Genomic DNA, 72,089 nt, shown 5'->3' on the forward strand with positions numbered 1-72,089 from the left:
TTTCTTCAATGGAGCTAACTATGCCTATTTGAAGAATAAAATGATGTACTTCATTCAAGCAAGTGACATGGGAGCATGGAATACTGTAGAATAAGGATACATCAAACCTCTCACTCATCCAAGGTTGTGGAGTGAAGGAGAGGCAAGAATGTTCCAGCTCAACTCCAAAGCCATCCATATCATTTTTTGTGCTCTTGGACCAGATGAATACGGAAGAGTTTCATCGTGTACAACCACCAAAGAAATATGGGACAAACTTCAAGTCACTCATGAAGGTACCGATGAGGTAAAGAAATCTAAAATTAGTATTCTAACGCATAGCGATGAAAATTTCAGGATGAAACCAAATGAAGATATCAAAGCTATGACGGATAGATTTTCAACGATTGTAATGGTCTTAAAATCATATGGAGAGATCATTTCAAATGAAAAGCTTGTGAGGAAGTTAGTCTACTCCCTCTCAAAATCGTGGCAATCAAAGAAGATGACAATCATCGAGTCTAAGGACTTAACGTCCTTAACTCTTGAAGAGCTAAATGGGTCACTCCTCACTCATGAAATGATGCTCGAAGATGAGGTGGACCTCGAAAGATTGACGAGACACAAAAGGAGAAGGAGAATAAGAAAAACATTGAGTTGCTCTCAAATCCACAAAAGATGAGAGTGATTCGAATGACGATGACGAGGAAATGGACATTGTTGCCAAACGGTTCAGAAAAATGATGAGACCTTATCGAGGAAGAAAATTCAAACGAAATAAAGGCCTCAAAAATGAACCGAAAGAGAAGGACCCAATCATTTGCTACGAATGCAAAAAGCCAGGGCATGTCAAATATGATTGCCTACAATTGAAGAAAAAGGGTCAATCAAAGAATAAGCACAGGGCTCATGTGGCTACATGGAGCGATGAAAAAGTTTCGATGAAGAGGAACAAGAAGTAGCTAACTTGTGCCTGATGGCATTTGGGGAAGATTCTAAGGTAACCTCTAACTCATCCGATTTTGATGATTTATCCTATGATAAGTTATTAGAGGAATATAATGGGTTGGCTTTGGATTATGAGAAATTATTTTTAAATATAAAAATGATTTTCAAAATTGAAAAATGAAAACAAACTCATATCCAAAACCAACAACGATCTTGAAAGTAAAATCAAAGATTTGCAAATCAAACTAGAAGAGTTTGAAAAGAAAATTTTAGATTTGCAAAATTTACTTTCAAAGATCAATGATGATCATCAAAAGAAAATTGATGATCTTAAACTTCTTTTGATAAAGTTGAACAAAACATTTTGAAAAAGGTGGAAATTCAAAATCCAACTTTGTTAGAAAAAGTTTTAGAAACTACAATCATAGAGTCCCCAAAGAACCTCTAATGGAAAAATCGTTAGAAGTATGTGGGTTCCTAAAGAACTCATTACTACTAAAGATAAAAATATCCTACACAAATGGATACCTAAGGGGACTAGAATTTTGAAAACTAATGAATATGGACCCAAAAGAATTTGGGTACCAAAAATCAAAAATTAATCTATGTTTGTAGGGAAATGAGCATTGCTACAAGGCACGGGAAACAAATTCAAATTCATGGTACTTGATAGTGGATGCTCAAGACACATGACCGGAGACAAAAGCCGGTTCATTGAGCTTAACGCTAAAAATGGAGGAGAAGTGACTTTTGGAGACAATTCAAAAGGTCACATTGAAGGTATTGGTACAATAGGTAATACCTCTTCCATACAAATTAAAAATGTTTTATATGTGAATGAATTAAAGCATAATCTATTGAGTATTAGTCAATTATGCGATAAAGGATTCAATGTCTTATTTGAAATTAATGGTTGTAAAGTCATTGACATTGCATCTAATCAGATTATGCTTGTTGGTCATAGAATAGGAAACATATACATGGTGCATTTAGATTCTTTTGATATGACTAATTTATGCCTAGTTGTTAAGGATGAACATGATAGTTGGTTATGGCATAAGAGACTAGGACATGCTAATATGAGTGTTTTGCAACGGTTAATTCAAGGAGACCTAGTAAGAGGGTTGCCTAAGCTTAAATTTGATAATGATAAAATCTGTGATGCTTGTGCTAAAGGAAAACAAAAGCGAGTTTTTTAAATCCATTAATGATGTATCAACTAGTAGAGTTTTACAATTGATCCATTTAGATCTTTTTGGGCCAACTAGAACTACTAGCTTGGGTGGAAAACAATATGCATTGTCTTGGTAGATGACTATTCTAGATATACTTGGGTTCTATTTTTAAGTACTAAAGATGAAGCATTAGAACAATTCATCATGTTTTCAAAAGTAATCCAAAATGAAAAAGGTTACTCTATAACTAGTGTTAGGAGTGATCATGGAACTGAATTTGAAAATCTTGGATTCACTGAATTTTGTAACTCTAACAGTATTAGCCATAATTTTTCAGCACCTAGAACCCCTCAACAAAATGGAGTTGTTGAGAGGAAAAATCGAACTTTAGAAGAAATGGCTAGAACCATGCTTTGTGAAAATAATTTGCCAAAATATTTTTAGGCGGAAGCCACAAATACCGCTTGTTATGTTGTAAATCGAGTAATGATTAGGCCAATTTTAAAGAAAACTCCATATAAAATTTTCAAAAATAAAAAGCCTAACATTAGTTATTTTCATCCTTTTGGATGTAAATGTTTTGTTTTAAACAAAGGTAAAGAAAACCTTGGCAAATTTGATGCTAAAAGTGATGAAGGATTTTTTCTGGGTTATTCCTTAAATTCTAAAGCCTATCGTGTATTTAATAAAAGAACTTTAGTTGTAGAAGAGTCTATACATGTTGTTTTCGATGATAATCCCCTTTTGAGGAAGGATTCTTGTGTGAATGATGATGTAGGTGTTATAAACACAAATAACGTTAGACATGACGTTGGAGAACCATCATCAAAGGAATAAACGAAAAATGAGGAAACTCATGATCCTCTTGAGAATCCAACCATTGAAGAAAGGGAAGTATCTTATCCAAGAGAGTACAACTATGTCAAGGATGGTGAAATTATAGGTGATCCATCCAAAGGGGTAACAACTCGATCTTCTCTTAGAAATATTTGTAATTATGTTGCATTTATCTCATGCATAGAGCCTAAGAATATTAAAGAAGCATTAAATGATGAACATTGGATTATGGTTATGCAAGAAGAGTTAAATCAATTTGAGAGAAGTAAAGTATGGACATTAGTTGAAAGGCCTAGTAATAAATCTATGTAGGTACTAGATGGGTATTTAGGAATAAGCTTGATGAGAGTGGTAATATAGTGAGAAACAAGGCTAGACTTGTTGCTCAAGGGTATACTCAAGAAGAGGCATAGACTATGATGAAACATACGCTCCCGTAGCTAGGATGGAAGCAATTAGAATGTTATTAGCATTTGCATGTTTCAATGAATTTAAATTATATCAAATGGATGTTAAAAGTGCATTTTAAATGGTTTTATAAAAAAGAAGTGTATGTGGAACAACCTCGAGGTTTTTAAGATTCAAATTTTCCGGATCATGTTTTAAAATTGACAAAAGCTCTTTATGGTTTAAAGCAAGCTCCTAGAGCTTGGTATGAAAGATTATCAAATTTTTTAATTGAAAAAGGTTTTTCAAAAGGGAAGGTTGACACTACATTGTTTTTGAAGCATAAAGGTATAGATTTATTAGTAGTTCAAATTTATGTGATGATATAATATTTGGTTCTACTAATGATGTTCTTTCCAATAATTTTCTAAGCTAATGCAAAGTGAGTTTGAGATGAGCATGATGGGGGGCTCTCATTTTTCTTGGGACTCCAAATCAAACAAAGAAAAGATGGCATCTTCATCAATCAAGCTAAGTACGTCAAAGATATGCTCAAGAAGTTTGGACTGGAAAATGGGAAACCTCATGACACTCCAATGAGCTCTTCAACAAAGCTTGACTTAGATGAAGGAGGTAAATGTGTAGATGTTAAATTATATAGGTCAATGATTGGATCTCTACTTTATCTAACTGCAAGTAGACCGGACATTATGTTTAGTGTTTGCTTATGTGCTAGATTTTAATCATGTCCTAAGGAATCACATTTACTAGCTGTTAAGAGAATCTTTAGATACCTTAAGGACACTCCTAGTTTAGGACTTTGGTATCCTAGAGACTCTAGCTTTAGCTTGCATGCTTTTTCTGATGCGGATTATGGAGGATGCAAATTAGATAGGAAAAGCACCTCCGGTACTTGCCAATTCCTTGGAAATATGCTAATTTCTTGGTTTTCAAAGAAACAAAATTGTGTTGCATTATCTACCATGAAGCCGAATACATTTCAGCTGGTAGTTGCTGTGCACAAGTTTTATTGATGAAACAACAACTTTTGATTATGGAATTGAAGTAGGTACCATTCCTATCAAGTGTGACAATACTAGTGCTATTTGTCTCACTAAAAATCCCATCCAACACTCTAGAACTAAGCACATTGAAATAAGACATCACTTCATTAGAGACCATGTCACTAAGGAAGATGTAGTTCTAGAATTTGTTGATACTTTGCACCGATTAGCGGATATCTTTACAAAACTAGACAAGAACGATTTGGACACTTAGGAGAGAATTAGGTTTGACCAACCTATCTTCACTGAGTGTTTAAAATAATTTTAGCACTTTTAATAATAAATAAAAAATGCTTATAATAGTAATTTTTGATTGCATTCATTTCTATTAGTTAGGGAGAGTTTATGATTCTTGATGAAAAATTAATTTTATGTTCAAATATCGTTTAAAGATTAATTGAATTGTTTGAACATGATTAATTTTCAATATATGAGTTGCCAATACCACTATAGGAAATTAATTTAGCATTTGGGTGTTTAAAATCAAATTTTAGCATTTGGTGCAGAGGGAATCGATCCCCCCTTGAGGGAACCGATTCCCCTTTGAAGGGGAACCGATTCCCCACAGGGGAATCGATACCCCTGGGGTTCTGGTTATACACGGGCAGAACCCTTATTTTTACTCAAAACCCTCCTTTCTCTTCACGCCGTTTCTTCCCTCAACTCTCTCCCTATCTCCATTCTTGCCTCAAATCATCGATTTTAATCAGAATTCACTTCAAATATCATCTCCTAAACTTGCAATCATCATTAAAAGCGTGCAAACAACATCAAAATCCACTCAATCTCATCCTTCAAGGTAAAATTTTCTAAACTCCCTATTTATTGATTTGAACATAGGACTTGTTTTAATTAGTTATAGGATGAACTTTAGATCGGATTGATTGTTTAGTGATTAGAAACTAGATATTACAACCAATTTCATCAAAAACACAAGAATTTTCCAAATTTTTTTTAAATTTTCGAAATTAAAAAAAATGTTAATTTTCAAATTATCGTGTTTTGATTAAATTATGTTGTTGTTATGAAAACTATACATATATTGTTTCTCAAAACCATATTTTTCAAAAGTTTTTCAAAAAAACTTTGCCCATTAGGATTGATTTAGAGAACCTTGAAATATTGAGGACTCAATTGAGTTTTGGATTGATTAAATTGCATACATGTGTTTTCTAAATTGCAGGTTATCAATTCTATTCTGATTTCCTAAACCATGTCAAATCCTAAACGTGCTAGGTCATCATCTAGTCGCTCACACCGTCAACCAAATCCACCTCCAAATCCTCCTCATATTCCAATTTCTAATCCTAATCCCATTGATCATAACTTGACTATCCAAAATTCATGTTTCAATCATCATGGTCCTAGAAATCATCGTTTTTGGTATTATCAATATTTCGACTCTTACAAAATCCGGGAAGAACGTATTCCTTCTCGTCAAGCTATATTAGCTATCAATTTTAAATATCTTCCTCTTTTACAAGAGTGGAAATTTGATAAACTATTTGACCTTGAACCCATCGTTTACCATCAACTTGTTCGTATTTTCTATTATAATGTCGTTTGTGTTAAAAACCAAACTGAAACTGAAACCATAGGAATTCGTTCCTACCTCCTAGGACAATTCTTATATATTGACTCGGCTTACATAGCCAATACATTCAGACTAGATAATGATGGTATTTCAAATGAAAAACAGGTTTTAGGATCTCGTTATAAAAGAAGGGATAGTGCAAGTGTCTTAGACCTTCATGAACGTTTTCTTCATCTAATGATTTCTTGGTGGTTTCGACCATCCGGAGGTCGTTATTCTACTCTTAGAGCCTTAGATCTTTGGTGGTTACATTGTTTCAAAAACAATATTAAAATTAACCTACCTCAGACTATTTTTACTGAAATTATTGAAACCGTAAATCTTGTTCCTAACAAGAAACTCTGTTCATCTCTTGTTTACGGTTGCATTTTGAGTAATCTGTTTTCCAAAGCTGGGCTTAGAGTCGGTCTAGATGTCGTTTTTCCCCTTAAGAAACAAATTAACATTCTTTCCTTAATGAGAGCGGGATGGATTAAGGATAAGGAAACCGGTGAATGGGTTCGATCTTCTGCAAATACTCCGGGAGCTAGTTCTTCACAAGCTCCACCCGAAGCTGACAAAGATCTCGAGCTTGAGCAATTAATGCGAGACATCGATGAAGCCGAAGATGAGCCTGAGCAGCCCGAGGAGCAGCCTGAAGAGCAAGCACAACAAACGCATCAAATGCCTCCATATTTCCAATCCTTTATGGAGACATTCGATTTTCGATACGCTACCATGGATTCACGCTTTTCTTCTATAGAGTCCCACTTATCCATAATGGGAGCTCAACAATTAGAAATTCTTCGGGAGATGTGTGCAAACAATGAAGCAACCAACGCGCGTATTAAAGACCTCACTCACGAAATGGCCGCTATGCGAGCTCGTTTTCCTCCTCCTGATCCTGATATGTGATTCTATATTTTGCTTTGAACTCCAAACTTATTGTTTTAACATTTTGAATATTTTGGAATGTTTGAATTTGTGGATTGATTGACTTTGAATTTGTTTGGATTTATGAATGGTTAGAAATTATCTATTTGGTGTGATTAAATTTATTCATTATGCATCATTTACTTCATGATTAGATATATGACCAATTTTGCCATTTCACATTAATTATGAATATTGATTATGAAACTAATGGCTAACGTTTCTCTTGCTTGTGATCTTAGCAGCTTATATTATATATAATCAATTGGCTAAATGATTTCAAAACCTTGTTTAAATTCTTTAAAATGTCTTTTTGATTTAACAAAAAGGGGGAGAAGTTAAAAAATGATAAATGGGAGAAGTGTTAGTGTTAAAGTAAGAGGGAGTAATTTCAAAATCTTAAAATTACTAAAATGTTTTGTTATATCAAAAAGGGGGAGAATGTTGAAAACATTTTGATATTTCGATATAACAAATTAAGTTAAATGAATTTTAAGATTTTCCAAATGATTTTCTAAGTATATTCGATAGAATTATTCGAATATCAAAACATTACTCCAAATCTTTCAAAGATCATTTTAATCCTTACTCAAAGTGTAAAATTAAGTTTTAATCTTAAAACAATTTCAAAATAATTTTACAAAGTATTTCAAACCATTTCAAAGCAAAAAATTCCAGATTGCTCAGAGGGAACCGATTCCCCCCCAAGGGGGTACCGATTCCCCCCTGAATGGTTTGGCTCCGAGAATTCCAGTATGCTCGGAGGGAACCGATTCCCCCCCAGGGGGTACCGATTCCCCCTTGTATAACGGTCGAAATATTTGAATTTTACACTTAGGGAACCGATTCCCTATAGGGGGTACCGATTCCCCCTACGCTCCAAACTGTTTTATTAATTGTTTTCACACTAAAACGGCTATATTATTTTCTCTAATCATCCCAACGTTCAGAAGTGATTCAAGGTGTATTTAAGCAAGCTTAGAAGCCATTGATCAATAACAAGAAACATCAAGCAATTAGATCAAGAGAGAATCAAAGAGAAAGCATCAAACCTCAAGTTTGAGCATTTCAAGTCTATTTTTCATTCAATATTCATTTTGCTTTCAAGAACACTTATTGTGTCAATTGTATTTATTCTTGAGTGTTCTTTCTTTGTTCTAGAATTGTGCAAACATATTTGCCTTGTGAGGTTTTTCTTGTAAGTTTGCAAATTTGTATTTCTCTTTGAGAAAAGAGTGTTCTCAAGAATTTAGGTATATTATTGAGGGAGTTGTAAGGTTATCTCTTTGGCCTCAAAAGAAAGAACAAATTAGTGAATTTGTTGGAAAATCCTTAGTGTGGATAGCTAAGGTAGTGGACATAGACTTTGGTTGATAAAGTCGAACCACTCTAAATCGCTGTGCAATTTCTTTCAATTTTCTGCAAAAGCTTCCACAAAAATTTTTATTGCCAATTCACCCCCCTTGGCCGATTCAGTCAATCGATTAACTCAACAACCATGCTTTTTGAAAATAATTTGCCAAAATATTTTTGGGCGGAAGCCACAAATACCGCTTGTTATGTTATTAATCGAATAATGATTAGGCCTATTTTAAAGAAAACTCCATATGAACTTTTCAAAAATAAAAAGCATAACATTAGCTATTTTATCATTTTGGATGTAAATGTTTTGTTTTAAACAACGGTAAAGACAATCTTGGCAATTTTGATGCTAAAAGTGATGAAGGAATTTTTCTGGGTTATTCCTTAAATTCTAAAGCTTATCGAGTATTTAATAAAAGAACTTTAGTTGTAGAAGAGTCTATACATGTTGTTTTCGATGATAACCTCCTTCCGAGGAAGGATTCTTGTGTGAATGATGATGTAGGTGTTATAAATACAAATGACGTTAGACATGACGTTGGAGAACCATCATCAAAGGAAGAAATGAAAAATGAGGAAACTCATGATCCTCTCGAGAATCCAACCATTGAAGAAAGAGAAGTATCTTATCCAAAAGAGTATAACTATGTCAAGAATGATGAAATCATAGGTGATCCATCCAAAGGGGTAACAACTCGATCTTCTCTTAGAAATATATGTATTTATGTTGCATTTATCTCATGCATTGAGCCTAAGAATATTAAAGAAGCATTAAATGATGAACATTGTATTATGGCTATGCAAGAAGAGTTTAATCAATTTGAGAGAAGTAAAGTATGGACATTAGTTGAAAGGCCTAGTAATAAATCTACTGTAGGTACTAGATGGGTATTTAGGAATAAGCTTGATGGAAGCAATTAGAATGTTATTAGCATTTGCATGTTTTCATGAATTTAAATTATATCAAATGGATGTTAAAAGTGCATTTTTAAATGGTTTTATAAAGGAAGAAGTGTATGTGGAACAACCTCCAGGTTTTGAAGATTTAAAATTTTCAAATCATGTTCTTAAATTGACAAAAGCACTTTATGGTTTAAAACAAGCTCCTAGAGCTTGGTATGAAAGATTGCCAAATTTTTTAATTGAAAAAGGTTTTTCAAAAGGGAAGGTTGACACTACATTGTTTTTAAAGCATAAAGGTAAAGATTTATTAGTAGTTAAAATTTATGTTGATGATATAATATTTGGTTCTACTAATGATGTTCTTTGCCAAGAATTTTCTAAGCTAATGCAAAGTGAATTCGAGATGAGCATGATGGGGGAGCTCGCATTTTTCTTGGGACTCCAAATCAAGCAAAGAAAAGATGGCATCTTCATCAATCAAGCTAAGTACGTCAAAGATATGCTCAAGAAGTTTGGATTGGAAAATGGCAAACCTCATGACACTCCAATGAGCTCTTCAACAAAGCTTGACTTAGATGAAGGAGGTAAATGTGTAGATGTTAAATTATATAGGTCAATGATTGGATATTTACTTTATCTAACTGCAAGTAGACCAGACATTATGTTTAGTGTTTGCTTATGTGTTAGATTTCAATCATGCCCTAAGAAATCACATTTACTAGTTGTTAAGAGGATCTTTAGATACCTTAAGGACACTCCTAGTTTAGGACTTTGGTATCCTAGAGACTCTAGCTTTAGCTTGCATGCCTTCTCTGATGCGGATTATGGAGGATGTAAATTAGATAGGAAAAGCACCTTTGGTACTTGCCAATTCCTTGGAAATATGCTGATTTCTTGGTTTTCAAAGAAATAAAATTGTGTCGCATTATCTACCACTGAAGCGGAATATAATTTCAGCCGATAGTTGTTGTGCACAAGTTTTATGGATGAAACAACAACTTTTTGATTATGAAATTGAAGTAGGTACCATTCCTATCAAGTGCGACACTACTAGTGATATTTGTCTCACTAAAAATCCCATCCAACACTCCAGAACTAAGCATATTGAAATTAGACATCACTTCATTAGAGACCATGTCGCTAAGGAAGATGTAGTTCTAGAATTTGTTGATACTTTGCACCAATTAGCGGATATCTTTACAAAATCTTTAGACAAAGAAAGATTTTGGACACTTAGGAGAGAATTAGGTTTAACTGACCTATCTTCACTTAGTGTTTAAAATGATTTTAGCATTGAAAAATGCATATAATGATAATTTTTTATTGCATTCATTGCTATTAGTTGGGGGGTTTATGTTATTTAGAGAAAAATAATTTTAAGGATTAATTTGATTGATTGAGCATGATTAATTTTCAATATATGAGTTGTCAATACCACTAGAGCTAATTAATTTAGCAGTTTAAGTGTTTGAAACAGATTTTTGACATTTTTGTGCTTCATGCATCGATACACTTAACAGTGCATCGATGCATCCCTTTGAATGTGCATCGATTCATCATGTTGATGCACCGATGCACTCCTTGAATGTGCATCGATGCACACGGTCATCCATCGATGCATCCGTCGAGTTTTAGGTTAAAAAGGCTTATTTTCTCATTTGTTTCAAAACCTAAAACTAAACTCTCTTAGCCGTTCTCCTCCTCTCTCTTTCCTACTCTCAAAATTACTCTAAATCCTTAATTTTTTATCGGAATCTTCGAGCTTTTCAACTCCTAATCCTGCTTCAATCATTAATTCGTGCAAAACATCAATACATCTCTCTCAATCCGAAATTTCAAGGTAAACTTTTCTAAAAACTCATTTTATCAAATTTCAATCTTAGGGCTAGTCTTAATTAGTTCTAGGATGAACATTATATCGGACATTGGTTATATGATGATTCTAAACTAGAATTTACAACAAATTTCATCAAAAACACACAATTTTTCAAAGTTTTCTTTGAAATTCGAAATTTAAAAAAAATTATTTTCGAAAATCATTAATGTTTTTGACTTCATTATATTGTTTTTATGAAAACTATATGAATTGCAATATTTCCAATGATATTTTCAAATAGTTTTCAAAACTTTGCCTATTAGGATTGTTTTAGAGAACCTTGATTATTGTGGACTCAATTGAGTTTTGGGATTGATTATTGTGCATACATGTTTTTCAATTTGCAGGTTATCTATTTCTTTCCTTTTTTCGATCTCTAAACCATGTCTAATCCCAAACGCCCTAGGACTTCATCGAGTTGTTCTCGTTTAAACCAACCTCCTAATCCCGTTCCTCCTCTACCTACATCTCTATTAGGATCTTATTTTAACATGCCTGAGCGTCGTAGAGACGAATTGTACTCTAGGTACAGAAATTCTTTTCATACTTATAGAATCCGGGAAGAGCGTATTCCTTCTCTTCAAGATATGATAGATTTAACTTTGAATACCTTTCGATTCTTAAATCTTGGAAGTTTGATAAATTGTTTCAGCTCAAACCTATCGTCTATCAACAATTAGTCCGCATTTTCTATTCCAATGCGGTATGTATTCAAAACGAAACTCAATGTGGAACTATAGTCATTAAATATTATCTTTTAGGCCAATGTATTAATATTGACCCCGAGACTATAGCTTTCCGTTTTAGGTTAGATGATGATGGGATATATAATGAGAATGAAACTGTAGATTATCCCTATGTTCCAAACGCTAGTGTTAGTACTCTACGATCTCATCATGATCGTTTTCTTCATCTGATGATCTCTTGGGTTTAGACCATCTTGAGGTAGGTACTCCACTCTTCGTATTAGAGATTTGTGGTGGATGCACTGTCTCAAGAATAAAATCAAAATCAATCTACCCCACATGATCTTCAGTCAACTAGTTGATGTCATAAACATTGTTCCTTCAAAACATGTCGAAACATTAGTTTATGGATGTCTTCTTAGTAACCTTTTTATCAAACTTGGTCTAGACGTCTCTCTCGACAATCCTATCCCACTCCAAAACCAAATCAATCTTACTTCCTTGAAGAAAGTAGATTGGAAACAATGAGGTAACCGGTCAATGGGTTTTAGACCTGGTAAGCAAACTCCGGGAGCTAGTTCCTCACGAGCTGCTCCTAGCTCCTCTCGTGTTTCTCCTCCTCCTCCTCCTCCGGCTCCGACTACTGACGATGATCCTGAATTTCAACAGCTTATGCAAGACATCGATGATCACGTACCCGATGACGAGCCTGCACCGAAACCAGCTCCACAAGAGGATCAAATGCCTCCATATTTTGTTCGTTTTTGGAGACATTTGATCTACGGTATGCTTCCATCGAATCCCACTTGATTGCTACTCACGAAGCAGTAAATCAACGCTTAGACACTTTGCAAGCTCGTCAGATGGAGTTTCAAAGGGAGATGCTTGCACGCATGGATGCTCTCTCTCTTGAGATGCAAGCCCGATTTCCTCCTCTGCCTCCCGATCCTTCTATGGATGACTAGACTTATTTTATTTTGATTGTATTTGGAATTAAAAATTAAAACTTGGATTGTTAAAACATTTTGATGTTTTTGAATTGTTTAACTATTGTTGGATGTTTGAACTTTTTATTTATTTGGTTTGATCTTTATGAGCTTCATGTTTATTAATTTTTGCATTATTGACATCTTAGTTTCATTATGACCAATTTACCATTTCACATTTGATTTGAATATTGATTCTGAACACTAATGGCTAACCTCTCTTTTGATCTTTGATCTTAGCAGCTTAAGCTATATTCAATTAAAATGTTTAATCAATTTGCTATGTTTTTCAAAGCCTTCTTTCACTCAGTTTTTGAGTATTTTTGATTTAACAAAAAGGGGGAGAAGTGTTAAGTGTTAAAAGTTTTAAAGGGGAGAAGTGTTATAGTAAGGGGGAGTAATTTCAAAATTGATTTCAAAACTTATTTTTAAAGAAAATCTTAAAATTACTAAAGAGTTTTGTTATATCAAAAAGGGGGAGATTGTTGAAAACATTTTGATATTTCGATATAACAAACTAAGTTTAAATGAATTTTAAGATTTTACAAATGATTTTCTAAAGTATATTCGATTCAATTAATCGCATATCAAATTATTACTCCAAGTCTTTCAAGATCATTTCAAACCTTACTAAATGTGTAAAATTGTGTTTTATACTTAAACTATTTTTGAAACAATTTTTACAAAGTATTTTTGAACCAAAATCAAGCCTAAAATCAAATTTTCAAAGTGATGCACCGATGCACCAATCCATGCATTGATGCACCATGGAATTAATTGAACATCGAATGCATTTTATGCATCGATGCACTCAGGCTATTTCAAAACATCGAATGCATTTCATGCATCGATGCACTCTTAGTGCACCGATGCACTAAGAGTCCAAAGGTCAAAATATTTGAATTTTACACTGATGCACCGATGCACCTAGGGTATGCATCGATGCATTGACGCTCCCAACTACTTTAATTAATTGTTTTCACACTTAAACGACTCTATTGACTCCACTAATCATCCCCAACGTTCAGAATCATTTGAAGGTGTATTTAAACAAGCTTAGAAGCCATTGATCAATAACAAGAAAGAAGAAATCAACTAGAATCAAGAGAGAATCAAAGAGAAAGCATCAAACCTCAAGTTTGAGCATTTCAAGCCTATTTTTCATTCAAAATTCATTTTGCTTTCAAGAACACTACTTGTACTCAATTGTATTCATTTTTTAGTGTTCTTTTCTTTGTTCTAGAATTGTGCAAAACATTCTACCTTGTGAGGTTTTCCTTGTAAGTTTGCAAATTTGTGTATTTCTCTTTGAAAAAGAGTGTGCTCAAGAATTGGGATATAATTCTTGAGGGAGTTGTAAGGTTACTCTTTGTCCTCAAAAGAAAGAACAAATTAGTGAATTTGTTGGAAAATCTTTAGTGTGGATAGCTAAGGTAGTGGACGTAGACTTTGGTTGAGAAAGTCGAACCACTCTAAATCGTTGTGCAATTATTTTCAATTTTCTGCAAAAGTTTCCACCAAAATTTTAATTGTCAATTCACCCCCTCTTGGTCGATTCCGTCAATCGATTAACTCAACAGTTTTCAATGTTGTTTCCTCGCATGTGTCGTATTGCATCAAAATATGAATTCATAGTTTATATCAATAAACGATCAAATAGAAATGACAAAATAAATAAGAATATTTAAATAAAATGTTTTTCTATACCTACATAAAGAGGATCTTATCATAATTTTTGAATTTAAAATATTTTTATATATTATTACGAAAATTTATATTTAAAATCTTGTTATAAATAAAAAAATAAAAAAAGTTGAATAGTTGGGGCGAAATTGGAACAGGAAATCATTGTTGATTACACTATATATTCTTTAATTATAACTTATATTTTAAATTAATCCTTAAATTTTTAAGGTTCTAATTTCATCCTCAAATTATTACTCTCATTTAAAATTAGTTTCTAAAATTTTGAATATTCTAATTTAATCTCCAAATTAGAACTCTTAGGAGATGAAACTGGAATGTTCAATAGTTTTTGGATTAATTTAGAATGAGGATCCTAATTTGAAAATGAAGTTGGAATGTTAAAAAATCTGAGAATTAATTTAGTATAAGAGCTATAGTTCAAGGATAAAATATAAATATTCAAAAGTTTCAAGGCCAATATAAAATGAAAATCATAATTTAAACAAGTGTGATACAATTAATTTCATAATTGACTATTATATTCTAAATTCTTTTGATCTATCGAGTGATATCTTCAAACTTCCTTTGTATATAACTATTGGGTCTAAAATAGAGTTAAGATTAAATATCGTGAATAGTTAAAATATTTAATTTTAAAATAAAATAATTTATTAAATATTTAAATTAAAAAAAATTAAAAAACCAAAGGTTAGTATAACTAAAGTTTGAATCCGCAGGAGAGAGGACCCCTCCCAAGTTCTGTTTATATTTAATTATTTTGGTTTAGTTTTATTTTTATATGGGATGAATACAATTATTTATTTGTATAATATATAATTATAAAATAATATTACATTTATAATTATTTTAACAATTTATAAAAACAACATCAAATTAAATATTTATATAGATAATTACACAAAATTAAATTTTATATATAGTATTATAAATCTATGCAGAATTTGTGTAAAATAATACTAAAAAGGTGTATTATTGAGACATCATAGAAAACCTTATTTCTCCAAACGAATCTATCAAAGCAAGACTAATAGAACTGAAAATTTAGCATATAGAAAGTGAATAATTATGTTGTGTCGACATTAGACATCAGTAATTTTAAAATGAAGAAATCGCAATCCTTGAGCTGCAAGTTGGAAAAAGGCGGCGGCCGCTGTCCATAATGAAAGGTTGTAAAATAAACAAAGAGGACATGAACATAACTGGAAAACATCGTTGTCGTGAAAGAGAGGTGAGGTTTGGTGAAGATGGTCCGAGTTCAATGAACATTCAGCCACTCCACTTTCCCTGAAGCTTCCCGTGACGAAACTAGTCATTTTCATACTGACCCACGATTCGGATTCCCTAATTGCGAGCCTTTTTTAACTTTATTTGTCGGCTTGTCTTTTTCTGCATTCCCTCACTTTTCTTTGCTTTATTGGAAAATAAGTTTAGTGAGTGTATTTTTGTAAGAGACAATTATTTTTAGGGACTAAAAATATATTATAATATACGATTTTAATTAATTATTTTTGGATTTGTGAAAATGACAAACAAATTTGCAACGCGGTCTTGAATTTGCAACGTGAACTCAAATTTCGCAACATAGTTTCCAAATTCGCAATACTGAATTTCAAATTCGCAACTCGATTTCTGAATTCGCAACGCGAATTTTGTTTTCGCAACTCGATTTTCGAATTCGCAACACGAATTTTAATTTCGCACTAGGTTTTATTTTCGCAACACAAATGTTTTGGGTATATAATTACGCAACATCAGCAACTCATAACCTAAATCTCTAACTCGCAACTCATTTCATCTCCATCTATCACTCTCTCCAGCGACATCCGTTCCTATATCCAACGACATCCTTCCTCATCTCTATTTTTTTTTACATAATTTTATTTCTATATAATTTTTCAATGATTTCTCTCCCAAATTATCAACTATCAACTTAATAAAGGCATATTTTTCTCCAAGTTAGTGATGCTATGTAGTTTATAGCTCGTTTGTTTAGTAAATTAATTTACAATTTGTAGAATGAAATCATCTAATGTTGATCATGTTTGGATAGATTTATGTTTTGGAGGGTCATGTGAGAATGTTCATGGTGTTTTACAATATATGTCTTTACCCATGAATCTTCAACTAAAACTGTCATTAAAAAGTTAACTTATAAAACTCTAATGTTACGTGTTGCAAAGAAAATGAATTTAGAGCCTCTAAGTGGATTTAGGTTATCTTATCAGAGAAAAGGTAAAGTTTATTTGTTAACCGAAAATAAAGATGTTGAACGATTCATTGCTTGCATTAGTGTTTCGCAAGAAGATGATGTTACACTGTATGTTGTTGAACCTATAAGTAGTGAAGTTGAGTCAGTAGCGGGTAGTAATCAACTAAGTTCTTCAACCCCAGTTTATGGTGCTCACAATACAACGTTGTTATCAACCTCAAAATTTAATGGTTCCACCAAAATTTCATCACCAAGAAAATTTTGTTCACCACATTTCCAATACCAAACACAATCTCAAAACCCACAACCTTTTCCTAATCCAAATCCCAATAAACTTTCAGCACCAAATTTCGGTTTTCGTATTGACCAGTTAGACGATTATGAGCCAACAGAAAAAATTGTGAGTACTAGTCAGTATTTGAAATTTGATCTTAGTCAATACCTGGAATTTGATCTTGGTCAATACCCGAAATTTGATCTTGGCCAATACTCATATTTTGATAATGTTTCAGAAGAAGAAACAGACCCTGCGTGTAATGATTTTGATATTGGTCAATACCCAAATTTTGATGATGAAACAGCTGCTGCCGAGGAAGATGTTGTTGATAATAATGAGGAGGAAGTTACGACTGTGAATGAACATGTTGAACATCCATTATGTAATTCATATAACCCTGAAGAAGAAAAAAAGAAGAAAAAGTCCTCGAAGAAAAGAAAAAGAAGAAAATGCCACGGGAGTATAACTGGAATATACCAGAATTACTTCAGATTGTTGTTTGTTATTGTTCGTGTGTTGTGAGTACTATAAAATATACGCAAATAATGTGCAAGTATACACAATCGCTCAAGTAATATAATGATGAGTGAGTATCGTCTCCACAGGGATTGGGTGAAATTACGAAAGTCTAACCAAAGCAACGCACTAAATTATCTAAGTATAGTTAGTCTTGATATATACAAATGTCACGGCAATGTATATGTGTATGCTGGTGGATGCGGATTGATGGTGTGATGGTGTAGCAAATGGAAATGCAGTGGCAATGATGGATGTTTAATATTGAGTATGGTGAAATGTCAAGGCAATGAAAAATGGTAAAAACAGTAAATAAAAAGATAAATAAAATAAGAAGAAAATAATCCTCACGTGACAAGCTTCCAATGAAATGAATGGTAAGGATTGTTCTAAGGTTGCTAAACTTATTTCCCAAGTATATTTAAGCTATCTTGTCTTTACTTACTCGACAGGGCTTTCCTAAGGTGTTCAAAAGAACCTAACAGAATAGGATGCCAAGGCATCTGCTCTCACTCAACGATGTTGGACAGCCTACCCTATTGATAAAGACACCCTTCTTAGTCGTTGAAATCCTATCCTAGTCTCTTCCGAGATCTAAGGGATTAAGTTATAATATTCCTAGGCCAGTTCAAAGCCCCTTGAAAATACCATAACCCATTGCTTATGAGGATCTTATCTTGCATTTCTTCCGAATACTTACAAGTATTTTTAGCTTATGATTCTTCCGAATACCTAACCTTCATCTAAGAGATGGACATTTCCATGCCTCTTACAAGCTTAGATGGTGAAGCATTCATAAGCAAAGCAAATAAAGAACCAAAATAAACTTAAATATATCATTAAAAATAAAGTTTAAACAACCATTCAACCAACCACCACCAAATAAGTTAATTCATGGTGGGGTTCGAAATATCCAAACACAAAGTCATGAAAATATTCATTCCAACAACCCACAAATTAATAGAAAAATAGTAATAAAAATGGAAGTGAGAAAAAGCCTTCGACGCGCCACCAGAGGTCTCCTCTCGGCCACCACGAACCACCTAGCTTGCTAGCTCCTTTCGGCGCCTAGCTTGCCACTCCTTGGAGCTTTATCAATGGAGGAATATCCTAAGGAAGAAGAAAGGAAAAAAGAAAATAAAAATGTGATTTTTTTCTGCTCTATGCGTGTGCTCTCTCTCTGTATCCGTATGTCTCTCTATCCCATGAGGTGTCATATATAATATAAAATATCTAGGGGTAATGATGAGTTTGTTGGGTGCAAAATACCCCTCATACCCCTAGAATCACATGTTGTGCATGATCCTTATCCTCCAAGTGGCGGTGGTCTATTGGCAGCTCTGGCAAGCGGTTACAGCAGTCCTTCACGTGCAGAGACAGCTGTCCAGTGCCAGCTGTCCTTATGCAGAAATATCTTTCTATCTTTTTCTGCGCCAGAAATGCCAAGGCATTTCAATCTGCTCTAGCAACGTGTGATGCCGCGGCATTACTTCCCAAAGAATCCTTTTCCTTGCTATTCCCTGCACACCATAGACAAACTGCACCTTTCCCTCAAACAGCACCATTAAGAAATAAAATACCATAACCACCACAAATGCAACTATATGCAACTACATGATCCTAAGATGACTAAAATGAGCTTTTAAACAAACAATAACTTAAGTGAAAAAGGCTTTAAAAGTAGCCTTTTTAGGAAGTTAACACACCCCCAAACTTATGCTATTGCTTGTCCTCAAGCAATGGATAGCAGTTACATAAGCATAATGTCATGGAAAGTTCGATAGTAAGACAGTAGGAAAAATTGAATTTCAACCCTCAGAATGATAGGCTTCAACATGCTAGACTTATCAAGAATTCAAGTACTTTTCCTAGGTCAAAATCCTTGTGGTAGTGTGTGTGCGTGATTGTATCTAATCTATACTTAGCGAATTTAGACAATTTCTAATCAAGTCCCCTAGTTTTTGTCCAGGCATTTACTTATCATTAAGCACATTTTTACTCCCTTTTCTTTGATTTTTTTTAAACTGTTACGAAGGGAGTCAGCTCATCACACCTACTCTCCCACACTCTAGATGAAAGGGAGCATACTTTCTATCCCCGAGCTAGTTAAGTAGAGTCATCCCGTGACTTCTTTCATTCACTCATATGCACAAGGCTTCCATTTATTAAAGAAAGTTCCAGGAAATGCCACGGCAAAGAGGATTGTCCCTCTACAGTTATGCTTAAGCATTTATTCACAGTTTCATTTCTAAGGGAGTTTGTTTTTTATTTTTCTTTTAAACACCATACTATATTTCAATGCCAAGACTAACTAAAGTTCCTTCATAAAAATTTCCTAAATTTTCTAAGTATAGAAAACATACAAATCGTGTAAATATTTTTCACAAAGCATCAAGCCCTAGAGTGAGTTCTACCATTCTCAACAGTCATTTACATTCAGATTCTAGCCTAACAAAATTATCATCATCGGGTATCCTCAAAATATTTCATCTAACTGTCCTACCATTTACTGATGCCATGGCATAATACTATGCTAATGCTATCATGCATATGACCTACCAAGAACAATACTTCTCCCAAACTTAAGGGAAGCATTGTCCTCAATGCTCTAAAGAGAACTAAACTAACTATAAACTATATGTTATGCAATGAAATGCAACTAAATGAAAATGGATGCAAGAGAGGTACCTCAATGTTTACGTGGTGGTGGTGCTTTGGAGGTGCTAGCAGCTCCTCGTCGGGTGCGTTTTCGGATAGGTGCTGGACTGGACTCGGAAGAAGTGGAGTAATAGTACGCAATGCGTCCAGCCGTGGTCTTGGTGCGGCGACCACTACGTTGTGCATGAGAAGGATTGGGTGTTGGGACGGGGCTGGGTGTTTCTTCGACAGGGACAGTGGATGGATATTCAGGAGTTTCGGACCGGTGTGTATCAAGAGTAGGGTCATCAACAGGAGGATCAGGTGCATCGTGCTCAGGCTCTGGAGATGCCTCGGCATTAAATGCCGACAAAATTTCGTCTGGGAATCCAGGAAAATTCCGTTGTCCGTGGGGAATGATTTCTTGAAAGAATGATTCCACCACAACATCTCTATGCTTCACATATCCAAAGAAGTTACGGATGTTACCGTGTAAAGCATGCATTTGAGCTTGAGTCTACGTCACAGCTTCTTCGAGAGCAAGTAACCTTGCCTCGGCATTCGATTCTGTAGCACCTGCAGATTGCTCATGAACAGGGTCGTTAGACTTGGAATTTTTAATTCCCAACAACAGTGGAAGTCTAGCCCTAGTGATGCCCGATAATCCAGGTAAAATTTCATCAAAAGCATTTTCCTCAACCTTTTTTTTACGACATAAAGCAGTAATTAAATTAGGAAACACAAAAGCACTTGTCTTTTTACCCAAACAGTCGTGAACTTGCTGAACAATGATACGACCCACATCGATCGGACGGGATACCATTATAGAATGTAAAAGCAATAATCGTGAAAGTGATACCGTAGTGTTGTGGGAGGTGGGCATGAGTTTATGGTTGAGGAAGTGATTCCATAATTTGGCACGCGGCTGAAGACGTTCTCGGTTGACCGAGTATCGGCTCGTCTGGCGACCATTCCACTCAGTGTTTTCGAAACAAAGGTCCTCCAAGACCCCATCGTATATGTTACTATCGGCTTCCTCTTCGAACGTGGCATGGCCGTCTACTACCTCCTGTAAATGAAAATAACGATTAATAGCAGTGGATGTAAAACGGATTTGCTTACATCGAACGAAGATGGAGTGTTGATTGGGCTTGGAGATATTCGCATAGAACTCCTTAACTAATGAGGCGTTCACCGAACCAGGATGACGGGCAAACTTCTACCACTTGAGTGGCGTCACGATGTCCATAACATCGGGTCCAAAACCACCATCGGTTTCCTCGGTAAAAATAAATCCTAACTCAAAAAAGAGTTTTCGGTTCTTGAAGTTTTGGAACCGAGCCTTAGCCTCATCGTTCTCAAACTGTTGCCAAGCGGTCGTGTCGGTTGGAGCTGGTCTTGAGCGCACCATTTCAGTGTTTTGAAGTAAGAAAAATGAAAAAGGACGAAGCTTTTGGAAGCTTTAAAAAAACTTGGATGTATTTCGGCTATGGAGATAATAAGGGAAGAAGATGAGTAAAATAGAGAGAAAAAGTAAAAATTAACATGAAAAAGAAAAATTGAATAAAGAAAGAGAAAAGAAAAAGTTAAAAATTTGGGAGGGAAAAGGGGGTGATAGGACGGATAAGAGAGAAATTAGTGGGTGGGGGTTGTGCGTGTATGGGGAAGGAAAACTGCCAAAAAGTAATGATGTGATAGGACAATTATGTGGAAAGAGAAAAAGAAATGTCATAATTTAAATTAAACAAAAAGAAACAAATTAAAAGAATATCTCTCCAAGTAATGCTTTGTTCTTTCCTCCCTTTGGTAACCGCTCCTTGTACGGTTTGCAGCAACGTGGTCCCTACAAATCAGATCAAAAATTAATTACAAAATAAAATAAAATAAAACTAAAGAAAAAAAACTTGAATGTTAAATTTTATTTATGCAACAGTCTCTACTTTCCTCTTCTTGGTACAGATGTCCTTCAGAAATTTGGCATACATCGGCATCTGTTTAACAACTTCCAAGATAGGTATATTGATATGGAGATGATCAAGAATGTCTACGAACTTCTTGAACTGAACTTCATCATTGTGCTTCTTCAATCTTTGCGGGAAGGGTGGAGGAGGTCTAGCTTCCTTAGCTATAGGAATAGAATTTTCTTTTGCCTTGGCATCAGGATCTGGTACCTTGGCAGAATCCTCCTCCTTGTCCTTCTCGGAAACTCTATCATCTTGTAATTCAGCTTCAGTAGTGGGATTAGAATCATCTTGTTGTGGCCCACTATCCTTGACTTGTCGATTGATTTATGTTCAACTCCTAAGAGTTAACACATTGCAGTGCTCTTTTTCAGGCCCTTTAGTGACTTCAGTATCACTTGGAAAACGTCCTTGCTGACACTCTTGCAATGCCGTAGCAATCTGACCAACTTGACCTTCCAAAGCTCTCAGAGACGAGCTATGGCTTTGAAGTAAGGCGCCTTGACTATGAAGTAAAGCTCCTTGATTTTTAATTGAATTAAAATGGTCTTACAGCATTGTCTTCGTAGTAGATATGAATTCTTGAATTGTAGCTTCTAAGGAACTTATGCTCGCTGAAGATGAAGCTCCTTTGTTAGCATTATGCCATGGCATAGCATTTTGGTAACTTTGAGGCTCATTGTGATTCTGCTGCCTAGTAGGTTGATTAGCATTGTGGGCTCATTGATTTCCCCATGAGAAATTAGGATGCTGACGCCATCCAGCATTATAAGTGTTTGAGTAAGGATTGTTGCTGCCTCGATTGTAATTGCCTACAAAGTTGATTGACTCATGGTTGGTTGGGCATTCGCTCTCGTGATGATTGCCTTGGCATAACAGACATGCCATATTAGTTGTTTTCACTTCCTTCACATCAGTAGAACATTGTAAGTTCTTCAACATATTAGTAATAGCGGAGAGTTGAGCGGACACCGAATCTTTGGCTTCTAACTCGAATGCTCCAGGTGCTCTCCTCCCACTCCCAAGTCTTGAGGAAGGAAATTGATAATCATTGTTAGCAATTCTGTCCAAGATAGCAAATGCCTTCGTAGGTGATTTGTCCAGCAATGTCCCATTTGCCGAGGAATCCAGTAACATCCTCGTGGGTGCATTGACTCCATTATAGAACATGACTACTTGAGTCCAATCATGAAAACCATGATTTGAACACTTTCGAAGCAAACTCTTGTAACAATCCCAACACTCATATATGGATTCGTCGTTGCCCTGGCGAAAAGATGATATTTCATTCCTTAGCTGCGTATTCATATTCGGTGGGTTGTACCTCAATAAGAAACTCTTGCAAAGATCGGCCCATGATTCCATCGAACCGACTGGTACACCACTCAACCAAGCTCTTGCTCGGTCACGCAATGAATACGGAAAAAGCTTTAATTTCAGAAATCCTATGCACTCCTTCTTGGCGGAAAGAATCACAAACTTCCAGAAAATTACGAATGTGCTGCCTGGCATCTTCAGTTGGCATACCCCCAAACTGCCCAATGGAATTCAACATGTTGAACATGACTGGTTTCAGCTCGAAATGTGCAGCTTGAATTTCGGGTGCCACAATCCCAAGATTCAGATCATCCAGCATCGGATTTAAATGATCTCGAATAACACGAGGCCTGATAACTGGTTCAGCATTGTTTAATGCCGCGGCATTCTGATTTCCGTCATCTTGACCAATGCCTTGGTTTCCAATCTGATACATATTTCCTTGAGCACGTCTTCTTCTTCTAAAGAGTCTTTCAATCTCAGGTTCTATTGGTTCCAAAGGCTTTTCAGAATTTCTTCTAGGCATACACTAAATAAACCTGAAAAATAAAACAAAAATATCAAGTAAACTATACAAAAAAATAAAAATGCAAAACAAAATAAAATGCTCTGGCAAAACTAAATAACTTCAGGCTGCCAATCCCCGGCAACGGCGCCAAAAACTTGTTCGCGTGTTGTGAGTACTATAAAATATACGCAAATAATGTGCAAGTATACACAATCGTTCAAGTAATATAATGATGAGTGAGTATCGTCTCCACAAGGATTGGGTGAAATTACGAAAGTTTAACCAAAGCAACGCACTAAATTATCTAAGTATAGTTAGTCTTGATATATACAAATGTCACGGCAATGTATATGTGTATGTTGGTGGATGCGGATTGATGGTGTGATGGTGTAGCAAATGGAAATGCAGTGGCAATGATGGATGTTTAATATTGAGTATGGTGAAATGTCAAGGCAATGAAAAATGGTAAAAACAATAAATAAAAAGATAAATAAAATAAGAAGAAAATAATCCTCACGTGACAAGCTTCCAATGAAATGAATGGTAAGGATTGGTCTAAGGTTGCTAAACTTATTTCCCAAGTATATTTAAGCTATCTTGTCTTTACTTACTCGACATGGCTTTCCTAAGGTGTTCAAAAGAACCTAACAGAATAGGATGCCAAGCATCTGCTCTCACTCAACGATGTTGGACAGCCTACCCTATTGATAAAGACACCCTTCTTAGTCGTTGAAATCCTATCATAGTCTCTTCCGAGATCTAAGGGATTAAGTTATAATATTCCTAGGCCGGTTCAAAACCCCTTGAAAATACCATAACCCATTGCTTATGAGGATCTTATCTTGCGTTTCTTCCGAATACTTACAAGTATTTTTAGCTTAGGATTCTTTCGAATACCTAACCTTCATCTAAGAGATAGACATTTCCATGCCTCTTACAAGCCTAGATGGTGAAGCATTCATAAGCAAAGCAAATAAAGAACCAAAATAAACTTAAATATACCATTAAAAATAAAGTTTAAACAACCATTCAACCAACCACCACCAAATAAGTTAGTTCATGGTGGGGTTCGAAATATCCGAACACAAATTCATGAAAATATTCATTCCAACAACCCACAAATTAATAGAAAAATAGCAGTAAAAAGAGAAGTGAGAAGAAGCCTTCGACGCGCCATCGGAGGTCTCCTCTCGGCCACCACGAACCACCTAGCTTGCTAGCTCCTTTCGGCGCCTAGCTTGCCACTCCTTGGAGCTTTATCAATGGAGGAATATCCCAAGGAAGAAGAAAGGAAAAAAGAAAATAAAAATGTGATTTTTTTTCTGCTCTATGCGTGTGCTCTATCTCCGTATCCGTATGTCTCTCTCTCTCATGAGGTGTCATATATAATATAAAATATCTAGGGGTAATGATGAGTTTGTTGGGTGCAAAATACCCCTCATACCCCTAGAATCACATGTTGTGCATGATCCTTATCCTCCAAGTGGCGGTGGTCTATTGGCAGCTCTGGCAGGCGGTTACAGCAGTCCTTCACGTGCAGAGACAGTTGTCCAGTGTCAGCTGTCCTTATGCAGAAATATCTTTTTGTCTTTTTCTGCGCCAGAAATGCCAAGGCATTTCAATCTGCTCTAGCAACGTGTGATGCCGCGGCATTACTTCCCAAAGAATCCTTTTCCTTGCTATTCCCTGCACACCATAGACAAACTGCACCTTTCCCTCAAACAGCACCATTAAGAAATAAAATAGCACAACCACCACAAATGCAACTATATACAACTACATGATCCTAAAATAACTAAAATGAGCTTTTAAACAAACAATAACTTAAGTGAAAAATGATTTAAAAGTAGCCTTTTTAGGAAGTTAACAGTTATCTTTTTCAAGGTGGTTTCATTGAATTCGCAACGCGAAAGTCAAATTCACGTTGCGATTTTTTGTTGCGATTGTTGCGAAAGTCAAATTCGCAATGCGAAAGTGTACATTCAACAAGTCTTTTTTGCCTTCAACATTATTCAGATTGAAATTTTCTTAAACAACAAATCCAATTTTACAAATCAATTAAACAAGAAAAAATTAATTCTGATTTACACATCTAAAAAAACAAATCAACAGCACATGGATATAATTAGCCACAGACAGTACATCCAAATGCTCCTAACAATAGGGAGCTTACATCCAAATATATTCACGCAGGTCACTTCAGGATTAACTTGCATAAACCAAACATTTGCTCGAACAACACTTTCTACACATCTAAAACCAACAAACAGCAAATTATTGAATTATAGGTACTTAAACCAAACACTTTCAAACCAACAAGTATATAACAGTTAACAACACTTGCACAAACTTACCAATAACAACTGGTTGTTTATGCACAAATACATCAATTTCACGCAGCTCACTTCAGGATTAACCTGCACAAACCAAACATTTGCTCAAACAACACTTTCTACACATCTAAAACCAACAAACAACAAATTATTGAATTCTAGGTACTTAACCAAACAATTTCAAACCAACAAAGAGTATATATGTTAACAACACTTGCTCAAACTTACCAATAACAAATGGTTGATTATACATACTTTTAGCACGTGAATGCAGGTAGGCAACATCTCGAATATATCGCTCTAGCCATAAAATGACAAAACTACAACCCTACTGCACCTCTATCTCTATCTGTGGGAGGTAGAAACTGTTTACCTCCTATCGTCAAACATTCCAAGCACATACATACAAGAGGATCACAATCCCCTCTGTCTCCAGCCGTTTATTGTGGCATTGTCTCGTCTTTAATCATTGTAACTTTGAACTTTTTTGGCTTCTTGTTTCTAGAATTAGTCCAATAATCAATCGCATCCAAGTATTTAGCCAAATGAGCGCTCCATCCCTTACAAATAATATCTTTCAAATCAAACAATTGTATGTAATTCAACATGCTATCATATACTATCGTCTTCAAGGATGGGAGCTGAAGCTCGATGAGAAGCCAATGACGACGTTCCATAACAGGGATAAACACCTGTAATCATAAATAATAATTCAATTGTGCACATCAAATAAAATTTATGAACACCTTTAAAATATTCAAAAATAAATACTAACCTTATCGACCTCCCACCACGCAGGATAAAGCTTAGTTTTTCCATTACCCAACGCATATGAAGCGTCTCTTTGGTCATTCAAGTGAGCTACATGAAAAGACGAATGCATAATAGTACATCGCGTCTTTTTTATTTTCTTCAATTTATTTATAATCAGAATATGTGACACCCATGCATCAATATGTTGTGGATAAAAAAATACATATACTAGTGAATTTAATAAATTTTAAAAAAATAATCAAAATGCAATATAAGAAGAATATAAGACTTACCCCCCATTCGAAATAGCCATTCTCTTCAATCCCTAATAAAACACCCCACCAAGATCGATCAAGAAACAAATGCATATTATCGTCGATTTTGCATATGTCAGCGTAACACCCCTGGCTCTGCTCATGTAGATAAAAATCAATTGCGGTCTTAGCCCAAAGGGTATTGTCCATAATTGTGTCCGGTAGTGTTCTCCTCTCCTGCTGAGGAATGGTACTGGTCGGTAACTCATATGAAAGCCAACTCACATTTATCATATCGGGCACGTGAGAGGGTTTATCAATATGTCGACATAGTATGCCATGTGAATCAGGCTCTTGAATGGTGGGAGGTACCTCTTGAACGATGACAGGGGCCTCTTGAACGGTGGGAGGGGCCTCTTGAACGATGACAGGGGCCTCTTGAATGATAGAAGGGGCTTCTTGAACGATGACAGGTGAATCAGGCTTCTTCTTACAGAGTCTTGGCACTATTGGGGTGAGAGGAGACGTAATGGCACGTGTACGACGTCTGATGCGTGAACTCCGTCGTGCAAGAAAAACCCGAAGTAAAGCATCTACCTTATCGGGCCGCTAAAAATAAATTAATACATAAATCAGTAAATAAATAAATAAATAATGCCGAAAAAAGGTTATTTGCTTTTTTAGTATAGTATTAAACAAACTTACCTCATTGCATAGAGTATGAACCTCATTCTACAACGATGAAACAATCACACGTAGAGCGGCTACCTCATCACGTAAAGTAGATACCTCACCACGTAAAGTAGATACCTCACCACGTAAAGCACCATTATCATCGCGTAAAACATCTACCTCGCCACGTAAAGACCGTACCTCATCACGCAAAGCACTGACCTCATCACGTAACTCCCCTAACTCATCTCGTGGAGGTGGAGAACATAGAGATAAATGTCGTGACATCTTTGTCGGTCGCCTATCATGAGGTGATGGTGGAGAAGAGGCTCGATGATGTGATGGAATAGGTGATGGCTCTCGTTGTGGAGGTGTATAATCAGCTCGATCAAGTGATGGCTCTCGAAGTGGGGGGTGCTCATCATCCGTCCTATAAAAAAAAACACTTACTAGCTTACCACCAATCAGTGGCAAACTCAGCCTCTGTAATGGATAGTTGGCCTCCTAACAATATAAAAGCTCAAACAAAGTTAAACGCCTACTAGTAATAACTTGTTTATATATGGTAGTATTTGTGTTAACTTACATCATTCATCATCGTATATGGTAGTAAATCTTCCCAATCCAACATCCGGATCCTCCTCCAGGTAATAGCCCTAGGAATATCATTTGAATTTTTTCTTGCATATATCTGCATGTTGGGAAAAGCCTCAAATATCCAAATCTACAAACAATATAATACACAGACATTAGTAATTGTTAAATAATTAATTATAATTTTGGAAACATTATATAGAAATTCTTACCTTAAAGGCCCAAATAAAGCCTACCAAAATGTATTTGGAACCATTTCCACGCAAACTACGACGGTTCTCAAAGGCAGACGGCAACTTTTTCCAGGTAGCTTTCCATAGATATGAATCCCACGAAAACACGTTCCATGCATTTAGGTCATCTACCAATAATATTAGGTCCTCAGAAATAGGTTGTCTGTCCTCTTTACCTAAAAATTCGGTATTCAAAAGTAATAAAATGCATACTCGGACAACATCAAGATCATCCATCCGAGTAAAACCATCTTTAAGAAGTAATCTTTTCAAGTTGTCGACGTGTAAACTGGGCTTCGCCTTTGCTAGCTCAGGAAAAACCCGAGATAACCATGATGGGCGGGCGATTTGACTAGTGTATCGACCTACTTCATCGTGTCCAAAACATAGACCAATGATTAAGCAAAACTCCTCTCGCCCAAAACAAGTATACGCCAGTGGAAAATGAAACCATATTTCTTCATCACCACGTTGTATCCTCTCGGGTAGATCGTTAGTCATGGTCTGAAGAAACAAATGGGTCAACATAGCATCTCCACCTGGATGTTGTAATTTCAGCCATGGCCCGAAGCAAGTATCCTCAGACAATTTTCATTGTATAGGTGTAAGTGTCGACACTATTGTAGTGGCTAGGCTTAATTTATTCCTTAAAGTCAATGAAGCCGAAAAAAATTTCTAACAAAAACAATAAACATACCAAGTTAGATATATCAAAAACTACAAATTATACACTATAAACAGACATGATATTAAACAGTGAAAACAAATCCAAATATGTTTCAAACTAGCACGGTATTCACCCAAGTCATTATTCTATCATAGTTTTTTGGTTGAAGTAATGCAATTCATTCAAGTTTTAATTTGCAGAAGAAGAGTAGTTTTTGAAACTTAAATTCACAACGCGAAAATGAAAATCGCAATGCGAAAATGAAAATCGTGTTGCGAATTTCATTTTCGTGTTGCGAATTTAAGTTTCAAAAACTATTCTTCTGCAAATTGAAACTTGAATGAATTGCATTACTTCAACCAAAAGACAAATACTAACTTCAACGGTTAAAGACTAAACAGTTTAGCAGTATTGACAGCAACCGAATGAATTTACTAAGCAATCTAAGTGAAATGGTTAATCTATATATTGAAATTACCAGTAAATTTATCATCAATTTAAATATTAAAAATCTAATAATAATACAAAAATTTCAAAATAAAAATAATTAAAAAAAACTAACCCTCGGTGGTTGATTTTCCATTTGTGGCCGTGAATGGTTGTGAGGGTGGCGGATTTCGCCGGAGATGGGGACGGATGTCGCCGTAGAGAGTGAGAGATGGAGATGGGACTGAGTTGTGATTTTGTGTTTTAAGTTATGAGTTGCGATTATATTATTTATATTTGTGTTGCGAAATTAATATTGTGTTTCGAATTCGAAAATAAATACGCTTTGCGAATTTGACTTCTGTGTTGCGAATTTGGAAACTGTGTTGCGAAATTGGAGTTCGCATTGTGAATTTGTTGGTCATTTTCGCAAATCCAAAAAAAGTTGATTAAAATCGTATATTATAAGGCATTTTCGGTCACTGAAGTTATTTTCTCTTTTTTTAATCGATTGGAATGATTATAAGATATTATCCCTTCAGAATTTTTTTAATCAGTAATAATGTGTATATATATTTTGTAAACACAATTACTCAAGCTTAATTTTTTTTAAAGAGAATAATATCCTCTTATATCATTGAAGTTATATGACATGTTTCAATGAGCATAACTTATCAAGTGGCTTCAGTAATAAAAAAAAGAATATTGTTTTATGTAAAAATCTTATATTTAAGTAATTGTGTCTGCATAATATAATATATATGTGCGTCATTAATTAATTAAAAAAATTTAAATAAATATTATTTAATAATCAGATCACTTTACTAAAAAAACATATTATATAAGCGTTGAATATTAAATAAGAGAATCTTAAGAATTTTATGATAGCATGTCGATGACCTGACATCAGATCGGTTAAGTACGTGTTGTGCCAACTTTTGGGTTTTCCTAACCTGTTTTTGACGCACTATTAAATCCATTGAACATCCACACCTTTTTAGGCAAGTCCAAGTGTGTCTATAAAACCTAACTCAAGTCTTTCAAAATTAATCCATTAGCAATTGAGTTAAAAAGAGCCCAACACCTTTTAACAAAACCCAACCCATAAAAGTTCATTAAAGTCTCCACGTATACAGGGATAGATATTTAACCCGAATCTGACAAATTTTAATTCTACATGACTTGGTGAATTGTTTTTTCTTCTCTAATTTGAGTTGAGTCAACTTTGTAAGGATGAGATTGACTCAAGTTCAATTTTAGGGTGTAAAACACGACCTAAGATAATATTATAAAGTTATCATGTATATTAAGGGACAATCACAATAATACAAATGCAATGTAGTATCTGTTCAAAGACTCTGAATCATTTGATAACGAATGTTTGTATTCTTGCATACACGGTGCTCAAATATGAAAGCTCAAAGAATAACAATAAATCTTTTAATCACTGAAATCATTTGATCCGTACTAATAATATTAATATAAATTAATTTACCTATACTTTAATTTTAACATTAATGTTTAAAAAATTGAGCATTAAAACCATGAGACATTTAATATATAAAAATTAAAAGTATAATGTTATAATGCTAAATTTATTAATTTTTCTCTTAGACTTTGTAAAATTTAATGATGGGCTAACAATATCAATATGGGACATAGTGAATATTTTCTTCACATGGGATGGGACCCCGAGAAGATCTAGGGAACATGTTTACGTGTTACATTGATTATTTATTTATTTTGTAATTTAATTAGATATTGTTATTTGTAAATATATATTTGAAAAATATTTTAAACTAAATTATCAGAGTAATCATTTATGAATCAGTTTGATTTTGGCCCTAGTGTCACGTGATTTATAATTGATTATGTTCTTAGTGAAATCTTTTATAAATTAATATTTTTTTCGTTTCTTTATTATTTCTTTGGCACCTGAGCAGATCCGGGATTGCATAAATCACTCCACTAATCATAAAATAAAAGCCTCAAAAGTAAACTAGAATATTCATTCAAACTCCTACTGTTTTTTAATTAATTAAACTAATTCTTTGATCAAAATTTTAAAATTTAAAATCACTCCACTAATGCTTTGTATGGTTTACATTGTAAAATTTAAAATTTTAAAATATGATTTTAAATTGGAACAAATTTGTGAGATTTCAAATGGGATTTGATTGGTTCCTTTAATTTTTTTTTAATTTGGTTGTGCTATTTCTGATCACATTTTGCATTTTACTTAAATACTATGTTTCAATTTCAATACCGAAGTCATGTGATTAATGTGATGTCTCAATCTCTTTAACGATGCAATGATTTTCCATATTCTTCTTTTATATTTTAAGCAATCCACTAATTGCTCGTTTCTCCATTGTAATGGTTTCTTTGGAATATACATTGTGGATTTTCATAAGCTTCATCTTTCACTGTAACCTGGCAGATGTGGCCAGGGCTGGTTCAAACAGCCAAGGAAGGAGGGGTTGATGTCATCGAATGTTCTTTGTTTTGGAATGGGCATGAGCTTTCTCCAGGAAAGGTGAGTTTTCTGAATCTATTGCAGTGGTTTGTGGAACTAATTTTGCTCAACATGTGATGTACTTTTTGCTGACGACTTATGGTTTTTCATTGTTAATTGGCAATACAATTTTGAAGGGAGATACGATCTGGTCAAGTTTGTAAAGATACTTCAACAAGCTGGGATGCATGTGATTCTTCGAATTGGCCCCTTTGTATCGGCTGAATGGAATTTTGGGTGCGTTCACTTTGTAATCATATATTTTAAAATGTTCATATTTGGATGCCTGAAGTCATTGAATTAAATTAAATTGATTAAATTAAAATATATAGGAGAAACGGGTTCCTTTCTTAGATTATATTAAGTGTGTTTGATATAGGGGCGTACCCGTCTGGTTGCACTATGTCAATGGAACCGTGTTTCGAACAGATAACGAGCCCTTCAAGGTGAGAAATTGGATTAGTTGGTCTGGGGAATTGTGGCCCGCAGTAGTTATCTCTACCTTTATAGTTGACTGTTACATTTTTGCTTTATTGTTAACTTATTGAGTTGGTTGTTTTCTGTTGCTTAGCACTACATGCAGAATTTCACGACATTCATAGTGAACCTCATGAAGCAGGAGAAGCTTTTTGCACCTCAAGGAGGTCCAATCGTCCTGGCCCAGGCAAGTACATCATTGAACTTGAAAAGTTTCCTTTTTCGAACCAGCTGATCTGAGTTGTGCATTAACATGTGCTCCACCCTTCTTTAATTTTCATTTTATTACTTGTCATTGCATCTTTAATCATGATTCACATGTATGAGTTTCAAAATTGTTGGATCTTATATCCTTAACTTTTATGACAGAGGAACATGCATAACTCAAGGGCATCTTCCAAAATGTTGACAACTTTTACATTTTTGAAGTTGTAAATTAAAGATACTGTTGTGAGTTTTAGAATCTAATCTGATAAATTATGATTTGTTACTTAGAATAGTGTTTTTGTTAGAAGAATATCATATTTCTCAAGATAATGAGTTGGTTTACATCATACAAATTGTATGTTTTCCTTTAATAGAAGTGTGAAAACATTTAGTCATGAGACATTACTGAGAACAATACTGGATAGCAGTCAACTTTCTAGTTAAGCAGTATGAGTTGATGTAAAGTGTGGGTATATTGAAAGGATGACACATCTACAGTTCTTACCCATAGGAGGATGCTGCCTTAGTTTTTGTGCTCATTTCTTCTTCTTTTCATTTTCTCTTCTTGCTTGAAGCTTTTCTTTTTTTTGGATTCATTCAGTCAATTGATGTGCTTCCACCTCTTAGCAATTACTTTCAGAGTACATTAAACATCCTATTCCTCTTAACCGCAAGTCGAAAATGAATATGGATATTATGAATCATATTATGGAGATGGAGCAGAGCGTTATGTTTCATGGGCTGCTAAAATGGCAGTTTCTTAGAATATTGGAGTACCTTGGATAATGTGTCAGCAAGATGATGCTCCTGATCCTGTGGTGAGATTTATTTCACTTTCTCTTTTTTATTTTTGATTGACGGGTTTAGTCTTTATCTCTATTATTCTCTAGTCTCTCTTTCTATACACCCACATGTAATATATACATATATTTCGAAAAGCATAACATACCATTCAAATTGAACTTAAATTCTCTTCCAAACACAAATGAACTATGGTTCCTTTTGTTTGCATGTGTCCTATGAGTGCCATAATTTTTTTGTATTCTTTAAAATCCAATTCAAATCACCCATGCCCAACAATTTAAATTACTTTTCATATGGAAAATGTCTTGCTTTCTCTGTTCTCATTCTCATTTTTTATTCCCTGCATGTACACATACTACATGGTTAAGTATTATTTTCATGAAAGGAAGAACTCATGTTTAACAGGAGATCCAAAGATATTAAAAAGATAAGACTTTTCCCGAACAATACTACCAACCTATATCAGTCAGTATTTAAAAGGAAATTTTCATTTGTTTACAATATAATAAAAAATGGATCTATTTATCATACAAACTAACCCATAGATTTTTGTGTTTCTTATATTTTGCAGATTAATACCTGCAACTCCTTTTGCTGTGATCAATTCACACCTAATTCTCCAACAAGCCAAAAAAATGGACTGAAAATTAGCCTGGATGGTGATATTATAATTTACCATTTGTTTCAATTGTTTAATTTCAATTTAAATATGAAAATGAGATTCCGTTTTTTCCCTGATGATATATAATCTTAAAGAAGAAACATAAAAAGTTCTAATGGAATGGGAACCTTTTGATAACAACACTAAATACGTGTTTAACTGGAGCTATGCTGCTTTCAAACATGTTCTTTATATTTTACTGGTGTTTCCTTCCCAGTTAAAATTCTTCTTTCATTAGTGTTTCTGACAACTAACCAGGAAGTGTATATGTGTATATATAAACTGATTTCATTGCTCATTCATCTTTGTCAAAAGATATACAATATGTTAACATTAGAGCTAGCAAAATTGAACTAAGCATGAAAAACCTGCTGAATCCGATTATTTGGCTATGAAAAATGAACAATGCAAACTATCCAAACTTGAACTTGAAGTGACCCAGCTCAAATTGACTGAACCTGAGATGACTTGAATCTAAACAATTTGGACCTGAAATGGCCTAAACCATGAAACTCAAATCTGAATGACCTGATCCACCCTCCCAGTTGTCACCTCTAGTTAACATTGTCGCTGTTGGAGTTGAGCATTTACTCCAAAATGCCCTTTAGTTATTGGATATCGTTAATCGATTTATTTGCAAGTTATAATTTGTATGACATTGTATTTCCTCAAGTTTTCTATGGGTCTATCACGTGGACATACTTGTAATAAATTTAAAAAATTTTGCCGACATTTTACAGGTAGTGCTTCTGGAAATGGTTCGCATTCACCCTTCAAATTTGAGAATCCAATTTTACTAAAGGCGGGAAAGAATGAAATTGCACTGTTAAGTATGACATTGGGCCTACAGGTTAGTTATTCTTAAAATACTTTGATGCTAGCCTGTTTAAGGGTTCCAATATTTGTTTTGAGTTCTATTTCAGCAATGTTGGTTTTAACTCACACGACAAGCTTTGTTTCCTTGATGCCCACTTCCTTCAAATTTTAGCATCATTTTGATCATTTTTTTATTATACTTGATATTATAGTTATCTATTCCATGGTTCTTCCTTCTTTTCAACTAATTTCAAACATGGAGTGCTGGAAATTTAACAGCCTAATCCGCAGCAGCTAATTGATGGCTATTTTAAGAATATTTTTCAACATTTGTCAATGTATCTTGTTTCCCTTGTTAATGAGTGAATTTCTCCTTAGACCAAATGTATAGGGTGTTTAACAAGCAAGCTGTAAAGTGAAATATTGACAAATAGTTATAGCCTTTAAAACTCCGAAAGCTTTTTGTCTTTGTTATGCCATATGCAGATTGGATTGCAAGGAGAACACTTGGGTATATACAAGCCAGACGGTTTGAATGGCGTAAATTGGGTGTCAACCTCTGAACCACCAAATAATCAGCCTTTAACATGGTACAAGGTAAAAAAAATTCTTTCTTGTTCAAATTTAGTTCAGGATAAATAATTTTTGTGTGGTAAATACTTAGTTGCTTCATCTAGAAGAGTTCAACATTGAATCAAATGAAAAGGAAAGACTTAAGTATTTAAGCTGTTGCAGGTTGTTGTGGATCCACCATCAGGGGATGAACCAGTTGGTTTGGATATGATTCATATGGGAAAAGGTCTAGCCTGGTTAAAAGGTGAAGAGATTGGAAGATAATGGCCAATAGAAAGTTCTAAACACGAGAAGTGTGTAGATGAGTGTGACTATAGAGGAAAATTTTTCCCAGACAAATGCCTTACTGGTTGTGGAGAACCATCACAAAGATGGTAAGTCCAATCAGAGATAATTAAAACTCTTCTTCTCAAGAACTTTGACTTAACTAGTAAATGCAATACATAAATGGGCGTAGTAGTAATATAATTTCCTTGACCATACAATTTGGTATTGAGAAAACACTCACAAAAGGATGCATAGGGTTAATATACCAAAAAGGTCATATTGGTGAAAGCAGGAACATTTGCCAAATCATTCAGGTTTCCATGATTAAGAATTGCAATTATTGGTCGGGTTAATATGTGTTTTTATGATTAATCAGGTACCATGTTCTCAAGCCATCCGGGAACATTTTGGTGATCTTCGAGGAGAAAGGTGAAGACCCAACAAAAATTACATTCTCGAAACGCAAAACATCTAGCCTCTGTTCCCATATTGCTGAGGACTTCCCTATGGTAGACCGGGAGTTGGTACCTAAAGTTGGAAGTGGAAAATCAGCTGCCCATCTGAAGTGCCCTAAAGATACTTTGATATCTAGTGTGAAATTAGCTAGCTTCGGGAATCCTACTGGAAGGTGTGGATCTTATAGCAAAGGAGACTGCCATGATCCTAATTCAACATCGGTGGTCGAAAAGGTAAGAGTTGACCCTGTTTCAGCTATATTCTTTTGTCATTTCCCTTATCCCAAAGGTTAAGGCTACAGCATCACCACAAAGCCACAAGTCATGTGCATCTAATGCCCGAAAAGTTGGCAGCAGAATCTGGTGCCAAGGAACTAGTAGTTGGATTAAGAATGTCCGAAAAACTAGGCCAGAATACACCACGATCATAGTGATTATTTATAGTCATCTTTACAGAACAAGCATATCAACATTCAGGATCAACACATACTAATTAACACTAATTTTCTGTTCCTAATATTCTGTGCATGGTAGGCATGCGTGGGTAAAAAAGAGCGTGCCATAGAACTAACAGAAGAGAACTTTGATAGGGGCTTGTGTCCTGGTACTACAAAGAAACTTGCAATTGAAGCAGTTTGCAGCTAAATTACCAGATAACCGATACGAATGTGAACGCTTCGGCTGCTCGCCGAAGAGAGGAAAACGGGAGAAAAAAAATATTTGGCTCCGTTTTTTCTTCGGCTACGAGCTTCTTGTATTATTCTTTTTCAACTGGAACGCTTTGTATTTTTGCTCAAGTACTTGGTGTCTGTTGAGGTGTTCATGAAGATGGAAGAGCATAGTTATGGCTGAGTTTTGCTTTTAGATATGTCAACACCCAACAATATTGGTTAAGCATTTATCACACGTGGGGCAAAGATCCACGAAATTAAATTAATTTTATGTACTTTTGTATTTGTTTAATGCAACCGTTGATTAATGTTCCGTTGGTGTAGGCTATGCACGTTATTATTTTTTTAATTATTAAATTAAAAATAATAAATACTACTACTATCTTCTAGTCATTTTAGACTATAAAAAAAATATTATTATTATTAGATACATTGTCATCATCTTAATCTTATCATCTTTATAGTAAACTTGATCATAATGCACTTGGATGACAATATATTACTGTTTTACAAGTTTCATAATTTTTGGTGTACAAGTATAATATAGACATCACATTTTATGTTTTATAGTAGGTAATATAAGTTGAGTTTTGTCTTAAAAAAAAGTCAACCATCAAGTTTAATAGTACTTTAGGTACTAAAGTTGTTCGAAGCTAACAAACTAATACCATAATATTAGAAATATTATGATAACTCGAAATATGTATATCACATGTTAAAAAATATGAAGAGAGATATATATTGTATATGGTTGTAGAAAACTGTTTAAATTAGAATCAAATAATACTATAATATTATAAATATTTATAATTAAATTTAAACAAAAACTGAATAACTCTACTTGACTCAAATTTTATAAATTCGACTAGAAAATTTTCAAATTCAACTCGAGTTATAAAATAGGACTCGTCAACTCGAATAACTTTAAATTTTTTGACTTGACTCAATCAAACGCTCACCCCTACCTGAAACTGTGTTTCGAACTGATAATTAGCCTCTCAAGGTGGAATGTTGGTTGCCCTAATGACTATCTATACTTCCACTGTTAACTGTTGGTTTTGTGGCTAACCTATTGAGTTGGTGGTGGCTTAGTTTTATTTGCAGAAGTTCATGACATTCATAGTGAACCTCATGAAGCTTTTTTGCATGGCAAAGGAACTTGAACCATCATCCTGGCCTGGGCCAGCCAAGTAAAAATCGAAGAAACCTTTGCAGAAATTTTCCATTTTTGAACAACCAATCTGAGCTAAGAATTAGGGTGTGTTCTAATCCATTTCGTTTTCTTACTTTCATGTACATCTTTAATCTCTATTCACATGCACGAGGTTAAAAAATATATGGGTAAATACCTAATTAGATCTCTAGTTTTAGTTATTTTGAATTTTGTCCTACATTTTCTATTGTTAATTATATTTTCCCGGTATCTTGGCTCCGTGCAGAACCATGGGCTGTTGTGTTTCTTCTATTTTGCAGGTTGATATATGTAACTCTTTCTACTGTGGTCCATTGTTTACAGCTTGTTTCAACTGTTTAATTGCAAGCTGGACGTGTGATTTGTAGTTTTTCATGTAAAATGTTCTTTTGTGTTTCCTTCACAATTCATTTTCCCCTCTTTAGAATTTTGTTTTCCACAGATAACCAATAAAATATGGGTCTGTAGTGACCCGCAATCTTCATTTTTTAAAACAAGACCATTTCATTGCTCACATTTCTTTTCTCAAAACATGTATAATATGCTGGCATTAGAGCAGTTGATAAGTCTCTCAACTCCAAATTTTTGGGAAAGAAGAAAGTGAAGAGGGAAACTTGAAGAAGGAAAGAACCATAAGACCAAGTTAAATTGTTTCTTACTTCAAATTAGTTATGGATTTAGATCTTAATTTTATTCAAAATTCTTTAAAAATTATAATTCATCTTTGATAAAATAATTATAAAAATAAACTATAGATTATAAGTTAAGTCAATTCTTTATTGTAATTAATCGTATTTTAATAGAGTTAAAGTCACAAAAATCATCATAAACAGTTACTATGAAGATTTGATTTAGATTATAATTTATGTTTAAAATCACAAACATCATCATAACTACATAATTTTAATTATTAAATGAAAAAATGCATTTTTCAAAAGCCTTCATTTATGAGTTACATGAGAAGATTTTTCCTTGATAAATGTGTTAACATTATAGTCAACAATCTCAGTTTGATCCATTTTACAATTGCCAGTGCCCCGGATTAAAGTCATTCAAGTGTCTGACTTGATTTTTTGAATTGTTTAGAAATAATTTTATAATTTTGTTGAACATTATATATTTTAATTTTAATTCTTAAAAAACATGTAATACTTTTTTTTAATTTTTGGAAGATTATTTTAAAATTTTGTAAATTTATGATTTTTTTAAAATTTTAAATAAAATTTTACATTTTATTAATTTTCCATTTTATAATTTCTTAATTTTTTTTAAAGAAATTGGAAAAAATTATTGATTTTTTAATATTTTTATTTTGTTTAAATATTTTTTGAATTAATCTTTATATTCAATCTATTGACCAACTAATTAAGATCAAATACTACAAAGGCGAGGGCGATCATCTCAACCCAGTTTGATCCATTAGTAAGCACCAATAATAGAACTTCTGATTTTGCTTAAAGAATCTAGTGTCTTATTCTACTAGACTAACTAGTTGTTGGTTTTTTTTGTTGATATTATGTAAATTTATCAATTTTTATATCAAATCAGAAATGTACAGACATCATGTACTAATGGAAAAAATAATGCCATAGTAAATCATCCTCTTTTAAGCCAGAAGAACTTCCTACGTATAAGCTGCATGACTCTTCTATTATTAATTTATACACAGACACACATGAATCCGAACAAAACAATTTAGATCTGAGAAACTCTCACATTCTTCTCAAATCAGTCATCCAATGCAGTAATGGCATGCCAACGAGACAATCATCGAGAACAACTTCCAGTGTATATTGAAGGTGTTTCTAACTAATTACGATAACTAGAGACCCGAATCCGTTTAATGGAGACGAGACACGAAACGAATCATATAACAGGTAGAAAAGGGGGGAAAATAAATATGGCAAAATATTCCTCAGTTGGGACTTCCCCAATGGAAGACAAGTCATCAGAATCTAACCATATTAAATAATAAGTATTTATCCAAATAATGCTACCCTACATGATAATATAACAAATTGATGCATTGCACAAACCAGAAGCAGCACCAATTTGCTAGTTAGGGTGTGAAGACACCAGTAGAACCATTTAACGTTATGTCATGCATAATATTTGAAGTTCATCCTATGACAAACAAAGACTCAACATTAAGAAAGGATATTGATATATAGAAGTTGACACTGAAAATACCAAACACGGATTAAACCAACTAAAGAGAATAACAAGTTCATAGAAACCCTAATGTTTGACAGAAAGTACTTTATTAACACACTTATCCCCTACTTGGTATTTTTAAGAGCAGAAGTTTCTCCTTGCAGTTCAACTATCATCTGATGCTTGCCTTTCCTCATTCTCCCTTTTAACTATTTCACTGTAAAAAGGCAAAAAAGAAGAAAAAAAAAGTTTAGTTTTGATGAGTACCATAATTTGGAGACAGAAACACCATTTCCTGGATTTAGAAAAATGTCTGAAAGAAAAGATAAAGGGGAGGAAAGAAAGGATAATTTCTCCACTAGAAAAGGATAAACTTCAAATATAAAATTTTCATGCAAAATATATTAGAATTCAGAGAGGTACTTGATTGAATCAAGTAATTAGAAACCCAATCCTCTTTTTCTCGGAGTTTTTTTCTATTCCATCAATCAACTAAAAGCCAATTTGTTATACCCTAGACAAAAACAAAAATGAAAAAAAAAACTATAATAACACAAGATTAATATCAATTGGTTGCTTTAATTCCAAAGCAAGAGAAAATTGGTGAAATTAACTAGTCACCAGCTAAGCTCTCTAAATAGCTTTTCCTCTAAAAGAAAAGGTTTAAAATTACAACAAATAACAAAGCTAATTAACGTCAACATTCTCTCATCTTGTAGTTGAAATTGTAGAAAACTTCATTGCCTAGCAGATCAAGAAAGATCTAGATTCAGGCATGAATTGAGCATGAAAGATTCCAGCTGGGTAAAAAATGATTTGAGTTGCCAGGGAAAAGAATCCTAGAGTACCTCGGTATAAACTTTTATGAAAATACTTCTATTTCATGGCTAGCAATCTTAGACAATATAGCAACTACTAATAAGTTTTAGCACATTTCTACATATTCCAGTCGTTATTGCAAACATAGCAATGCAAAAGAATCTAGAAATCATTTGCTTCCATCCCTATGTACACAAATGAGGTTTAGGATGAAGTCCGGCTCTGTAAATCTCTAAAATTAACTGAATGGTTGGATATTTCCAATTAAAAGCATCTTCAGACCTAGCACATGAAAGATTTTGTTCAGTTACATCTACCAAGTTCTAAAAAATGTAACTCTAGGAAGCACTAAACAATAGCAAAACAGCAAGATGATCATAAAATTATATATATATATATATAAAATTTTATATATGATGTTCAACTAATTTTAATTCTATATTAGAGCCTGCAAAGAAGCCAACAAATGAAAGAATCCTCAGTTTTCCAAAATATTAATTCTATCCTCTGCACTAGTTTTTTTCCCCTCACAGGAAAGTTACTAGCCTGCTTGGATTATAATATTTCCATTATCCAATAAACAATAAGGTAAGCAAAATTAAACACTGCCACCAAAAATGAATAAATAAACTAAGAACTCAATGGTACTTTACATAGTTGTCCTTTATATTCAATAACAAAAGGTCCTATCCAAAAGCACAAGGTTCCTACTATTAGCAGAACCAAGGGAGACTGTTCCATTACAAAACACAAACATATATATAATCTCCCTTTAAATTTTTAATTTAATTAATATTTAATTTCGCACCCAAAATGCAATCATAGAAGAAAAATGTCAAGCAAATCGAGGCCAAATTAAAGCTAAACCAACAATAAAGAGAAATGAAATAAAAAGAGTACCGAAGCATAAGAGTGAGAGTGGCCACAGTAGCGTGGTCAGCTTGTTCGGAAGCCTTCACAATTTGGAACATGATAGCCAACTTGATTTGGGTCCTAGCAGTTTGCTGGACAATGATTCTAGTTTCTCTCTTTAATTCCTCGTACTCATTTGCAACGCCTTCAAATTTTTCCCTTACTTTCCGCTGTTCTTCCCTTATATTCTGTTGTTCCGCACTGATCTCCTCCATATCTGCTGCCAGCTTCTCATATTTCTCTTGCATGTTTTTGAGTCCACCCTTTTTATGTTTCTTTACCTACACCAAACATCAGCAAACCTTCAAAATTCTTAAAATCATCCCTCAAAACATTGATTCAGAAATAAATAAAAAAAGAACATTAAGGAATAGAAATGAAATTACATTCTTCAATTGAGACTTGAAACGTTTGTTATTGCTACGGAAAAGACAACGAACAGAGAAGGGAGCCATTACGATTTGCCCTAATTCAGATTGATTGAATCTAGTCTTTATTTACAAAGAAAATTCATAGACGAAAGTCATAGAAAGAGATCGCGCGATTCTCTTATGATCGTCACAAGAGATCGCGAGGAATAGCGTTTTTTTCACACTCTCTCTCTTATTTCCTTTTTTATTTTTTTTATGTGTTATTGTAACGTTTTATTGATTATTTCAATTTGTTAGTTTTTCATTTAAAGCAGCTTATTAAGAAAAACCCCAAATGGCAAAATAGGAATTTGGTAAAGTAGAAACTCGAGCGGGGCGGTGAATCGCTTTTTTTACCATTTCGCTCGCCTCGGACTTATCAAAGCGTGTATGTCACGCTTTCTTTTCATAAATTGCACTTTTGCCTCTCAATTTTAAGAATTATAACTTCAGTATCTACGGTTCTAGTATTTTGTGATTTTGTCCTAGATGCTAAATTGAAAATTACGAAATAATTGGAACTTCGAATTAGCTTATACATAAAATTTATTATTGTGATGATTTATATATGAGTAAATAAAAGTTCCACATGAAAATTTAATTATTGTACTTTTATTTTTATGTATTTATTGTACTTTTAATATATTCTTTTTATTCAATAAATTAAAGGATATTACCAATTAAAAAATATAATATTAAACTATCAATTAAGTTTTATTTCGATTGATATAGTTGCTATTATAACATTTAAAATGACAATTTTTAGCTTGAATTGCCCTATAATACAAGACTCTTTATATTATTGGTTTTAAAATTATTTTTATTAAACTAAAGTGATTATAAAGTAATATTTATTCTAAATACCCTCAATCATTTAATAGTGAACGTTTAATCACTTTTACAGTCGTTGGTGTTCGAACCCATAACTTCTATAAACAACAATGATTTCTTTAACCACTTGAATAAATTGATTAATATTTTTTTGGTAAAAAAGTATGATTCATAACCAAAAGAATCATACATGAGAATAACACATGTCTCATTAAAAATCTCTTTAACTTAGACAGAAAAAAAAAGAGTACACGTGTTAATCGATAAAGAAAACAACAAAGAACCAAACTACAATTATTATTTTAAAATTGTCAATGTAAATCTTGTTATTGTTGAAATTTGTAATTAGGTCCATATAAGTCCCTAAATGAAAATTTTGTCCACAGTAGCATCACTTAGACCATGTTAAACACCTCATCCCAAAATGTTAACTCTGTTGGAATTTGGACGAGGTGACATTCTTAGCCTATTAACTTGATACACAGGGATGGATAGGAAGCGTGGGACAATCGTCATTTTGAAAAATTAAAATTATTATATATTTGAAAAATTTTATATATATCTTCTATTAAAATATATTGATGTCCCTAAAATTTATAAATTTATCCCCTTGTTAAAATTTTAGAAATTGTCTATAGCATGAAATTTTGCATTCGTCTTGTTGTCACATGTATTAAAATATCTCAGGTTAATTTGTGTATTAATGACAAGAGAATGACGCAGGATTTTATGTTAAGAATGACGAACTTATAAAATTTTAAATAATGAATATTTTATAAAATTTTAGGTGGACGAAAACATATTTTCAATAGAAAATACAAAAAATATCTATAATATATAGGAAATTAAAATTTTTAAGAATACGACAGCTCCCATCCGCCCCTCTCTTGGTCCATCCTTGTTAATAACATAATTATTTTAACTAATAATAGTTTAGAGCTCATCAAATAGTTTCGCTAGTAAAAAAGAATGATGCTCCTTACCTATCTTATGTTATAGCAGTTACGTTTGTATGATATGTGTTATTACTTGATCAAGAAAATTCTGTACAGATATTACCTCGTAATCACCATAAACTATTTTTTAAAAATTAATAACAATTTATATTTTTATTAAATAAATAGAAAATTGAATTAAATTATAAGAAAATTTTATAAAAAATAGATTGAATTATATAAACCAATTATTATCTTTAAATTATCGAAATTCCTAAATCAACCATTAAATAATAAAATAAGATCACGACTATTCGACTAGCAAATCATGTTTAATTTTAAAATATTGCTAGCAATAAGTCGACTAAAACCCATTAAGGACAAAATCACAAAATACTTAAACTTTGAGACCATACTTTAAACTAAAGGGCCAACAATGTATTTTGCGTAAAGAAAGCGTGAGTCTCACGCTTTGTTGCCCCAATGCAAAAAGAGCATGTATAGGGACACGCGTCAGTTCTAAGGAAAGGAATAAAATAGTGCTGTTTATCACAGTAACTCGCGACACTCGAGAGTTAAATGGGAGTGTCGCGCGATGTCTATGATTCGCTTCTATGAACCTTTTCTTATAAATAAATAAGATTTTGGATCTCTGATTACAAGTAATTAGAATAAGAATTAGGTCAAAAAGGCAATGCTCACAATATCGAAATTTTCCGGTCTCTATCGAAGAATGTAATCCATTTCTATTTCTTATCTTTTAACTTTATTATCTTTAATTTAGAAATTTATTTGTTGAGGTCGGTTTTTAAGAAATCTGAAGGCTTGTTGATGTTGGTGCAGTTGAAGAAGCATAAAAAAGGCGGAATGAAGAACACGCGGGAAAAATTGCGAATCTGAAAGCAGAAATTGAGGAAATCGGCATGGAACAACAAAATATAAGAGAAGTACAGCGACAAGTGAGGGAGAAATTTGAATGCGTTGAGAAAGAGTGCGATGAATTGAAGAGAGAAACCAGAATGATTATGCAGCAAACTGGTAGGGACCCAAACCAAATTGGCTCTCATGTTCCAAATCTTAAAAGCTTTCGAGCGGGCTGATCACGTCATTGTTGCCACTCTCACCCACTTGCTTCGGTATGTATTTCCTCAATTTCTCATCTCACTTTACGTTTTCACTCATTTACTTGGGAAATTCTCTCATTTTTTAGCCTCTTATGTAGAATTAGTCCTTATCATCTCAGTTGTTTCATTATGTAGAATTGGTGTCGTTATTTTCCTACATCTTTTATGGTGACCATAAATTATTTTCTTCTTTGTCTAGTGAAATAATAGAAGAAGAGAATGGGGAAAGATGAGCATCGGGTGACAGATGAACTGCAAGGAGAAACTTCGTCTCCTTCTAGAAATATTAAGTCAAGTAGTTTTAAGCATTATGGTTTATAAACTTATGTTTACTCTCTTTTAGTTTATTCGATGTTAACATTTTCGGAGACAACCTTAATATACTGAAATCCTTTCATTTTATTCGAGTATTAATGTTAAAACAATGAAACCTGCAAGTGCAAGGCATTTGAAAATTTGATATTGCATGCGCTTTAAATCTATGGTTCTACTGGAATATTTGGTGTCTGCTGACATTGTTTTAAACATTGCTGGCAGTAAGTCCAAATAAAAAAAATCACAAAATATTAGAATTTGGGGTGATGTTGGGGATATTTGTCAAGTGGATTAATGATAAAAAATGATGTTGGGATGCATGATCTTAGGTTGTTAAGGGGAGTAGATTTATAAAATTCTGACGGACAAAAAAATATTATCAATTGAAAATATAAAAAAAATATCTAAGTCGTCCCTTCTATCCATCTCTCTTCATTCATTATTTGACTTCAAAAATATATATATATATATATATATATATATATATATGTATGTTGAGCTTTCCAGTAGTCGTAGTAAGTTCTATCGAGTAAGGGAGACATGTTGGTTGATTGTTTTTCCTTCATTGGCACAAATTATGTAGGATCAACTCCTAATATATCAACATTAGGTTTTGATACCGATAATTGGTATAGTTGTGTTAGATAATAGTTTGGGCTAGTTGTAGTTGAAAAAAATAAACAATAAAATATATTTGGATCCATGATTTACTTTATTCAGTCTTTCTAAAAAAATCATGATAATATTTCAATATAAAAGATACGCTAACATCAATTTAAATCAAACATCAATTTAAATCAAAGTTAATAGTAGACAGGGTATGGATAGAAGAGAGGTAGTCGTCCACTAAAAATTTACTAAAAATTTTAAATTATTATATTATACACTTTATTCTATTGATAATATGTTTTATCCCCTATAATTTTATAATTTTACTTTCTTCTTAAAATTTTAAGAGTTCATCTCCTAACATAAAATTCTACGTCCGTTTCTGATACTCCTTATATAATATTATCCTAATTATTTTTCCTCTTAAATAATTCTAGTGATTACTTAATCACTAAATGGAACATTAATCAACTCTCATAGATCAAGTTCATAAGGTTTCTAAACAAATGGATATGTGCATAGACAAGAATCTCAATGGATATGCACATTTTACATCCAGACGGTTTGGTTAAGAAGATTTTGAGTGCCATCCTAATCTGCTCAAGTCGTCAAAGAAACATTTTGTCCTCGACCTTGAAGAATAACACGTTTTCTTTTCAATCCTGTTCACACTTTATTTTCAATAGATTTATATCACTACAACAAATACCAGTAAGTCACGAAAGAGAGAGAGAGCGACAGGAAATCGAAACTTCATGGTAAGTAAACTATGCGCGAATCGACTGCTTGTTTCCCTTTCCAATTTCCAGGTTTTAAAATCCTTTCTTCTTCCTAACGTTCCTAATTTGAATTATTTGAAGCCAATATAATTTCGAAACGAGCGAGATTCTGGCAACTCTTCTGGCCTCCCGCCATTGTTGGAAGAGGCATGGAAGGTTTGCAGTGTCGCGAATTAAATTGTGGGGGAGGAGGGTGAAGGAGATTAAAAAATGGGTTTTTATTTTGTTAGTATTATGTGTTTGGGGTGTTTTGGACCTTTTAGGCCTGTCTTATTTGTTGCTGGGGAAAACGAGGTAAGATGAACTTTTGAGGCTAGTAGGGCTTTCTATTGTTTGGCTTCTAAATTCTAATGATTTATAAATTTGAGAAGTGACGGTTGTAGTTTCTGTCTGGCTCCTTAGAAAATAGCTTGGGTTAGAAAGAAAAGGTTATATAGTTTTTGGTAATGGGTTTCATATTTATTTGAGAAAATAGAATGCAATACTATAATATTTCATTTGTTGAGGCTAATGAAGCTGATATTTCTAGTTGAATGATCAAGATCTGTATTATGGTATCGGATTCAAAATTCTATGTCTATCGGTTGCAAGATGAAAATTTATCTGTTTTGAGCATCTTAATGTATTTTCCCTTTGAAAGCGATAGGGGTGAATTCTCTGAAATTTCTCAAATGTTATCTTCCTGATGTTTGTTGTATTTTCGGTATGAATGATTGTTTGAGTCTTCATTTTTATATGCTGCTGATGCAATTGCACCGACTTTGTTCTATGAAATTCTTCTCTCATTTATCTGGCTAGCACAACTTTTTCCTTGCAGTGTGGTCGAATTATTCCGATCATATTTTAATATTTAATGATGATCAAGTGGGTTTATTGACCTAAACTAGTTGAGCTTTGGAATTTTCCATGGTTAGTGCATAAAATCCCTTTCAGGGTCATTTTTACCTTTATTTTTCCTCCTTGTGACAAAGGAAAAATCTGCTTTGCTTGATGGCCTCATATTTTGTCTGTTTGTAACCTTTTTATAGGAAACATTAATGTTGATGTTATTATCAATGACTTTGCATCTCAAAATGTTAGAGGAAATCGTTTCTTATGAGAATTTGTGTATGTTGTTTTATAGGTGAGGCGTCAATTTTCGATTTAGAGAAACGATTCTAAGAGATGATTAAAGACATAATATGAGTAAATTGAGTGAAAATTGTGATGTCTCTTTATATATTTGGTAAAATAATGTTGGTTAATGTAATAGAATCTACTCGTATAATTTTTAATGAAAAAATTTGTTTGACGTTTACCGAAATTTATTCTTAAATTTTAAGTTATTTTTTAAGGGTCCTTATTTCTTATTTTACCTAGAGCTCTTAAAATGTCAGGATCGACCCTGATTGCAAGTCCAGGTTAGTTATTTTCATCTTTTACTTTTTACCTTACGGTATACTATTATATCCATGGTTAAATTGAAGATTTAGTTTAATATTTGATCTAAAAAAAAGTAGATGCAAATTATATGGAACCCGCCGAGCTTGTTCACGGCGAATCTAAGGAAAAATTATAGATTTTTGTCATGATCAACAAACACCAAAATCACCATATACTGTTCAATAATTTTGAGGAGACTTTAACATTAAAAGCAATTTTAATTATATATAAAAAAAGAAGATAAATTTTCAGGAATTTTACGAGGACAAAGACAAGACACCCGGGAATTTAATAGAATTAAGTTTGAACCGATAGAATAAATACGTAATAAAAGTTAAATATGTTATAATATAATTAAAATTTATCACATCAATAATTAATATTTTATTAATTTATTTTATTATCTTAATTAAAAAGTAGTTAATAACCAAACTAATAACAATCTAATAATTGGGAGATAGATAGTTTACTAGAAACAAATAACAAAAAGACAAAACAAGACTGAATAGTCATATTTATTTGTTGTGATTAATTCATATGAATGCCATTTGGATAGCATGAACTATAGTGCAATGATTCAAAATTTTATTACTGCATTTGTGCAAAAGAAAGAAACTACACATTAACAAACAAACGAAACTCTAATTTGGTGGGCATTAATTAGAATATTTAGGCAAATGTTATGGAAAGATGGATCAAGAAATATTGGATGCGGTCGTATTCAAATTCTTATCACTGTGTGGTTGACCCTAGGAGAAGAGGGAGTTAAGTGATTGATCAATATCTTTAATATTATTTAGAGACTGCCAAGATGCAAGAGGAGTGGAGAGAGTCTACGGTGATACCAATCTATAAGAATAAAGGAGATCCCCAACGTTGTGGTAACTACAGAGGTATTAAACTACTCAATCATACCATGAAGCTATGGGAAAGGGTGATAGAGGCTAGGTTAAGACATGTTACTAGGGTTTCAGAAAACCAATTTGGTTTTATGCCAGACAGGTCTACTACGGAGGGGATTCATCTACTTCGACGGCTTATGGAAAAATATAGGGAAAAGAATAAAGATCTTCACATGTCGTTCATTGACCTTGAGAAGGCGTATGATAACGTACCCCGAGATACGATCTGGAAGACCTTGGAAAAGAGACGGACCCCAACTGCTTATATCCGGGCGATTCGTGATATGTACTGTAGATCTACTATATACGTCAGGACTACAGTTGGCAACACCGAGGCTTTCTCGGTGGAAATCGGACTCCAGACGACATATATTGTGCGACACCAGACGGTGTTCCATGGTGTATGCTTTTCGCTGACGACATTGTCCTAGTTGCTGAAACAAAAAATGAGCTGAATAGTAGACTGGCTACCTGGAAGACTGCTTTGGAAGAAAAAGGTTTAAGGATCGATATTGAAAAGACAGAGTATTTATGTTCAAATTTCAGTGGGAACCAAAACGATTAAGATGTAGAAGTATGCATCGATGGACACGTTCTCCCCTCAAAGAAATATTTCAAGTACATAGGGTCTATGATACATAAAGATGGGGGTGTAGATGATGACGTTACACACCGTATAAAGACGGGATGGCTAAAGTGGAGGGCTGCTACTGGAGTTTTGTGTGACAAGAAGGTGCCTCTAAAACTTAAGGGAAATTTTTATAGAATGACAATAAGACCAGCGTTGATGTATGGATCAGAATGATGAGCAATCAAGAAGGATCACGTAAGGAGGATGGAGGCCGTAGAAATGAGAATGCTTCATTGGACATGTGGTAAGACTCTGTGGGACATGACACCAAACTCTGCAATTAGGATGTCCTTGGGGGTGCCTGTATCTGAAAAATTGAGAGAGGGAAGACTACGATGGTTTGGGCATGTCCTTAGGCGACAACCGTCGGATGTAGTCAGGAGGGTAGAGTCGATTACAGTCGAAGGTTCCAGAAGGAGAGGACGACCAAGGAGGAAGTGTGTAGACTGCTTGAGATCTGATTTGAAGGATTTAGCACTTACCGAGGACATGACCTTTGACAGGAAAGTATGGAGACTTAAGACCAGGGTAGCCGAGTAGTGTGGGTCACAGCCATGGGGGTGTAGCATCTTTGTCTTCTTTTTAATGCCTCTGTAGTAATTTCCATGACTTCTACTTCTATACGTTTCTATCATTGGAAGCTATGAAGGCCCAAAACTAGAGTAGCGGAGTAGTGTTGCCTTAGTTTAGGTGGTAACCCATTTGACTTTATTCCTTCTAGTAGCTTGCTATCGCTGACTACTGTGTATTCTTTCCCTTCATGTTTCCTCTTTTCAAATTTAGTCGGGACTTACATTTCTGTCTATATACAGTGATTATTATGCAGGGATTACTTCCCATTACAGACGCACATATGAAGACTGCATATGAAGACTAGGAGTGTAAATGAGCCGAGTCGAGCTCGAGTATTACTGAGCTCGACTCGACTCGAAAACTTTGAAATGAAGCTCGACTCGACTCGACTCGAAAACTCGCGAGCTTAAAATTTTCAAGCTCGACTCGAACTCAAAATCCTAAACTGAAGCTCGTGAGCAGCTCGAAAAGGCTCGAAATGAAAAAAAAAATCTTAAACTTAACTCGATTGAAGCCTCAAACTCAAACATGAACATTAAATACAAGAAATCTTACTGTATTTTTTATATAAAAAATCAATACATAAATATTTAATATTATTAATAATTTATTTCTAAAAAAATAAATTTTTAATATATTATATTTTCGAGCTGCTCAAGAGCTTTTAGAGTCGAATATCGAGTAGCTTGTTTCGGCTCGTTAAGAACTCGAGTCGAGTCCATTCGATCCGAGTATTTATCGAGCCTTGATCGAGTCAATCTTGAGTAGCTCGCGATATGTCTCGTCTCATTTACAGCCCTAATGAAGATTGTTCAACTATTTATTTATTTATACATGCATTGTATTTTATCTTTATTTTTAATTTCCTTGACTGTCAGAGGTCTTCCACGGAAGCTGCTCTCACCTGGCGTTGGGGCAGCCTACTATACTACCTCTCATTTACCCCATTACATATGGGAATAGGGTTTTGTTGTTGTTGTTAATTTTACATCTTAAATTTTATAATTTTACCTTTAAATTTGTAATATTAATATAAAATATTACATTCTTCCCCTTAATCATTTGAATTGATGCTTAGTTTTAAATTCTCTGATAGTCATCTCTAAAATATAATTTTTAAAATGTTTGAAGTTTAAGCTTCAGCATCTATGCATTTTTTTCTTTTTTTCTTCAAACCATCCATTTTAAAACATTAAAATAAACCCTGTTGAATTAAAAATAAGGGTAAATTACACATTTAGTACTTAAACTATCAGTTTTGATCTCATTTGGTTCCTAACTTTCTATTTTTTTCAAAATCATACCAAAGTTTAAAATTCGTATTAAAATTTCTTTTTGATTAGTCTGTGATGATTACAAAATGATTTTTGTTTAAAAGACTTTCAACCATTTGACAATAAACGCTCAAATAATCCTTAGACGTCAATCTGAACCTCAAAGATTTACAACCATTCTTTTAACCAATGAGGTCGTTTGGTTCGTACAACTCGTATTAAATTTGAGTGACTTGATAGTAATAGTCATTTAATTCAATAATTTGATTGTAATAATCAATAAATTGAATGATCTAATTGTAACAGCCTCAATACCGGGTTAGTGACTAAATTATAAAACTTCAGAATTTGGTGACTAAAGCAGAATAATTGAATATTATTGTAATTTGTTATAGGGTTAAATTGCAAGGAAGATGGAATTGAAGGATAGAATAGTCATTTGCATGGAAAAATAATAATTAAAGAAGATATATATATATATTAGCTACATGTGGAAGAGATTGAAGAAAAACACAAGGTTCCAGAGTTCTCTTCTTATCTTCTTTCTCCACACGTGAAGAGGTCAAAACAAAGGTGAAATTTCTCATGAGCTAATTGTTTGTTGAAATTTAAGTGTTGTTTTGATTATTAGATGCTAATTAAGCTTAAGTAAAGCTTAAGTTGCTTTAAAACAACAAGATGAAGAGTGTATGAAGAATTAAAGGTTAAGAGTTCTTGAATTTTGAAATATAGTTCATAATTAGAATTGGAGGTTGAATTTGATTTGTCATCGACTTTATTAAGACATATGAAGTGTTAGAATTAGATTTAGAACATGTTGGAAATTGAGTGAGATTCTTGAATTCTATGTGGAGAATTGGATTTTTAAGGTTAAGAGGTATTGAATGGGTATTAATTAGTTTAAATAGGTGTATAAGAGTTAAGAATGTTAAAGGATGTGAAAGATGAAGAGTTGAGCTGAAAAAGAATGAATTTAGTGCTTAAAATGAAATTTCTGGATTAAGTGCATCGATGCATCTTCAATGTGTATCGATGCACTCTCAAATAAATAAGCATTGAATGCAATTAGTGCATCGATGCATAAGGAGTGCATTGATTCACCCCCTTAACATAAAAACATCGAATGTGATTTGTGTACCGATGCATAGATAGTGCATCGATGCACACTGAGGGATGCATCGATACACTGTAGAGTGCATCGATACATACCTTCATTAAGAGATGAAATTAGCCTTTCTTTTAGTGTAAGAAGTGATAGTTAGATATATATCAATTAGTATACTGATATGTATCAATGTATTACTATGTAGATTTAGAGTGTAATCTTGTTCCGAAACAATCGAAGGATTAGAATCGAGTCAAAGCAAGGCTAAGGTGAGTGCCTATCCTAGATAGAATTGTATTGAGATAAGACTTGTGATAAGTCTATCTCTTATAATTGAATTTATGATTCTATAGTGATTCTATGTATAATTCATTCATGATTTAACATGATATTATATGAATGAATGTCATTATCAGAGAATCCTTCCAGGTATGTGAAATAATGAAAATGATCATATGAAGTGACTTATGTGTTTACATGGATAGTGATGAACGAGATATGAAATGAGAAATGTATTTATAATTAAGCTCATGTTATTTAATATGAGAGCTGAAGGTATAATTGGCATGCCAAGAGTCGAGGGATTATCAGTGGTCCTTCGGGGATATAGTGGTCCTTCGAGACATATCAGTGGTCCTTCGGGACATAGTGGTCTTTCGGGACATAGTGGTCCTTCGGGACAAATATTCAGTGCCCCTAGTGAGATTTTATTCGAGCTGTGGTGACAGCATTGTGCACAACCTTAGTGTACTCGCGTACCTTCTGTTCTCAATAATGTACATGGGCATCCAAAGATAAACTAAAGGAAATTCTTATGAAACATAATTGTTTATTCATGCATATCCTACTCATATGTCATTGTGTGGTATTTACATGTGCATCGCAATGTCCTAGTGGATTGATAGTAATGTATATTCGTGATATTATTGTTATATGTTTATTTATGCCTCACTAAGTCTGTGACTTAGCGTGTAAGTGATTTACACGTAGGTACCAAGAATTCAGAAGAGCATAAATAGGGGTGGCAAGAACAACATCATTACTAGAAGACCAGATTAGAAGTAACTGATAAAGTATGTATTTTGTTGTATATAGTGTGTTGGCATGTAAGAAAAGTGTCAGTTATGAATGCTCTGATCGATTTTAGTTATTTTGGTCAATTTATGTAAATAAATTACCTTTATTTTAATGAAAGTTTTAAATTTTCCTTGAATTTTGTCAAGAGTCAATGTGACACCTCAGACTCGTATTCGAGTCGGGTACGGGTTGGGGGTGTTACACTAATTATAATTAAAAGGTTAATGTCTGTTTCATTTTTAACACAGAGTAACTTGTTTGCAACAATCAGTTAATTAAGTGAATATTTAATTTTTTAAAATTTAATATCTCATTTATAATCTTATTGATAATTGATTGCCATGTGGTGTATTCTATCCTTACTCCGTTTTGTTTAGTCACCACAAGAATCTTCTCCTGCAACCATTTACATAATTACTTTTCCTTAAAACTTAAAAGAATCAAGTTGCAGTGAAGCAACCAAAGTAATTTGATATGGTGATGCAGATTGAGGCTGTAGTAGGAAAAGTGAAGTCAATAGTGCTCACAGGCCACTCCATAGGCGGAACAGCAGCCTCTCTTTCAGCTCTATGGCTGCTCTGTCATCTGCACTCCACCATGTCATCTCCAATGTCGGTGCTATGCATTACATTCGGCTCTCCGTTGCTTGGCAACGAAGCCCTCCAACGATCGATTCTCCGCCAAAGATGGGGTGGAAACTTTTGCCATGTCGTTTCCAACCACGACATCATGCCGAGGCTACTACTCTTTACTGAAACAATGAACCACATTTCCATAATACAATCCTGGCTGCATTTCTGGCACTACTGCATGGCTTCTCCACACGTTATTGCTGATGGCATTTCTTCTCAACTACCCCAAGATCTAAAAACTAATGTTTTTCAATGTGTTTTAAAGGACTTGGAAGTGTTAGCACGTGCTGAAGATCTGTCGGCCGAGAGTTCATTTTGGCCTCTTGGGAGCTATGTTTTTTGCAGCCGAGAGGGTGCCGTTTGTGTCAAAAATGCGACGTCTATTATTCGGATGATGTATTTGATGATGGCAATGAGTTCTTTAAGTTGCTGCATCGAGGATCATCTCATGTATGGAGACTATGTAGGGAATGTTTCTAAACAGTTTTTGAAGGCCAAAAGCTTTCATGAAAATGGTGAGGGCATACCTGATTCGAATTTTGAAGCTGGTGTGGCATTGGCATTGCAGTCATCTGATTTGACCTACAAGGAACCAGTTCAAGTTCAAGAACTTTGCTTTTCCATGCAAACCAGCTCGAATCTGAGGGAAAATGTAGCAGTTATAGCCAAGGAGTGCCAGCAAATGGGTCAAAACGATCATAGGCCAAATCTGACTGCAGCTAACTTAGCAATAAGATTGTCCAAGTTAGTTCCTTTCAGAGCAGAAATCGAGTGGTACAAAGCATGTTGCGACGAGGCTGATGACCAAATGGGTTACTACGATTCCTTCATGCGCAAGACAGGCTCTAGAAGAGAAGCCAGAGTCAACATGAACCGCCATAAGCTTGCTTCATTCTGGGATAGTGTATTCTCCCTGTCGTAAAACAAGAAGTTGCCTTGCGATTTTGACAGGAAGGGGAAATGGGTGAACTCTTCTCTGTTCTATATGCTTCTCGTCGAACTGCTCAACATCGCGGACTATTACCGGACCGGGATGCACTGTGAACGTGGGCACTACATAGAGAATGGAAGACAATGGAGGTATGAAATATTTGACAAATGGAGGAGGATTAGGAGCCTTCAAATTGAAGAAAGCAAGAGGAGTAAGTTTGCTAGTGTGACACGATCCATTGATTTGGGCAAAGGTAGAAGAAGCCTGGGAGTGGCTGGAAAATCTAAGTGAGGGTGATAGAACGAAGATAAACCTGTTATGGCACAAGATCGATAAGTTTGAGAAATACGCAATGAAGTTAAGAAAAAAGAGGTGTCTAAAGACGTGATGTTAAAGAATTCAAGCTTTAGTCGATGGAGGGAACAATGGAAAGAAATGAAGCCACAGATCCGGCCGAATCCGAGTTTAATCAACTTGATTGTTATGTATGTCAAAAGAACAAAGGTTAGCATCATTACCATCTTGAGGAATGATTTATTTACAATCACGTGCATGTTTTGAATATACATTTGTTATTCACTATATTTCCCTGAAAACTAGCCCATGCATAAAATTGGGAATCATGGGCAAGAATACACAACATAACTCATGGTAAGGAAGCTCTTTTAAACAACCTCTCTTCCAAGACCTGATCTAATAACTAAACAAGGAAAGGGCATACACAAATGGTGCAGATGATTGACCCTAAGACACCCGTGACGTTAAACTACAAAGGAAAAAATATACGCATAAACGATCAACAAAGCACACTTGCATTGAGATGGCTAGGAGAAGCTTGATGAGTGGCTCCATCTCTTTTGCAAGTAATCCTCTATTTGGAAACTCTGTTCGTTGCTGCTTGTGGAAAGTGAATCGTCTTCCAGGTCTAGTAATGCAAGGTTAAGATGGCATTCCATGTTAGTAGGATATAATTCGTCATCGGCAATATCGACTTCTTCTGATTCCTTAACTTGTTGCTGTGCCCAGTTTGTCACTTCTTGGTCACCCTGTAGGAGCTTCACGATCTGTAGTCGAACAACGATTGATATGATCAATGTAACCATAAATATAAAGCGAGAGAAAGGAAAAAAGGTCGAGTGAGAGTGAGCTTACTAGACTAACTTGAGGCCGCATTAGTGGTGCTCGTCTAATGCACAGGGTAGCAGCTAAAATCATTCTTTCTATCTGACGACATTCGTAGCTACTACCAAGCTGTGGATCTAGCAACTGAGAAAAATTGCTGTCCTTTAAAATTGGCTTTGCCTGGATGTTAATATCAGAGAATTACCAAGTGTCAAAAACTGGTTCAGAAAATAAGTGGATTGAAGCAGGCTTTGTACTTTTGACACTATGAGAAAGGGAGAAACAGAAACGAATTTAGATAACGATCTACTCAAATATACATGTTTTTCTGGACTATATAAAGATTGTTTATGTGCTCTAAACTGTGTTACAACAGATAAGGCAGATACCCGAAGAGCTTATAAACGATGAACTCACCCACATAACAAGGCTCTCTTGACCTTTTGGACGGTTATCATCAATGGGCTTTTTACCAGAGAGGAGCTCTAGGAGGACGATGCCAAATGCGTAGACATCAATTTTATCACTCATTTTGCCATGCATGAGGTATTCAGGAGCCAAGTAACTGCCACAGACAAGTATTACCAAGTGTATCTAAAGTGAGTAAGAAACTGGAAAAAAACTCGGAGCATATCACATACCCAAAGGTTCCTGCGACATCCATGCTAGTAGTATGAGATGCAGAACTTGAGATCCGACTAGCAAGTCCAAAATCCGACAGCTGAAGAAGCAGAAGAGCTAGTAATGAGCCAAGAAAGCTTAAAACCAAAAAGATAACTTTCGAACTTGTATGTTTCAACGTGCTACCTGGGGCTCAAAATTATTGGACAAAAGAATGTTGGAAGATTTCACATCCCTGTGGATCACAGGTGGTTCACAACCATTATGTAGGTAATCAAGTGCTTCTGCTAAGCCCACCGCCACCTTATACCTCTCCTGCCAGCCAAATGCATCAATATCCTTCTTATTGCCTTGTAACAAGAGAAACCAATCAGGTATGAAAATATAGTAAATTGAAAACTGTATATTACAACCAATTCCAGGAAGGAAAAGATTCAATTCAACAAATAAAAGAATGGATAAAGTCCTTACCATGAAGGTTCTCTTCTAGACTTCCCCTGGAGAGGAAATCGTATACCAAGAGCAGCTTGTTTTCCTCGAAGCAGAAACCAAATAAGGAAATCAGATTTTTATGGTTTAAACTCGTAATGATCTCGATTTCCTGAACAAACTCCTTGATTGCATTCTCAGTTGGCTTAACAATTTTCACTGCCACTTCCTTGCCATCAGGAAGGCACCCTCTGTAAACATGACTGCTACCACCTTTACCTACCATATTCTCTGCAAAATCAGAAAGTAAGAATCATTGACATGAACATTCAAAATAAGCCAAACTCAAGATTTTTACATCAACTGCTAATGAAGAATAAACCTGGCATGAAGCTAGAGGTGGCTTCCAAAAGCTCTTGGTAACTAAACAATCTACAAAAAGAAGAGGATTTCTCAAGTAAACTTTGTAGCTCTTTTGGAAAATCACAAGGAGACATACGACAAATAGCCTCACAGCCAACCGGTACAATAGCACCAGTTTCTCCGTCCAAATCGAAAGAATGATTCTTTTTTCGATCAGAACGGTTTTGCCTTAGATCAGGATAAACAACAGCTGAGGAATGCTGGCTTGGTAATTTTAACACCCATTGTTGGTCCATAGATTTCTTTGCAGAAGAATTATCCGAGTGATGCCGCTTAGGTAAAAACGCCCAGCGGAGAAGAGACCAACCTGGCAACTTTCTAACCAGAACATCATTACCCTCACTCATTCGAAATGGTACCAAACCAAGCCTATTACCCACACTGCCATTTCCGGATAACTCTTCCTGCAATTGGGAATTAGAATTTTTTGGCAATTTCAAGGCTGAAGCACAAGCATCACAATTCTTCTTTAACGTTTTATGCCTTGCGAACAAGCCAGATTTATGAGGGAAATTGCCATTATTTGTTCTTATACTCTTCGGCAAGGACACTAACCGGACAAGGCTCGTATCCGGTGAATCATTGTCTGTTCAACCAAACAAATATATAAATGAATAAGCAGAATTCAATAGGAGAAACAGCAATTTTCTAATAATTAGATATAAGAACAAATTAGAACTAAAAAGGAAAGAAGAAGCACGACCTTGGGTTCTGTTCGAATTTGTCTCAATTGCTTCCCTTTGGAACACAATTTTCCCATTCTCAACAGCGTAAACCGAGAAACATTTGGGTAATTTTTTTGCGCAAAATTTCGCAACTGAGGTAGACGACTGCATCGGGTTATGGGTTTTGGTAGTTCCCAGAATTAGCTTAGCTGCTTCGAAACACTTGGCTTCCCTTACCAGACTCTTCTTCGGCGATGACCCTCTACACACTTTCAGCTTCAAATCAACCTGAAATCATTTTTCTCACCAATTTTCAACAATCAATTTCTACAAAAAAAAAAGAAAGAAAACTTTAAACTTACCTGTTTCAGGTTGCAGAAGCCTTCGTAAACCGCTAGCGTGAAATCAAATTGCTTAACAAGAGACAGAATCGACGCCGGGCTCTCTGGTGGAACCGAAAATAAAGATTTCAAAAGTTGCAAAAATTATACATATAAAAATGTTAAATCGAAGTAAAAGGAGAAAAGTGAGAAGTAAGGAATAATACCAGTGGCAGAATCAAGGATGTGAAGAGCAATGACCTGATCACCGGGCTGAGCCACCTTGACAAGCGCCCATGTCAGCAATTGTTTGCTGTCAGCGTCAAATTTGACCCCCACAAACACCGTCGCACCACTACCTTCTCCTCCTTCATCCCCTTTCTCTCCGATCACTGTCATCTCCAAAGCAAAGCAGCGCCGCCGCCGTTTCCTTCCTCCGCTGCAAACTGCTGCAAATGGTATCTGCAGGAAAAGGAAAGTTTCACTTTTGGTTACTGTATAGGCTATGCTTTTGCTTGCTTAGCCCCCTACCTATACGAGAGTAGTGTGTTCTTCCTCCTTTCTTTTTGCTTAATTTAATGTATTTCTTTTCTTATCTTTCATAATTGAATATTAGTAATAATTCATGATTTGATGTCTTTGTCCTGCACATTGCACAAAGCGTGGTTTTTATTTTATTTTTCATTCCTCAGTTTGTATATAATCTGTTTGGGGAAGGGAATATATTCCTGTGCCTCCGTTCGTAATGTAACCATGTGGTCAGATTGGATATGAGCCGTTTGATTATTTATTGGCAAAATTAAATTAAAACAAAAAAGATTAATATAAAAAAGTGTTTAAATTATAAGGTGTTTAACTTTTTTTTTTGGTAAACTACTCGTTTAGATATTTAAACTATTAATTTTGACTTATTTTAGTATCTAAACTTTTATTTTTTTCAAACCATACCCAAAGGTAAACTACTAGTTTAGTATTTAAACTATCAATTTTGACTTATTTTAGTTTCTAAAGTTTATTTTTTTTTCAAAATCATACTCAACGTTTAGTTTTTATTTCACTTTAGTATTCAGTCATTAAAAACTTAACGGACGAGCTAACGTAGCATAGCTCCAGTGGACAAACAATCAACTTCGAACGGTGGACTACGAGAGATTGACGAGTTGACCAATATAGTCCAGTTTCAATTCCATCAGACCGTGGACCATGGAGATTTGAAAGATGAAGAAATCAAAAAGTATATCATCGATTTGGGGGAGTTTGAGATATTTTCTGGTGAAACAGATGTTGAAATTGTGTTCAGGAGGTAAAAAAAGGTGTTGGCTAGAAAGTTTGGGATTCATCGACCGGCGAGCTCGTTCGTTAAGTTTCTAATTGTGGTGTACTAAAATGAAACAAAAACTAAATGTTAAGTATGATTTTTAAAAACTAAAAGTGTAAATATTAAAATGGACCAAAATTAATAGTTTATGTACTAAATGCATAGTTTATCCCAAATTTTGTTTATGAATGAAAGTGTTTAAATTTTTTAATATTACAATTTTAAGTGTCTAGTTCGTCAAAATAACTAAAAGTACAGTTAAAATAAATCAATAAATCATTATTTGACATGTACCTTAATTTTTAATTTCTTATATTTTTAAAATAAAAATAATAAATTTTAAAAAAAAAATTCCATAAAATGTTCTAAATTTTATAAAACTCCAAAAATATTTATTCAATTTCATTTAGGATTTAAGAATGTGTGTATTGGGATTTAAGGATTTATGGATTTAGGGGATTGAGGCTACGACAAGAGAATGTTCCGTTAGTAACGGATGGATAGGCGGCCAACGAAAACGATAGTGACGAGGAATGGTTGACGAGTGGAGTTAATGCTTTGAGATTAAGAAAATTGGATTTTTTTTAGATTTAAAAAAAATGGAAGGTTTTTAAAAAACAATAATAACTTAAAATTTTTAAATAAAATTTTAAAAAATTAACGAACACGTCATGTGTCACATCTTAATTGATTTACGAGATTTTTTAACAAATATGATGAATCATACACTTAAAATAATAACATTAAAATTATTTAACATTAACTACGACAAAAAAAATAGAACGTAAAGTGAAAAGATGTACAGTTCAAACAATTTTTTATAATTAAGCGTAATTAAAAAAAGAGAAAATCGCCTCAGTGACCAAAAAAAAGTTATAATATACGATTTTAACCAACTTTTTTTGGATTTGCCAAAATGACCAACAAAATCGCAACGCGAAATAAAAATCGCAACGCGATCCCCAGAATCGCAAATCAGTTTCCAGAATCGCAACGCGATTCTTGAAAATCGCGATGCGATAGTACAAATTCGCATTGCGATTTTCCATAATCGCAACGCGAATATGAAAATCGCAACGCGAACACATAAATCGCAACGCGTATCCGTAAATCGCAACGTGTATCCGTAAATCGCAACGCGTATGGGTAAATCGCAATGCGTATCCGTATATCGCAACGCGTATCCGTAAATCGCAACGCGTATCCGTAAACCGCAACGTGTATCCGTAAATCGCAACGCGTATCCGTAAATCGCAATGCGTATCCGTAAATCGCAACGCGTATCCGTAAATCGCAACGATAATCCGTAAATCGCAACGCGTATCCGTAAATCGCAACGATAATCCGTAAATCGCAACGAGAATCTGTAAATCGCAACGATAATCCGTAAATCGCAACGAGAATCTGTAAATCACAACACTGAAATTTTGGGTATATAACACTGAAATCATAAACTAAATCCCTAAATCGCAACTCATTCCATCTCCATCTATCACTCTCTCCGGCGACATCCGTTCCTATATCCAACGACATCCTTCCCATCCGGCAACAGGTCTTAGTTTCGCATCTCGTTTGTTTAGTTACAACCATGAAATCATCTAATGTTGATCATGTTTGGATAGATTTGTGTTTTGGAGGGTCATGGGATAATGTTAATGGTGTTTTACAATATATGCCTTTACCCATAAATCTTCAACTAAAATTGTCTTTACAAAAGTTAACTTATGAAACTCTAATGCTACGTGTTTCAAATAAATTGAATTTAGAGCCCCTAAGTGGATTTAGGCTATCTTATCAGAGAAATGGTAAAGTTTATTTGTTAACCGACAATGAAGATGTTGAACGATTCATTGCTTACATTAGTGTTTCACAAGATGATGTTACATTGTATGTTGTTGAACCTAGAAGTAGTATTGTTGGGTCAGTAGCGGGTAGTAATCAACTAAGTTTTTCTCAAAACCCACAACCTTTCTCTAATCCAAATCCCAATCAACTTTCAGCACCAAATTCCGGTTTTCGTATTGACCAGTTAGACGATGATGAGCCAACAGAAAAAATTGTGATTACTAGTCAGTATTCGAAATTTGGTCTTGGTCAATATCCGGACTTTGATATTGGTCAATACACGGATTTTGATGATGTTTCAGAAGAAGAAACAGACCATGCGTGTAATGATATTGATATTGGTCAATACCCGAATTTTGATGATGAAACAGCCGTTGCCGAAGAATGTAATGTTGATGATAATGAGGAGGAAGTTACGACTGTGAATGAACATGTTGAACATCCATTCTGTAATTCATATAATCCTGAAGAAGAAAAAGAAGAAGAAAAGTCCCCGAAGAAAGAAAATGCCACGGGCGTATAACTGGAATATGCCAGAATTACTTCAGATACCGGAAGAAGAGTTGATAAAGAAAGCAGTTGATTGTTACACAAAAGTTATTCGTATCAAGAAAGATGATTGTTTTGATACAAAGGAAGACTTGAAGATAGCTTTATATACGAAATGTGTGGAAGATGGCTATCAACTAAAAGTTAACAAATCAAGCAAAGATCGTTTCGAAACAAGGTGTATGATTGACAAAAACTGTACGTGGCGTATGATTGCAAAGAGAATAAAAGATTGCAAAATGTTTCAAGTTAGGACTTTTATTGATAAACATACATGTTCAAGAACCCAAGTTTTTCCTCACCATAGACAGGCAAACAAAAAGGTGTTGGGTGGTTTTCTGGCTGAGTTAATGTTTTTGAATGGCAGGGTATATCGGGGACATGAAATTATGACTGACATGAATGCTCGGTTCAAGATTAGTATATCATATTCTCAAGCTTGGAGAGCCAAATGTTATGCCTTGGAATTGTTGAGGGGGTCGCCAGAAGCATCGTTTGCCCAACTGCCGGCTTATTGTCACAATTTAAAGCTGAAAAATCCTGGGTCGGTAACTCATATCAAAACAGATAGAGATGGACGCTTTGAGTTGCTGTTTATCGCCATTGGTGCTACGGTTAGTAAATCAATATAATTTTGTTGACTCATTTTTGTTAGTTACATGCATTTCACATTTAAATGATTATATTTCTTGTGTATATTATTTTGTAGATTCGTTCGTTTATTACTTGCATGCGCCCAGTTATTATAGTTGACGGAGCACATTTGAAAGGTCGATACCTTGGAGTAAACTTATTAGCAGTAGCCATGGATGCTAACAATGGGATATTGCCAATAGCTTACGGGGTTGGCAAATCTGAAACCTCTGATTCATGGACATGGTTTATGGGGCATCTTAGGGATTGCATAGGTCCTATTAGCAATCTGACAATCATATCCGATAGGGCAAACTCAATTGACAACGCTGTTAGAAGGTGTTTCCCAGATGCTTTTCATGGACTTTGTGGTGTTCATTTGTATAGAAATCTAAAATCAAGGTCTGCTGGTATAAAAAAGCACAAATGGACATACTGGAAGGCTGTAAAAGCTTATCGGGAAGTGGATTTCAATAAGCATATAAATTGTTTAAGACGTGTTTTGCCTCAGTGTGCTCAAACACTAGAAGATGTCGGGTTTGAAAGATGGTCAAGAGTACATCAACTTGGAGCAAGATATGGTTTCATGACGTCTAATAGTGCAGAATCAATCAACGCTCTAAGTCGTCATTCCCGGAAATTACCCATTACTATGTTAATGGAGTTTTTTCGAGCCTCTATTCAACAGTGGTACTACAAGAAAAGAAACCATGCAGGTATTATTCTTTGAATTCGTAACTTATCATATTTATATTTTTACTAAGTATTGTTTATTTAAATTTACAGGAACATTGGAACATCGTGTTACACCATGGACTGAAAAAAAGATAACGAAACGTGTTGTGAAGTCAACGTCATGGAGAGTTGAACCATGTTCAAACACTTTGTTTCAAGTACTGGATAATAACTTAAATGGGCTAGTCGATCTAAATGCAAAGACGTAGTTGTATGAAATGGCAAACATCTGGTTATCCGTGTGGCCATGTTATAAAAGTTGCTCTTCATTTAAACCAAGATGATTCAAGCGCATACGCTATGGATTGCTACACTACAGAAGTTTATCGACAGACTTATGCCGAGATTGTCTACCCTATTCCACATCCTTCTGAGTGGGACATACCAGATGACTTACAAACAGTTTTGCCACCAGCCATGGACAGAAGGCTACCTGGCCGACCAAAAAGTCACGATCGTATACCGTCTAAGGGTGAAGAGAAGAAGAGATCGACATGTAGTCGGTGCAAGGAAAGTGGTCATACAAGGTTGACATGTGGATCACCAGTGCCATCAAAATCATCTTTTCCTCTACCAAAATATGGATCCTCATCAAAATCCAAAGCTCATATGGTGTGAACTTTGTATTATGTAAACGTTGTTATTCAGTTGTATTATGTAAACGTTTTAACATTTAACATTTTATGTGTATTATGTAAACGTTGCCATCAAAAGCTCATATGCAAACGTTGTATTATGTGGATTTTATGTGTGAACTTTTAACATTTTCAGTTGAATTAATGACTCAGGCCAACCATTTTGACTTAACCAACTCTTGTTATTCAGTTGTTATCACTATTAGGCATGCATTTGACTATCGCAACACGGAAAATACAATCGCAACGCGAAATGAAAATCCCAACATGAAAATCGCAATGCGGAAATGAAAATCGCAACGAGAGAATCGCAATGCGAAATGAAAATCGCAATGCGAAATGAAAATCGCAACGAGAGAATCGCAATGCGAAATGAAAATCGCAATGCGAAATGAAAATCGCAACGAGAGAATCGCAATGCGAAATGAAATCGCAATGCGAAATTAAAATCGCAATACGAAATGAAAATCGCAATGCGAAATGAAAATCGCAATGCGAAATGAAAATCGCAACGAAAGAATCGCAATGCGAAATGAAAATCGCAATGCGAAATGAAAATCGCAACGAGATAATCGCAATGCGAAATTATAAACGCATTGCGATTTTCATTTCCGCATTGCGATTTTCATTTCGCATTGCGATTCTCTCGTTGCGATTTTCATTTCGCATTGCGATTTCATTTCGCATTGCGATAGTCATTTTGCCTTCAACATAATGCAGATTGAAATCAACAAAATCAACCATTACATTTCAATCAATTAAACAAGCACAAATAAGAATTATGTTCGCATCAATTACACAAATCAACTTTACAAATCATCTTTACAAATCAATTAAACAATCAAAAATTGAATCAACTTTTACAAATCAATTAAACAATCAAAAAACAATCAATTAAACTATTGAATCAACTTTTGCAGCTCGACATCATTTTCACGCAGTTCACTTCTGAGATTAACCTGCAGAAACCAAACATTTGTTCAAACAACACTTTCTACGCAAATTATTGAATTCTAATTACTAACCAAACATTTTCATTTATAAGTATATAAACTTACCAATTGTTTATGGACATTTTTATAACGCGGATGCAGGTAGGCAGCGTCTCGTATATATCGATTTAGCCATATAATGCCGAAACCACAAGCCTACTGCAGCTTTATCTCTATCGGTGGGAGGTAGATACTTGATGCTTCCCGTCGTCAAACGCTCCAACGCCAAGCATACGAGAGGACCACAATCTCCTCTGGCTCCGCTCGTTTGTTGTGGCGCGGTCTCGTCTCTAATAACTGTAATATTGAGCTTCTTTGGCTTCTTGTTTCCAGAACGAGTCCAATAATTGATCGCATCCAAGAATTTAGCCAAATGAGAGCTCCATCCCTTAATAACATCTCTTAAATCAGCCAATGATATGTAATTTATCATGCTGTCATACACTATTGTCTTAAGGGATGGGAGCTGAAGCTCGACGAGAATCCAATGTTTACGTTCCAAACAGGGATAAACACCTGCAATCATAAGTAATAATTCATTCATTTGCGCACTTATTTCATAAAACCTTTAAACTCAATCTAAAATAAATACTAACCTTATCGACCTCCCACCATGCAGGATAAAGTTTAGCTTGTCCATTGCCCAAATCAAATGATTCATCTCGTGCATTCTTCAAGTGAACGGCGTGAAAAGACGTCGGCATTATTGTATATCGTATATTTTATTTTCTTAAGTTTTCTTATTATTAGAAGACGTGTCACCCACGCATCGATATGCTGTTTTACAAAAAAAGACATATATTAGTGACTTACATAAATTTAAAAAAAAAATTAATCAAATTGAAATATAAGAAAAATATAAGACTTACCCCCCCATCGAAATAGCCATTGTCTTCGACCCCTAATAATACGCCCCACCAAGGCCGTTCAAGCAACAAAAAGATATCATCGGTGAGCTTGCATATGTCAGTGAAACACCCCTTGCTCCGCTCATGTAGATAAAAATCAACTGCGGTCTTAGCCCAAAGGGTGTTATCCAAAATTGTGTCCGGTAGTTGTTCCCTCTCCTCTTCAGATACCGGTATGGTACTGGCCGGTAACTCATACGAGAGCCAACTCTCATCCATCATGTCCGGAACCGGTGGGGGTTTCTCAATACTTCGATATTACCCCATGTGAATCGGGCTCTGGAATGGTGGGAGGACCTCTTCAACGATGACAGTTGCCTCTTGAACGGTGGGAGGGGACTCTCGAGGAATGATATGGGGGGCCTCTTCAACGATAGGAGTGGACTCTTGAGGGATGACAGGCGAGTCGGGCTTCTTCTTGCGGTGTCTTCGCACTATTGGGGTGTACGGAGACTTAATAGCACGTGCACGCTGTCTGATGCGTGAACTCCGTCGTGCAAGCATAACCCGACGTAAAGCATCCACTCTATCGGGCCGCTAAATAATTAAATACAAAAATCAGTAAATAAACAGACATGATATTTAAACAGTGAAAACAAAGACAAATATGTTTCAAACTTGCATTGTATTCACCCAAGTCATTATTCTATCATAGTTCACAAAGCATCAGATAACAAAGAAAAATATGTTTCAAACTAATACCCTGAAGTTAGTATTTGTCTTTGATTTGTCTATTGGTTGAAGTAATGCAATCCATTCAAGTTTCAATTTGCAGAAGAAGAAATAGTTTACTTTCGCAACACGAAACTTAAAATCGCAACGAGAAACCAAAATCGCAACGCGAAATGAAAATCGCAACGACAGAATCGCAATGCGAAATGAAAATCGCAACGAAAGAATCGCAACGCGAAATGAAAATCGCAATGCGATTTTGGTTTCGCGTTGCGATCTTGTCGTTGCGATTTTGGTTTCGCGTTGCGATTCTGTCGTTGCGATTTTCATTTCGCGTTGCGATTTTGGTTTCGCGTTGCGATTTTAAGTTTCGTGTTGCGAAAGTAAACTATAAATTCTTCTGCAAATTGAAACTTGAATGGATAAATTTACTTTCAACCAAAAGACAAACAAAGACAAATACTATTTCACAGTGTTAAAGAATACACAGTTTAGCAGAATTGGCAGCAACCGAACAAATTTACTTTCAACCAAAAGACAAAACAAAGACAAATACTATTTCACAGTGTTAAAGAATACACAGTTTAGCAGAATTGGCAGCAACCGAACAAATTTACTTTCAACCAAAAGACAAAACAAAGACAAATATATTTCACAGTGTTAAAGAATACACAGTTTAGCAGAATTGGCAGCAACCGAACAAATTTACTTTCAACCAAAAGACAAAACAAAGACAAATACTATTTCACAGTGTTAAAGAATACACAGTTTAGCAGAATTGGCAGCAACCGAACAAATTTACTAAGCAATCTAAGTGAAATGGCTAATCTAAGTGAAATTACGAGTAAATTTATCATTAAGTTAAATATGGAAAATCTTAAACTTACCTCGTTGCGTAGAGTATGAACCTCATTCTGCAACGATACTATCATCTCACGTAGAGCGGCAACCTCACCACGTAAAGTTGACACCTCCACACGCCATGCACCATCGTTATCGCGTAGAGTACCGATCTCCTCACGCAAGGCATTGACCTCATCACGTAACTCCCTTGACTCATCCCGTTGAGGTGGAGGTGGAGAACAGGGAGATAGGAGTCGTGGCATCTTTGCCGGTCGCCTATCATGAGGTGATGGTGGAGAAGAGGCTCGATGATGTGACGGGATAGGTGATGGCTCTCGTTCTAGAGGTGTATAGTCGTCACGATCGGGTGATGGCTCTAGGTGAGGTGATGGCTCTCGAATTGGAGGAAGTGGATGCTGCTCATCATCCGTGCCATCAAAAAAACTCTGACTAGCTTGCCACCAATCAGTGGCAAGCTCTTCCTCCGTGGGTGACAGTCTTTGTAATGGAATGTTGGCCTCCTAAAATATAAAACTCAAACAAAGTTAAACGTCTACTATTAATAACTTGTTTATATATTATATGAAAGTATTTGTGTTAACTTACATTATTTATTGTGGCATATGGTATTAAGTCTTCCCAATCCAACAGAGTTTTCCTCTTCCAGGAAATAGCCCTGGGAATATCATTTGACGTTTTTATTGCATATGTACGCATGCTGGGGAAAGCCTCGAATATCCAAATCTACAAACAATATAATACAAAATTAGTAATTGTTAAATAATTAATTATAATTTAGAAACATTATATAGAAATTCTTACCTTAAAGGCCCAAACAAAGCCTGACAAAGTGTATTTGGACCCATCGCCCCGCAAACTTTTGCGGTCATCAAAGGCAGACGACAACTTAGTCCAGGTAGCTTTCCATATATACGAACCCCACGGAAACAGATTCCATGCATTCAGGTCCTCTACCAATATTATTAGCTCCCGATGAATAGGTTGTCTGGCCTCTCTGCCTAAAAAGCCGGCATACACAAGTAGTAGAAGGCATACTCGGACAACATCGACGTCTTCCATCCGAGTGAAACCAGCTTTCTTATTAAATAATTTCTTCAGGTCGTCGACATGTAGGTTCGGCTTCTCCATTGACTCATCCGGAAAAACCCGGGATAACCATGATGGGCGGGCGATATGACGAGTGTACCGGCCTACATCATCGTGTCCGAATCGTAGACCAGTGATTAAGCAGAACTCCTTCCGCCCAAAGCAAGTATACGCTGGTGGAAAATGAAACCATATCTCTTCCTCACCACGTTGTATACTGTCGGGTAGATTTGATGTCATGGTCTGAAGCCACAAATGGGTCAAATTAGCATCTCCACCCGGATGCTGTACTCTCAGCCATGGCCCGAAGCAGGTTTCCTCAAACAATTGTCTTTGAGCAGGTGAAAGCTTCTTGCAATTGTAGTGGCCAGGCTGACTTTATTTCTCAAGGTCAATTGAGCCGAAAAAAATTTCTACAAAACAATAAACATACCAAGTTAGATATACCAAAAACTACACTGTGAAGATATACCAAAAACAATAAACATAAAAAGTAGTAGTTATTCTTGAAACTAAAATTTGCAACACTGTTTTGTCTTTTGGTTGAAATGAAATCGCAACGAGAATCGCAACGCGAGATGACAATCGCAACGAGAGAATCGCAACGCGAAATGAAAATCGCAACGAGAGAATCGCAACGCGAAATGAAAATCGCAATGCGATTTTGGTTTCGCGTTGCGATTCTCTCGTTGCGATTTTCATTTCGCGTTGCGATTCTCTCGTTGCGACAGTCATTCTCGTTGCGATTTTCATTTATCTCGTTGCGACTCTTCTGCAAATTGAAACTTGAATGGATTGCATTACTTCAACCAAAAGACAGAACAAAGACAAAGACAAATACTAACTTGAAATCGCAACGAGAGAATAGCAACGCGAAATGAAAATCGCAACGACAGAATCGTAACGCGAAATGAAATCTAAGTGAAATGGTTAATCTATTATTGAAATGACCAGTAAACTTATCATCAGTTTCAATATGAAAAACCTACAATAATGCAAACATTTCAAAATAAAAATAATTAAAAAAACTAACCCTCGGAGGTTGATTTTCCATTTCTGAATATTGTGAGGGATTTCTGACCGTGAATGGTTGTGAGGGATTTCGCCGGAGATGGGGACGGAAATCTTCGGAGATGGGGACGGATTTCTTCGCCGTAGAGAGTGAGAGATGGAGATGGGACTGAGTTGTGATTTTAGGTTTTAGGTTATGAGTTGCGATTACGGGATTTTGTCTTAATATTCTTTTTGTAATTTGAAAATAAAATACGCGTAGCGATTATAATGGCGCTTTAAATATCGCGTTGCGATTTACGGATACGCGTTGCGATTTTATGTATTATCGTTGCGATTTACGGATACGCGTTGCGATATACGGATACGCATTGCGATTTACCCATACGCGTTGCGATTTACGGATACACGTTGCGATTTACGGATACGCGTTGCGATTTATGTGTTCGCGTTGCGATTTTCATATTCGCGTTGCGATTTTTGAAAATCGCAATGCGAATTTGTACTATCGCATCGCGATTTTCAAGAATCGCGTTGCGATTTTGGAAACTGATTTGCGATTCTGGAAACTGATTTGCGATTCTGGGGATCGCGTTGCGATTTTTATTTCGCGTTGCGATTTTGTTGGTCATTTTGGCAAATCCAAAAAAAGTTGGTTAAAATCGTATATTATAACTTTTTTTTGGTCACTGAGGCGATTTTCTCTTAAAAAAATTGTAGAATCTGACAAATTGAAGCCAAGAAGAAACAATCCAATCCAAGCATAGAGAATTACAAAGCAAAGAATCTGATGAGGACAATGTGCAGTTGTTGTGTCGTTTCCTCTCATCGTATTCCTGAATTCTCACTTTCGGTTGTACTGTATTCACATGCCAAATTAGCTAATTAATTATAGTAAATGAAATATACTCAACTGGTAAGGCCACCAGGACAGTGAACAGGCTTCCAACATCCTTGTCTTCATTTTAAAGGATAGTTTACATTTATGTGTCATTAAACTCAATTTTAAGATTGATTTATAGTTTACTATATTTGAATTTTGTTTTGGATTAATATTTGATACATTGATGATGTATAATTTATGTATCAGACAATGATTTTAATACAAACTCTTAAAACTAATTTCCAAAGTAATTTGATTATTTTTTATTTCTTTAATTTTTTTACTTTTTTTTATATCTAATTCTTATTAAATTTGAATCACACGTGTCTCAACCACTATATAACACGTGTATAACTTCAATTCCTCTTTTTAAGATGATTTTTCTTTTTTTTTTTAAGTTTAAGATGCATAAACTATATATTTCATTCAATTTGATCCTATGAATGTAACTCTTTACAAATTATTTATTCCCGTGCCAATTATATTCTCATCAATATTTTATCCTTAAAATTTATACTTTAAAAGTAACATT

General features: G+C 34.7%; 3 protein-coding genes and 1 pseudogene across 4 annotated transcripts; 2 read left to right on the forward strand and 2 right to left on the reverse strand.

Annotated features, from left to right (window-relative positions):
* The first annotated feature begins 28,687 nt into the window (after positions 1–28,687).
* On the forward strand, positions 28,688–47,271 carry LOC120123088 (annotated as a pseudogene).
* Positions 40,512–42,791, reverse strand: LOC120122906. Its single transcript, XM_039141950.1, has 3 exons — positions 42,683–42,791; positions 42,285–42,577; positions 40,512–40,782 (listed from the first exon to the last, which is right to left on the reverse strand). The coding sequence occupies exons 1-3, from the start codon at positions 42,749–42,751 to the stop codon at positions 40,731–40,733; spliced, it is 414 nt and encodes a 137-aa protein (XP_038997881.1). The 5' UTR covers positions 42,752–42,791; the 3' UTR covers positions 40,512–40,730.
* A 1,420-nt stretch (positions 47,272–48,691) lies between the features above and the next one.
* On the forward strand, positions 48,692–56,100 carry LOC120122905 (lipase-like PAD4). The gene is made up of 2 exons (XM_039141948.1): positions 48,692–48,699; positions 54,770–56,100. The coding sequence occupies exon 2, from the start codon at positions 54,881–54,883 to the stop codon at positions 55,835–55,837; it is 957 nt and encodes a 318-aa protein (XP_038997879.1). The 5' UTR covers positions 48,692–48,699; positions 54,770–54,880; the 3' UTR covers positions 55,838–56,100.
* A 261-nt stretch (positions 56,101–56,361) lies between these two features.
* LOC120122904 (probable receptor-like serine/threonine-protein kinase At5g57670) lies at positions 56,362–59,987 on the reverse strand. 2 transcript variants are annotated; one of them, XM_039141947.1, is made up of 11 exons: positions 59,654–59,987; positions 59,469–59,551; positions 59,145–59,394; positions 58,834–59,027; positions 58,401–58,803; positions 58,061–58,309; positions 57,776–57,939; positions 57,610–57,689; positions 57,386–57,533; positions 56,999–57,148; positions 56,671–56,910 (listed from the first exon to the last, which is right to left on the reverse strand). In XM_039141947.1, the coding sequence occupies exons 1-11, from the start codon at positions 59,823–59,825 to the stop codon at positions 56,671–56,673; spliced, it is 2,133 nt and encodes a 710-aa protein (XP_038997878.1). In that variant the 5' UTR covers positions 59,826–59,987. The 2 variants fall into 2 exon arrangements, with proteins under 2 accessions (XP_038997877.1, XP_038997878.1); XM_039141946.1 differs by having other exon boundaries at positions 56,362–56,910; positions 58,401–59,027; positions 59,654–59,986.
* Between the last annotated feature and the right edge of the window lie 12,102 nt (positions 59,988–72,089).

The sequence above is a fragment of the Hibiscus syriacus genome, unplaced genomic scaffold, assembly GCF_006381635.1.
Source record: "Hibiscus syriacus cultivar Baekdansim isolate YM2019G1 unplaced genomic scaffold, ASM638163v2 tig00110388_pilon, whole genome shotgun sequence".
NCBI lineage: Eukaryota > Viridiplantae > Streptophyta > Magnoliopsida > Malvales > Malvaceae > Hibiscus > Hibiscus syriacus.

Bases quoted from the DNA above. Each gene is read 5' to 3' on its own strand.
- LOC120122906 (XM_039141950.1), bottom strand. From the start codon at position 42,751: ATGGCTCCCTTCTCTGTTCGTTGTCTTTTCCGTAGCAATAACAAACGT. The intron at 42,578-42,682 runs GTAATTTCATTT...TGTTTGGTGTAG, and splicing joins TCAAGTCTCAATTGAAGAAT to GTAAAGAAACATAAAAAGGG. The intron at 40,783-42,284 runs GTACTCTTTTTA...GCCTTTTTACAG, and splicing joins ACTCTCACTCTTATGCTTCG to TGAAATAGTTAAAAGGGAGA.
- LOC120122905 (XM_039141948.1), top strand. From the start codon at position 54,881: ATGTCATCTCCAATGTCGGTGCTATGCATTACATTCGGCTCTCCGTTG.
- LOC120122904 (XM_039141946.1), bottom strand. From the start codon at position 59,825: ATGACAGTGATCGGAGAGAAAGGGGATGAAGGAGGAGAAGGTAGTGGT. The intron at 59,395-59,468 runs GTAAGTTTAAAG...AAATGATTTCAG, and splicing joins GCTTCTGCAACCTGAAACAG to GTTGATTTGAAGCTGAAAGT. The intron at 57,534-57,609 runs GTATGTGATATG...TGTCTGTGGCAG, and splicing joins GATGTCGCAGGAACCTTTGG to TTACTTGGCTCCTGAATACC.